This window comes from Gorilla gorilla, chromosome 1, assembly GCF_029281585.2.
Source record: "Gorilla gorilla gorilla isolate KB3781 chromosome 1, NHGRI_mGorGor1-v2.1_pri, whole genome shotgun sequence".
Classification (NCBI taxonomy): domain Eukaryota; kingdom Metazoa; phylum Chordata; class Mammalia; order Primates; family Hominidae; genus Gorilla; species Gorilla gorilla.
Genome location: NC_073224.2, coordinates 140223281 through 140295369, shown reverse-complemented (window position 1 = coordinate 140295369; position 72089 = coordinate 140223281). Strand labels below are relative to the sequence as shown.

At 38.2% G+C, this 72089-nt stretch overlaps 1 protein-coding gene across 2 annotated transcripts; it reads left to right on the top strand.

Annotated features, from left to right (window-relative positions):
• The first annotated feature begins 23449 nt into the window (after positions 1-23449).
• Positions 23450-71732, top strand: PALMD (palmdelphin). Of its 2 annotated transcripts, none has more exons than XM_004026188.5 (8): positions 23450-24025; positions 39887-39967; positions 45115-45239; positions 64034-64148; positions 64288-64321; positions 64434-64547; positions 66132-67229; positions 71370-71732. In XM_004026188.5, the coding sequence occupies exons 1-8, from the start codon at positions 23981-23983 to the stop codon at positions 71411-71413; spliced, it is 1656 nt and encodes a 551-aa protein (XP_004026237.4). In that variant the 5' UTR covers positions 23450-23980; the 3' UTR covers positions 71414-71732. The 2 variants fall into 2 exon arrangements, with proteins under 2 accessions (XP_004026237.4, XP_055208791.2); XM_055352816.2 differs by lacking the exon at positions 23450-24025 and adding an exon at positions 55618-55727 and having other exon boundaries at positions 39893-39967.
• Positions 71733-72089: the final 357 nt, after the last annotated feature.

Genomic DNA, 72089 nt, shown 5'->3' with positions numbered 1-72089 from the left:
TTTTACAGAAATAAAAATGTAGTCTAATATATTTTCCTCAACAACCCACCAGTTAAGAACAGGCAGCCAGGCACAGTGGCTCACGCCTATAATCCCAGCACTTTGGGAGGCCGAGGCGGGCAGATCACAAGGTCAGGAGATCAAGACCATCCTGGCCAACATGGTGAAACCCTGTCTCTACTAAAAATACAAAAATTAGCTGGGTGTGGTGGTGCGTGCCTGTAATCCCAGCTACTTGGGAGGCTAAGGCAAGAGAATTGCTTGAACCCGGGAGGCGGAGATTGCGGTGAGCTGAGATAGCACCACTGCACTCCAGTCTGGCAACAGAGCGAGACTCTGTCTCAAAAAAAAAAAAAAAAAAAAAAAAAAAGCAGGCTTCCATTGAAGGGGAGGGAGCCAGGCAGATCCGAGGGGTGCATAAGGCACTTCTTGAGGAGGGCAGACCTCTGTGTGATTCCCCATGAGCAAACCCAATGCTAGGATCAAGATGCTGAAAAGAGAGATGAGAGTGCTGGAAGGGCAAATAGAAGCAAAGCAAATATGACATTGCTTCACTTCCCAAGTTCTACTAGACTTTAAATTCCGGCTGGGTGCAGTGGCTCACACCTGTAATCCCAGCACTTTCAGAGGGTGAGGTGAGTGACTTGAGGCCAGGATTTGGAGGCCAGCCTGGCCAACACAGTGAAACCCCTTCTCTACTAAAAATACAAAAAAAAATTAGCTGGGTGTGGTGGCACACGCCTGTGATCCCAGCTACGTGGGAGGCTGAAGCATGAGAATTGCTTGAACCTGGGAGACAAAGGTTGCAGTGAGCTAGGACTGGCACACTGCACTCCAGCCTGGGAGAGCAAGACCCTGTTGCAAAAAAAAAAAAAAAAAAAAAAAAAGTAAGAAAGAAAAGAAAGAAAAAGGAAGGAAGGAAGGAAGGAACGAAGGAAGGAAGGGAGAAAAAATCCTAAATTCCACCACCTGCCCTGGAAGCTCACAAACAAAAATGAGAATCCTAGGGCTAAAATGAATTCAACAAATTGAAATCTGATTCTGAATAAAATTGCCACATGCATTTCTGGGGAGCCTTGAAAGTACTCCTATAAAAGGTAGCAATATACACTGCCCTTTGTTAAAGGCAGGTCTTTGTCCCATGTTCTCTCATAATAATGTTAAATAACACATGAATGCATAGAGAATGAATGAAACCTCTCTTGGGGGAGGCAGGAGGTCCTACAAGCTGTTCCATTTGAGTTTAGAACAGTAAAATATATCATTAAGGTATGTGCTATATGACAATTAATGAGTATCATTTTCTAATCTTTCTGAGAATGCTATAGTCTCACTCTGCTTCTCAAAATTCCTTTCACAGTTGGCTCTGTGGAAGTTTACATTCTGCACTATTCTTAGCTCTCGCAGCTGGAGAATTCCGGGGAGTCCTCAATGCCAAATTCCAGGACATGAAGCTAATACCACTGTTTCAAACTTCTCTTTTTAAAATAAATGCATGATTTTGGAAGATTTTAGTTATCAAAAGCATGCTACGTTTAAATGTAATGTAGACTAAAAGATTTTTCTATTGCAAAATCTTAAAATAACAACCATGTCAATGAAAGCTTACATTGTGGGTGGTAGTGGGGACGATAATATATCTATTTTTTTAATAAGCATCAGATTTAACAAATGATTTCAGTATCAAAATTTCAAAGAAGATTGATATTTCACATAGTAGAACAATTTGGTCAATAAATTTAATAGACGACCCTGAATGCATGTCTCAATTTCAGATTAATTCACTGATCAAATATTTACTGAGCACCTACTGTGACCCAGAACTAAATGCTTGTGAACAAAACAATCAAAAACCCTAGACTTTACGGAGTTCACACTCTAGTGGGGAGAGACAGACAGCAAAAAAATAAACATTTTCTAAGGTGGACCTTTTTTATTTGAAAGGCAAGACTTAGGTACTGTGGACCCCACTGAAATGCTGGATGTTAACCCATGTTATCGGGTGTGAAATCCAGAAGGGAATTCTTGGAAGATACCAACAAGGATCACCATTCTTTTCAGTCAAAGAATACTAATTGTTTAACAAAAGCACCTCAAACTTGGCAAAGCCTCAAAGTGTGACATATTCCAAAACTGTGTTCATTATTTTTTTCTTCTCCCTATTTTTTCCTTTCTAGTGACAGCAACACCTGACAGCCAGTTGTTAAGAAAATACAAATCTGGCAGTCAGGCTACACTCCTCACTTTCCCATATCCATGTCCTAGAGTGCTGACATGCTCACAGTTCACTTTTCTGTCCCCACTGGGTGCTGATCCTCACTGCTGCACCTCCATCACTTTTCCCTGGGATTCTTGGAATAGTCAACAACCACCTGTTCTCCCTGGCTCCATTAGGCACTTCTTCACCTCCTTTTCCTCACTGTTGCCCAATGATCTTTTTGAAATGTGATTGCATCTATTTCTTATTTAAAATTTTTCAGAGGTGTCAAGTGATTCTAGGCATAAAGATTTGGGGGATGTTATTGTTGTTGTTGTTATTTGAGACAGGATCTTGCTCAGTCACCCAGGCTGGAATACAGTGGCACAATCATGGCTTACTGTACCCTCAATTTCCCAGGCTCAAGTGGTCCTCTGGCCTCAGTCTCCCAAGTAGCTGAGACTACAGGTGTGCACCACTAAGCCCAACTAATTTTCTTTTTATTTTTTGCAGAGACAGGGTCTCATTATGTTACCCAGGTGGGTCTTAAACTCCTGAGCTCAAATGATGCTCCTGCCTCAGCCTCCCAAAATACTGAGTTTACGGATGTGAGCCACCATGCCTGGCCTAGGATTTGTTTTCTTTTTCAGTTGAGAATTTTTTTTAGTCAAGGTAATACAGATACAAGTTTAACATTTTAAATATTACCAAAGGGTAATTTTTTGTCATTGAAACTTAAGGGTAATTTTCATAAAATGTAAGTTTTTCATTCATCCCAGTTCCCCCAGGACTCAAAAAATAAATAAATAAATAAAAATAAACATGTTAAAAATAAAAAAAACTATATGGTGTATTAGATGGTGACAAGCATTATGCAAAAACAGAACAGGGTAGGAAGATCTGGGTGGAGATGCTACACAAATGTAAATAGTGTTTCCTGGGTGTACCTCATCAGGAAGGGACACTGAAGAAGGCTTAGAGCAAGTGAAGTGGGAGAGTGCTCCAGGCACAAGCTATGTTCCTGTGCAAAGGCCCTGAAGTAGAATACGCCAGCTTGTGTGAATAGGAGGGGAAAGGTAGTAGGGAAAAATTCAGAGATTAATGGGGGCTCAGCTTGTCCAGGATTTTGTTGGCCATTGTTAGTACTTTGGCTTTTGCTTTGTTGAAATAAAAGGTAACGAGCAAGAATGGAATCAGGGGGATCAATTAGGGAGTAAGTGACAATGATTGGCTTGTACCAGGGTGTTCATAGTAGAGATGATGAGAATGCATGAGATGAAGTATATAGCTTAAAGATAGAGCAAATGGGATTTTCTGACTAATTGGATATGGAGTATGAAGGAAAGAGAAGATTCAAGGGTAACTCTAAGAATTTGACCCAGAGCAATTAAAAAAGTAATATTGCCGGCTGGGCACGTGGCTCATGCCTGTAATCCCAGCAATTTGGGAGGCTGAGGTGGGTGGATCACGAGGTCAGGCATTCATGATCAGCCTGGCCAACACAGTGAAACCCTGTCTCTACTAAAAATACAAAAAAATTATCCAGGCATGGTGGTGGGTGCCTGTAATTCCGGCTACTCAAGAGGCTGAGGCAGGAGAATCGCTTGAACCTGGGAGGCAGAGGTTGCAGTGAGCCAAGATCATGCCATTGCACTCCAGCCTGGGTGACAAGAGTAAAACTCCACCTCAAAAAAAAAAAAAAAAAAAAAGCAATATTGCCATCAAATGAGATGAGACAGCTGGGGGTGAAGTACTACAAAGTTAGAGATCAGATGTTCCATTTTTGATATATTAAGTTTGAGATACTGATTGGCTCTTCTAGTGGAAATCTCAAGAAGTTGGTGATAAGAGACAACTGGTTCAAAGAGTTTTGCTGCAAGGGAAGGCCCAGGAATGGGGCAGTAACTGGCAGGGATAATGGAGTCAGCAGAAAGCTTTGGTTTTCATTGCATTAAGATAGGAAATCTAATAATATATTTGCATATTGGTGAAAATGTTCCCAAAAAGTGAGAAAATGATGAAACAGGAGAGAGCAGAACTGCTGGAGCAATGATCTTTAGTAGGTAAGAAAGGATGAGATCTAGCACACAAGTGAAAAGATGACCTTTCTCTCTAAGAAGAAACAATAGAAATAAGCATAGATATTAGATTTTATGGATGCAGACACTAGAAGATGGTAAATATGGTGGTTGGAGTCTGGAGAATTCTCTTTCAGTTGTGATTGAAGGTAACGGAGGAAGTGTTGAGGTTTTAGGAGAGCTGTGAAAATTAAAAAATTAACTAGAAAAGTGGGGCTGGGCATTGTGACTCACACCTGTAATCCCAGTACTTTGGGAGGCTGAGGTGGGAGGATTGCTTAAGCCCAGGAGTTGGAGACCAGCCTGGGCAACATAGCAAGACCCTGTCTCCAAAAAAAAAAAAATTGAATTAGCCAAACATGGTGGCACACACCTGTAGTCCCAGCTACTTGGGAGGCTAAGGCCAAAGGATGGCTTGAGCCCAGGAGGTGGAAGACACAGTGAGCTATGCACTTCAGCCTGTGTGACAGATAGAGACCATGTCACACACACACACACAAAAAAAAAGTGGAACAGTCAATGGACTAGAGAAACATAATTTCCTGGCAGCATTAAGGACGAAGCACAAAGCATCAGAGGCCCATGTGAAGTAGGTAGTGATTAATTTACAATGGGACAAACCTATACAAATTGTACAGAGGGGCAAGATTTTCTGTTTTCTTTAGTCCTATTCAGATTCATTGGTGTAGGTATATAGCAGACAGAGAGGGAGACTTAACTTGTGGCTTTGTCAAGGAAGAAAACTGAAGCCAAAAAAGGCAGGGAATTGAGGGTGACCCCAAGGGAGTGACTAGAATGGTTGAAAATTGAATTTAAGTTTGGTCAATAGGGATGAGAGGATGTCAAGAAGAAGATGGACAGTTAAAAAAAGATGTCAGACAGATCCTACAGGTAGTAGGATCAATGAACTGGCAATCTAGGTAGGTTCAAATTGTTGGGATCATGGTTCTGGAAGGAGTGAGCTAGAAGAAAGGGAAGGTGGTGATAGGGTGAGAAGAGATTATGGAAAGGTTGCAATTATGAGTAATGACAAAACTCAGGACAATAATCTTTTTGTTTACGCAGAGAACGTTGCTGTGGAGAAGGAAAATAGAGTGTGAGCAGAAGAAAATGAAAATGGATTAGACACCAAACTGCTGACAGGCTTTGCAGCTTTTCAGGAGCGGGCTGCCAAGTAGCTTCTTTGGGCATTTTGTGGGTGTGGAGAAAACAATGACAGGTGGCGGCTAGTGTAAGAACAGGAAACTAGGAAGAGCTCATTTCTCAAAAGGAACTGCCTGCAATGACTTCAACAATTAGACGTGTATTGGGTTTATAACACTCCTGTTTTAAAATGCATATAGTGTATCAGTCATCTATGCTGCAGTATGAATTGTAATAATTAGACTATTCCAGTGTTCTCTGATCCCAAACTAAGATCTGTGCAATGAGGACATAGGAGCTTTGAGTAGAAATACGAAAAAAGGGCATAAGAAACTTTGAGTGGTGTCCATAGCAGCATTATTCATAACAATCGAAAAGTGGAAATGACCCAAATGTCCCTTAACTGATGAATAAATAAGTGGTATATCCACACAAATGGAATATTATTTGGCAATAAAAATATATGAAGTTCTGATATATGCTAGAACATGGATGAACTTTGAAAACATTATGCTAAATAAAAGTCAGACACAAAAGGTCATATATTGTATAATTCTATTCATATGAAATGCCCAAAATAGGCAAATTCATAGAGATGGAAAGTAGAATAATGGCTTCCTAGGGTTATGGGTACAGTGAGATGGGGGAGACAGATAAGGGGCACAGGGTTTATTTGGGGGGTAATAAAAATGTTCTAAAATTGGTTGCTGTAATGGATATACAACTCTGTGAAGATACTAAAAACCACTGAATTATACACTTTAAATCGGTGAATTGTATGATGTTGAATTATATCTCAAAAAAGCTTTTTTTTAAAAAAAAAGAAACTGAATGAGTTCAGGTGAGCTTTGGACAGCTGCAAGCATCATTCAATAGACTACAAGAAAGAATTCAGAAAACACTAAAAGAAACTCTATTTTTCCTGAAATTTGACCTAGAGCCCTGCTGATAAGTCACACACCCAGGTGTCTCTTAAATCAACTCCAACATCATCTTGGGCCTTTCTGCCCAAGGTTGCTAATGCCTCCTCAGCAGAAACACACACTGACCAAGCCAACCTAGAGTTTTCGGAGCACAGTGATTAGGGTTCAGTCTCTAGATCCAGGCAGAAATAGTTGATATTCTCACTCAGCTGCAGGTTGTGTGTCTGTGTGACTTCAGGCAAGTCACCTTATGGCCCTTAGTCTCAATATTCAATGGAAATAATACAAGTACCTGTCTTACAGTATCATTGTAAGAATTAAATGATATAAAAAAGGCAAAGCACTTATTGTAGAAGGTGGCAATTAGTGACTGCTTAGTTATTATCATTATAAAATGTTAGGAATATAAAGAGGGATGGCTAGAGATTCCGATATATTTTATGGTACATACTCCAGCACTCCCCATGTATGCCCTTCCAGAGGAGTCAAATTGGGAAGAAAGAAGGGGAGTGCATTCAAAAGAAGTATGTTTCCCCACTTTCCTCTCTCCATTTGGCACTTACCCTGTGACAAATATTCCTGTCTTTGGGTGAAAGCTGTTCTTGCTATCAAGAAGAAATGATAATGTTGTAGGAGCAGCTGCATTTCCACCCAAATACCAGACCCAATGCAGGACTGCTGTGTCATTACACTTTTGTGAAATGAATCCCACCGGATGCCATCAAATGGCCTTTGTAAACCTATAGAAAAAATTCTCTAAAAACGTATCTTATGAGTTTGGCATTAACAGTTAAACAAGCAGTTACTTCCAGATGACTAGAAGATTTTCTGAACTTGCAGACCTCATGTACTAGCAGGCAGACAGATATCTAGATACATTTGAAACCTCAATTTATTAAGGGATATAATAAAAGTAGATAAAATGTGCTGTGGAGACATATATGAGAGAATGATTTGTTCTGTTAGTAAAGGGAGGCTTCAGACAGCACATATCCTTTCATCAGGCCTTGGAAGAATGAAAAGATGTTCTAAAGCTAGGGAGAAAAAAAGAACCTGAGTAGCGTCACAGATGTATTTCATATCAGGGAGTGGTTAGTAAACTGGGGAGAGTATGGGGGGGCAGGTAGCTGAGCACAGGCTACAAAAGGCTTTGACTGCCAGGCCAAAAGTTTGAGACCAGCCTGGCCCATCTCTACTAAAACTACAAAAAAAAAAAAAAATTTAGTGGCGGGTGCCTGTAATCCCAGCTACTTGGAAGCTAATGCAGGAGAATTGCTTGAACCCGAGAGGCAGAGATTGCAGTGAGCCAAGATCATGCCATTGCACTCCAGCCTGGGTGACAAAATGAGACTGTCTCAAAAAAAAAAAAAAAAAAGGTTTGCACTTCATTTTGTAATTAAAGGGAAAAGCCAACAATCTTGTGACAAAGACTGCTTGTACTCCCCCCAATATCATTTTTTGTTCTTCTTCCCTGGTAAGAAAATCCCTAGCTAAGCACATTACCAGGCAGAATGATGAAATGAAGATTCTATTCCAGTCTCCCTTGGACAAATGAAAAGTTGACAGCAGAGGTGGTACAGACCCCTGGGGGAGGATGATATTCCATATGCTAGAACACATGGTTATCCATCTCCCTTCTAGCAAAGGCCAATCTCTCCACCTCCACTGGGAGATGCACTCCTCTCATCTTCTTAGTTATCCCTCATTTCTCTTACAAAATCAATTGTTTGCCTTTCATGGGATCATTACTGTATATTTACAAGCATCTTCCAATATCTGCACTCATTGAAAACAAGAATGTTTACATACCCACTTCTAGCACTGCCCCAATCCCTGCTCCCATAAATAGCCAGATTTCTTGAGTTTTAAATACGTGTTTACTCCACTACCTCATTTTCCATTCTCCCTTTAGCCTATTACTATCTTCTGAACTCACTATGTCACTAAAACTAAATAAAGAAAGAAATCACCAGAGACTTCCATGTCACCAATACACTTTTCTACGTTTCTGCTCTCTTCTCATTGGACGCAGTTGTCTCACTTGATCCCTGCTGTCAAACCTTCTCATTTTGCACAGTTTTCTGGCTTTCCTCCTACCTTTCTGGCTGCTCCTACTGTCTCCTTCTCCTTTGCCTGACCTGTTGGAGTTAGTGTTGGAGTTCCTCAGAGCTGAGTCCTGGACACTTTCGTCTTTCTCTACACAGTCTCCCCCAAAATAATCACAACTACTTCCTTGGCTTTAAATACCTTCCATAAACGATGGCAACTCCAAGACTGATATCTCCAGCCCAACTCCCTTCTCTGAGTTTCTCTCCAGTGTATCCACCTCCACGTGAATGTCTCAGGTATTTCAAACTTATCATGTCCAAAACTATACCTTCAATGTATAAGCAAAACAAAACAAAACCATGCCTGTCCTTCAATCTATCATTCTCCTTCACTGAAGATAAAATTCTAGATATTAAGCCTCCCTTCAAGAAAACTTGCTTTGAAGGTGTGATTGACTGACAGCCTCCATGAACCCACCTTCAGATCTATCCAGGTGTTCACTCATGAGGCTAGGGGAGGCAATGCTTCCCCTGGCTGCTCCTGGGATGACTAAATGCAGTAGGAGAACTAGAGCCAAGTGGTTTCATCATGGGACTTCTCTAATGGGCAACCTTGGTTCAGGAACTCCCCATAAGCCTATCCAAAACTTTCTCAAAACTGCAGAGGTCTAAAGCTCTTCCTACACAATTCTTCCTTTCTCCCCCTTCTCTTTTCACAGGTAGCAGACCTGCATTACAGTCTAACATCTCCCCACCTATCCATGCTATGCTTCCATAAATATTGGTGAATAAATGAATCCAAAATGAACAAAGTGCCTCATTCGAACACTCCTGTAAATCAGCATCACTTTTAAAAGGGCTTTTACAATTTTTCTGTTGTGGAGCTGTATTTTCTATTTAATTCTGTGGAGGAGAAGGACAGGGTGGCCTCCAGGGCAACACCCCAGTGGATATCTTCTGAAGCATCACAGGAGCGGGCATGAGGACAGCAACTGACTACTATCTCAACATCCAGTGGAAATGGATTGGATTTGAGGGTACAAAAAATTATCACTCTTGCAAGGTTCACTCCAGAATCTAACTACACATGGAACTGGTTAAAATGAATAAAGAAGGAATGTACAGCAAATTGATTTAACAGTGAAGACATGGGGTAGGATATGTTTTCTGAGGAGGCTGATGGCTCTTCCATAGGTGGGAATTACCTAAATTAATTCTCTTTTCTCACAGCTAACTTCTGCAAAGGGCTGAGATGACTTCTTTGGTAACTTCTTTGAGTGGGAAGCCATCAATAAGACATAAGTACATAAGTACATGGAATTACTAAAAGCAAAACAGCTTTTCATTAGGAAGAAAATTCTATTATCTCTGAAATAGCTATATACACAACTAAAGCCTGGCTATTAAAGTCATGAGTCTCTTTTTTGTAAAGTAACACCAATTACCTGGAGGCAACTTCCCCTAGTTGTGAGATATTTACTATGATTCTTAAAAGGAAAGAAACTCTTCCCTATGCCCAATTTGCAAGCTTATTAAATGTTTACATGGCAAGAGAAAAAAAAGGTTTGCCTAATTTAGAAGGAGCAAATAAAAACCAAATAAGTACTATATTTAGCTGAACTTCATAGGTCCATAACTAAGAAAAGGGGAATCTAATTCAGAAGGAACCCTGAGTTTTTAGCTTGAGACAATTCAAATGTTATCTCCTCAAAGGCCTTCCTTGATTTCTCAGTCTAAATTAACTACACATCTCACTACCACCACCACCCCTAACCAGTAACTCTATTCAAAGTCCTGCTTTGTTTTCTTCATAGCACTTACCATGATCTAAGACTCTGTTCGCTTCTCTTGCGTCTTCCACCACTGAAGGCTAAAACCCAAGAAGACAGAGACAGCTTCCATGTTGCTCAATTCCATCACCGACTCCTTGTACAGTAACTGGTTCACGGTAAATACACAATAAATATTTGTTGAATGAATGAAATCAACCATGCCACAACAATCATGGCTTCAAGGTGTGCATCACTGAAAACTTTCACATTGCCAACAGAGTTTCAGATCTCAAGAGACTTCCAATTATCATTTGATTCCCAGCAACATGTTTGAACCCAAAATTATATTTGTCACTCCAAGCGACTTATCCTTTCCAACCAACCACATAGGCACCAACTCATGACCAGTGGACACACACATGGTATGTAGAATGTAATTCCCACAGTAGGCCTACTTATTTCAAGCTAGTTCCTTAAGGAAAGGATCACTGCTTTTCTTTTTTATTTTTTTAAGTGAAAGCAAGTTTATTAGAGAAGCAAAGAAAAAAAGAATAGGCAAAAGTAGCAGTGTGGGCTACTCAACTAATTATACTTGTAGTTATTTCTTGAATACATGCTAAACAAGAAGTGGATTATTCACGAGCTTTCTAGGAAAGGGGTGGGCAATTCCCATAACTGAGGGTTCCTCCCTCTTTTAGACCATGTAGTGTAACTTCCCTACATTGCCGTGATTTGTAAACTGTCCTGGTGCTGGTGAGAGTGTCTTTTAGCATTCTAATGTATTATAATCAGCATATAATGAGCAGTGAAGACAAGCAAAGGTCACTTTCACAGCCATCTTGGTTTTGGCGGGTTTTGGCCTGCCTCTTTACTGCAACCCGTTTTATCAGCAAGGTCTTTGCTACCTGTATCTTGTGCTGACTTCCTATCTCATCCTGTGACTAAGAATGCCTAACCTACTGGGATCACTTCTTTTCATATATGAGTTGACCATTCAGTAAAGCATGAATGCATAGGCTCACATTCCATTTAGACTATGGAAAGTGTTTTCTCCACTAAATATACTATTCAGTTTGACCTAGACACTTTGAGAGGTGGTAGATTAACAAATAGACTCAGTTAGCTGTGTTTTCCCTTAGAAGGACAATTCTGTGGTTAAAGGGAGGGAAGGAATATGAGAAGGGGCAAGATGGGCTTCATTCAGGTAGTGAGGATACAGGATATAATCAAGACCTCTGTGCACTTTTGGATGAAAGGGAAGAAATTAAACTGGCCATGATATGGAATTAATTATGCATGCCACTTGAGTCAGAATGTTAGCTGCAAGTACTAAATCTGTTAGAACTCCTTGATTTGGTGAAAAGAACTAAAAGCTATTGTCAGTAATAGGAATAAAAGCTGCAGCAATATTGCTGTATGAAGCAAGGGCTCTCAACTCTTATTCTAATATTTTAACAATGCGACTTTAGAAAAAATACAGCTTGTCTTCAAATTGTAATCTTTTTCTGTAGAGTGTTTAATTTGCATCTTGGTAGTGGAATGGCCGTTGTGCCCTGAAAGATCTTCCCCAGGCCACACCAGTCCTAGAGAGCCAGGGAGACCACGAAAGACATAGTAACAGTTGCAATTATCTTTGACTCTTGAGCTCCTAGCCTGTGCGTGCGTGCCACTCCTAAAAGTCCAAGTCCTTTTCATTCATCCCAGGGGGCTCCCATGCTCTCCTAGTTCTTTGTTGGGATTTTCTGCCCCATCCTCTGATAAGCTGTACTCTAGCAACTGCTACTTCAGTCATGCTGGTCCTCTCTTTCTGGACTTCTCTCTTCTCTCTACTTACTCATGCTCAGAGCTCACCAATTTGGAGCTAGGAACTCTCCTCCCTAGTCCTTAGAGTTAATCTTATTAGGCCCCAAATGGCATAATTCTCCATTAGTTTTTACACCCCTTCCTACTGAGAGGACCTGAGGTCAGCTTCCTTCAGATTGAAATCAGAGACATTTAGGTCATACACACAAAAGTATCTCTCCCCCAAAAATAATCAGCATCCTAAACTGAAATATGTGTCTTTTCAATAGTCTCCTATATCAAGGTGAGTTTTCTTACTACTCAGGGTGCTTCCAGAAGTTCCTGGAGCCCCAGAATCAAAGGATCAGTTCTATAGTTGTCTCCCCATTTCTCCTAGAAGCCCACATGCAAATACCCTGATCTCACAGCATTCCCAAAATGTGTGAAGATTAGGCTTCCTCCTACCCAACACCCTACCATCCTTTTGTTGTTAAGGTGAAACTCTAATGTAGCCTGAACTTGGTGCCTTTGAAGCAAATGGAGGTGAAAAATTATAAAGCTCAAATTCGCAGCCCAAAGCTACTTGTTTATTGCAGAATCTGACATGAAGTAGAGAAACATCCTACTGGTGAAAAAAAAAGAAATAAACTAAAGTCAGTGGTTTGGTCTTCAGTAAATACAAAAGAAAAAAAAACTGACCATGAATCAGCTAACATTTAGGACTTCTCTGTAGGAGTTGAATATTTCTCCCCAAATAGAGAGGTCAGTAGGCTGCCATGTAACATCTATTCTATCAGCTGGAACATTTTGCTCTTTAGTAGAATAAAGCTTGTAAATAAAGCTAAGCTCTGAGTTGTTTCCTAAGGGGAAGATCATGCAGCCTGCTTTGGTGGAATGTCAAGACGTAAGGGGAAAAAAGAGATCATCAATAAACAAATGCACAGAACTGAATTGTTACATTCTTTTTTGTGGACAAACCCGTCTTTATTTTGAGCCGTATGTTAGGGAGTCACTGCTTCTCCTTTTCATAATTAACTTGGCACTTGGAGGCTACCATTTGTAATGGCATGTAAGAACCTTTCTGTACATTTCCCCTGCTGTGTAGCCATGGGGTATCATTTGTTTACATTCCATTTGTCACATGTACATTTGTGCTTAGTAGATCCTAGGATGGGGGAGAAGACCCAGTAGTCATACAAAGCTCAGCACAAAACTGAGGGGTGTTTACCTTGCTCACTTAGAAGTGAGCTTACTGCCTTCAATAGCTCTGGGAAACATAATAATGTACTTACTCCGTTAGGCCCCAAAAAATGCATTTCCTTGCTTCCTCACACAAACAGATTTGGTAAATTCAAAGAAAGGAAAATTGATCTGCCCCACACCCTAAAAGCTTGTGATTTTTATTTCATTCATATTCATTTCCAAAAGAGATATATAAATAAAGGGTGGGGATAAGAATATAGCTTGATAAAAATCAAATGTCAAACGGGCAAACCATAGTATGTTAATAAAGCCTTGGACAAAATTAACATGAGATATTCATCTGGTTTGACCTTTGTTTCTCAACTGAATTACTGTTATTATTCTATTCAGGGACTCCCTTTAGAAGGCTGGTTACTATTGCAATACCAAAATAGCTTAGGATTTCATATTTAAGAACTCCAAGACCTATGAGGAAGAGTAGACTGCTCTTTGGAATTTCACTCAGAAAGAAATTTACACTTAAATTGCTTTTAAATGTTTTCTCTGAAGTATTTTTTATGTTATAAGGTTGAAATTAAATACACACAAAGGAATATTTTTGTTGCTGAGTTGTTTTTTTTTAAGTGGCTGATGGCCAACTAATGTGGGTACAAAGTGGCAGCTCCCTATGTCACTATTTGGGCTATGCTCTAGGCCTTCAAATTTCACAGGAAGTAAGGACTCTAATTAACCTCCAGCTCTAAAGGAGTTCCTACAGACCTGTTTGTGGCAACTATATTTCTTGGAACTTAATATTCTTTTAAATCTCACCCCGCCCACACCACTGCTTCACTGCATAATGTAATTCTTTCAGTCTTTACCCTGGGCACCCATTAAGCAATCTAACTCCTACAGGTAGAATCTCACCAAAAGGAAGAGGAGAAGAGGGAGAAGAGAGGGGAGGGGAGGGAAGAGGAGAGGAAGGAAAGAAAGGAGAGGGGAAGAAAAGAAAGAGGAGGGGAGGGGAAGGAAGGCTATAAACCCAAAAGAATTTCACTTTGCATGACAGATCTAATGATGAAATAACAAAGATATTTTATTTTTTACACTATGCAAGAGTAAAACTCCTAGATGGAAAATGTGTGGTTTTATTTTTTAGTTTTCTCTTTCAAAGCCTATCTAAGGCATGCAACAAACACTGGCCCCTACAAAGTATTCATCTCTCCTAAGAGAGGCCATTAAATATTTTGGAAGTAAACTTTCAGTTGGCATCTTTCAAAATACTTATTTCCAAAAATCTTCAAGCTAGAATTACAATTGTCTGGAACCCAATCTGTTGATAAATGAAACCTCAGAGCCTTCACTCTTAATAGTGAAATGGACTGAAAGGCAGACACACTGACAGCTGGCTCATTTCTTGCTTTGCCATGTAAATCCACTTTAACATAACTGGCTTGCACCCTAGCCTTCAGAGTGATGGCTCTGCCTAGAAACCAATCTAATTGGATAATCTTATAGGATATTTCCATAATGACAAAGAATCAGACCTCAGACCGAGCCCTCCAAGATTTCCATAGGGAATCTAATGGGAAGACAAGGAGTGTTATTATTTAATGAATTGGCTCCTTGCCCAAATCAGTCAGTCCATCTATGCCTCAGTTTTCTCATACTGGAAATGAAGATATCTGGTAGCTTCTTGGTTCGTGGGGAAGAATGAGACTCTGGTCTTTCTCCCACACAAGTCAATTGCAGTATTAGGTTATATATGTTAAAAGAGGCATTCAGCAAATGTAAAAGCACTGAAAGAAATAATAATATGCCTGCAAGATTTAATATACATTTCTAAGAACTGGACTTGTACAATAAGATAAATAGTAATAGTAAAGTTGCCATTTATTAAGCATCTATTGTAGCCTATTACCATCTTTACCTAAACACTAATTTAATCTTGATGAAAAAAAGTTTTGACATATTTCTTATTCCCATCATTGTACACCTGAAAAAATGCACTCTCTCAGATATTAAGTGATTTTCTTGAGTTCACTCATCTAGTAAATGGAAAGGTTGGAAAATAAGCCAGTATCTCTGATTCCAAAACCATCTACATTCATTAACTATCTAATGGAAGAGAAACAAGATTTTGATGTACATGAATTAGCTAAGGATCATTAATAGACACAAACATATTTATAATATATATGTGTATATATGTATACACATAGAGTCTTTGAATATCACATACCTTACATAATAACCTGGGGATGTATAAGCCTGTTCACGGACAATTTGGTAAGATGTCATTCCATTACCTACTAAAAATTCTGCACGTAGAAAAATTATTTAGTTTATCTATAATGATCTAGAAACTCAGGGGCTGTGACTGTGCTGTGTCCCCCTTACTTCCCTATACCTCCTATCCCGGAATCATTCTTTTGGTTAATTAACTCTTATTTGTCCAAATCTGAAAGACTCAAGCACCCAGGTCAACTGCTATCTCTGCTAGGATGACTTCTCTGAACTCTGGCCTTCCTTGTCCTGATTCTGACTTTGGTGACCTTTTCACTTTTAACGCAGTATTAACTTGTCTTCTGTGTACCTCTTATCTACTCCACTAAAAAAGTTCATTGTCTTATTTATCTTTATCTCTGCACATAGCATGATGTCAGTTACAGAGTCAACAGATATTTAATCACTACGTGATGTATGGATAGATGAATGACTACGTGATCAGAACTCAAAGTACTGGGCTTCCACTTAGCGGTGACATCTTTTTACAATTCCATATTCAGTTTCCAAATTGTATTCCTATGACGGCCAAATTGTTCTTCAGGACTTTATGGGGGAATGTAAGTATTTCATATACATATATTAGGTCCATATCTACATTTGGGAGTCTAGTAGAGCTACAGAATCAATGACTTCTTTATAGGCAAGGCAGCTTCTCAACGATCAGTTTTAATTTCTCTATTTGCATTTATGAGATCAATATAAATTTGAGGGTATTTATTTTGCTATACCAACAAAAAATTGAGATTCAAACTTAAGGAAAAAAAGGGAATGCAACAAGTTCAGCTGATAGAAGAAACCCCACTTAGTATTTCTTTGTGCAAATCTAGGGCAGAAACTACCCAAATGCTAAAACTTACAATCAGTTACTCTTTAAACTAAAATCACAAACTTTGAGAGAAAAAGGAGAAATAACCCTCAAAACAATAATCAAAAAAAGCCCACATTTTTAAAGCTCATAAAACAGCTGAGCACACACAGAAGCAACCTGGATAATTTAAATATCCAGTTTAGTATGCACTACCACATATTATTAACGTATTCAAAATGCTTTTGATTTCAGGAACATTTTTTGGTCCAAATATTTTAAATATTATGTTGAATTGACTGGCTAAAAATGAAAGTGTCAAGTAAAGGTATCACAGTGGAACAGCATTTTTAAATACACCCAAATCCGAAAACAATGCTGAGGGAAGGGCGGCTTCCTTACACTACTAACAAAGGAAGGAAAGTGAATAAGGCAAATGGTCCACACTGAATGCTCTTACTCATAACAAATACATCTAAAGTTCAACCTAGATGGTCTTTTTCATCCTCCTGTATGGTACACACTGTACAAGGATATAAAAGCACCACAAGGTGTGGACATGTAAGTGGGAAATTGATAGAGAAAAATGCACTGTGCTGAGGCACCCTATAGCACTTGATCTTTGTGGAATGATAATTACAGACTGTTTAGCCTCCTGCTTTTTCTCCAGTTTAAAGCTATGCTAATACTTTCTATGATGCTGATTATTTTCATGTCCATTTGTAAACTGAGGCAGAGGAAACTAAGATATAAGATCTCAAATATGTTAAATATTGGTTTCTCATGTTACATGGACATGAGAAGGGAAATAAATTATGGAACCTTTTTCAATTTGTTTGATGGGTATTTGGGGAGACTTTGCTGTGTGCTTGGTTTGGTAATAGGTTATTTTTTTATCTGTGGTTATTTTTGATAGGATATTAGATAACTTAGGCTGTGTTCAGAAAACAGCTGCACCTTTTATCTCTAAAAAGTCAATTGGTTTAGTTAAATATCCTTTTCCACTAAATGGAGCAGTTGTTTGACCTCTAGGAGACTTAGCTGGAAAGCACTGCATAGCTGTTTAAAGAGACAGCAGCATGCTTAACCACACACACTATTTGATTACATGCAAGTAGAATTTTTTTTTGTAGTGGTATATCTCTGGAATACTTTGCTTACAAAAAAATTATAGTCTAAGCTTCAAGCAAATTTCAAAGAAAAAGTGATTGTAGACTCTGTTTGCTTACAAAATGTTATATTCTAATCTTTAAGCAAATGTCAAAAAATGGTTGTAAACTGTTTCCAGTCTTAAAAATCAATTCCACAAATCATCAAAATGATTGAATTTGTGAGTCATGCATGATATTGTATTCTACGTCTGGTTAAACCTTGTGCTGTGGTGTCTCATTGCAACTAAGGAAAAAATAGAGGTAGGATAGTATGGTGAATAAAGATGGAATCTTTTGTCCAGACAGTTCTAGATTTAAATCCTGGTTTTACTGCTTATTAGATATATCACCCATTGGTAGATTAGTTAATCTTTTTGAATGTCAGTTTCCCCAATCCATTAAGTAGGCCTATAAGGCATTTGACACATATTGTGCAATCAAATGGATCACAATGATTACCATTCAACAATTATCTGTTGTGTCCACTATGTACCAGTCTGCTCTAAGTACTTAGACTACAGATAAAAAATAGACCTTCTCTGCATGGAGGTTGCATTCTAGTGAAAGAAGACAGGCAATAAACCCCCCAGAAAACTGTGTCATATAGTATTACAGAACATGATAAAGGTAAAAAAAAAAAAAATAGAGCGAGATGAGGAGGATTCGTAGTTTGAGAAAGAGGGATTTGTGGTTTTGTATAGTGTAGTCAAGGTAGCCTCATTTGAGAAGGTAGCATCTCGGCAAAGACCTAAGAAGGTGAGAGAATGAGGCATACAGATTTCTAAGGTAAGGGAGTTCCAGCACAGAAGAGAAGTCTAGGCTGGAGATATAAACAAATGCATGAATCTTAGCATCTAAATGGCATTAAAATGAGAGTAAATGAGATCTTGAGAGTGAGTGGAAAGGAATAGAAAAGAAAAGATCACCAACAACTGCAGCTTTAATGCACTGCAATTTTAAGACATTGAGAAAGGAGAAAGAACCAGCAAAGAAGGCTGAGAGGGAGAGACTAATGACATGGGAATAAAATCAAGAGAGGTGTCCTGGAAGCCAAGTGAAGAGAGAAGGAGAGATTAACTCTGCCCAGTGTCATGGAAAGGTCAACTAAGACAAGCATCTGTACTGTAGATTGTCTTGAAGCCTATTATTTTTTCCTCATTTACTCTTTAAACCATAAAGCTCAAATTACCTCACAATGAAATGGGTATGTTATAGTACCAACAAATCAAAATAATTTTTATTTGATTTATGTGGTCAGATTTTTTAATTTGATTTATGTGGTCACCCTACTCACATACTATTTGTTACTTGCCTATGGCAATTAAATCCCTTCCAATGGTCTTCTAAAGAATAAAAGATCGATGAAAAACTCACCTTGTCCAGTGATGTGAGAGAATAAGGGTCAAGGATTAAACAAAAGAAAATAGAAACACACTCATTAGCACACGGTAAATCTGAAAGTGAAGATTTTTCTAATGGTTCCTTCAGAGATGTAGTATAAAAAATAAACACCATATTCTTAGCGTGACACTACTTCTGGCTCCCGGAAGTCTGAGAAGTTATAAAGAGAGAAAGACGGGAAGAAAAAGAGAGAGAAAGAAAGAGAGAAGAGTGAGAAGGAGAATGAGCATCCAGTTTTTTAACATGGGATCTGGTTTCAAAAGGGCTCTAGAGATGTTTTCAACATATACATCCTGCCTTTGGCACCCTTCAATTTTCTCCTGCCGCTATTTCATTAGATTTCATTTCTTTGCGATTTTCTATCTGAAATTTCCAATTCAAGCTCCTATTTTGTACTTCATTTGGAACCTATCAAATTCTCATCCTTCTCTCCAGTTGAATGCTCTTATTGAAATTTCTTGTAGAGTTCTTCCTTATTGGTCATTCCCATTGCCATCCCCCTTGGATTCTAACACATTTGTATTAGCACCTTAAACACTTCTCCTCTACTTACTTTGTCCTTCCTGTTCATCCAGTTTGTGGTCTCTGAGTTCAGACCTTCTGAAGGTGAGGAAGAACCCTGGGGACCTTTCCTTTTGTGGAACATCAGCAATTTTTTAGTTTCCTTCTACAGCCTCTTTCTACAGACTCTTTCATAGTCACCCTTCCTGATGGATCTCTTTACCTGAATTTTCCCTCTTTCTATATGTTCTGAGACAGTTGGCAGTTTTATTTCCCTAAAATATGAATCTGATCTTTTCTCTCCCACTTTCCCTGAACATCAAGTTCTATGTATAAATGTATATCTCTAGCAATCTCTCTAATTTCTACTTTCTGCTGCAGACAGGACAATCTCCCTTATGGACCTCTAACACATTGTTTCACCCCCTCTCATGCTTAGAAATGGCTTCTCTGCTTCTAAAGTCTACTTTCTCCCTGCAGTCGCTTTCCTGCAACTCACATTAACCTCTATTTTCAATTCATGTTGCACTCACTGCTAATCCCACACACTACTATCATTCACTATGATATACTTTTCTGGGCTCAAATTGTGCAATAATTAGCACTTTGTTTCATCAGAATACAACAACGGTTGGTTTACTATTCTTTTGTCTTCTAATTGTTTTGAGCGCATGTCTTATCTCTCCAGCCAGACAGTAAATTCATTGTAAGAAGGAGCACTGTCTCATAATCGCTTATATCCCTACCTCCTAATATAATGTCAACTAATTGACTGTAACTTTTAACTCTTGCCATCCTCGTTTACACTGGCTGGAAAACAACAAAAATACTTGGTAAAAGTAGTTCAATAAGATAAATGACAGCAGATAGCGCTCTATTATATATCTATTTTACAAAGGCTGAATTTGGTCATTAATATAAGGTTAATATTTAATGGAAGCTAGTTCACTAACATATACTGCTTTTTGAACTATAATTCTGGATGTTTTGTGATCCTTCTGTAGTTACAATAAATTTTATAAATCCACCTGAGACTTCTTTCCTGAACTCCAAATTCGTATATCCAATTGCCTTCTCAACATCTCCATGCGGAGAACCAATTGACTTTTCCAAAACTTGGTATCCATCCTCTCCCTCAAAAGAAAAAAAAAAAAAACCTAGTTCATCAACCTCACTATCTCAATTGATGGCGACTTCTATTCACTCAGGCAAAGAGTGATTATGAATCCTCTCTTTCTCTTAAACCCCTATATCCAATCCACCAACAGAATCAAAAGTTATCCATGGTACAACCATGGTACAACCAAGGTGGTAACACTCTCATTGTTACCACCTTGACACAAGCCACCATCATCTCTCATCTGGATTACTGTAATAACATCCTATCTAGTCTTCCTGCTTTCACACTTGCAAAACACTCCTCTGCTTAAAACACCTCAATGCCTTCTCATCCCACACAGACTAAAAGCTAAAGTCCTTACAATGGCCTACTAGACCCTGCCTGAATTGGGACCCGTTACATTTCCAACCAAATTTCCTGTTAACCCTCTCTTAGTCCCAGCTGTCTAACCACACTAGCCTTGTTCGTAAAACATGGCAGGTATGGCCCACCACAGGACATTTGCACAGGCCCTTCCTGATATGCTTTTCCCATAAATATCCTCATCACTAACTCTCACCTCTTCTTCAAGACCTTGCTCAAATATTGCCTTCTCACTGAGGCTACCTTAGTGACCCAATTCTAAATTGCAACATTCCCTGCCTTAGCCATCTTTATTCTCCTCCCTGCTCTATTTTCTTTCCATAGCATTTATCACTGTGGCTGATGAGAAAGTGCCTCTCAGACATTGAACTCCAGGAGCATAGTTGACCCAAGAGTCCCAGCTGTTTCACTCTGAAATCCATTCCTATGTTTGCTTCAAGGCTATGCTTCCCAGGGGCTACTCCCAGCCAGTGATTGAGCATGGCAAGAATGCTAAAATTCCTGAGAAACACTGGACTACTTTGGTTGCTGACAACTGATGTGTCTGATCATGTGTTTATTCATTCGTTTAGTTGACAATACTAATACTTGTTAATTTTTTAAGCATTTGTTATTCATTCTGCACATATTTGTTGAGAACCTCTGATGTGTCAGGCACTGTGTTAGGTGTTTGAACAAAATTTCTCCTCTCCTGGAACTTACATTCTGGTAGACAATAAAAGATTAAGTAAACAAAATATAGTAGATGTGGAAATGATGATGTTATTCTGGATCCTATGAGAAACAAATGCCAAGATGGGTTAAATGTACAGAATTTTATTAGGAGAAATGACTGTATGAGAGAACATGGGAGGACAGGCAGAAAAGGCTGGAGCTGGACATGTCTAAGAGGCAGGTGAAAGAGAAAGGGAGGCGAAGTTGAGTGGAAACATCCTAATCTGTATTGCAGTCCAAGGGAGATTGTCAAGGCCATCAGAGCTCTGGCTCCAGGATTCCACTCAGGTCCCCCAGATTTTGCCAGCTCCAGCCTTTTCTGCCTACCACCCACATGATGATACCAATCAGTTGTTGCAACTCTGCTCCCTCCTAAATTCCCACATCCTCTTTTTTTTAATCTTGTCCTCCCCTACACTAGCAAAATCTTGGGTTTTCCTCTAGCAGAAATGAGATTTGAGAGGTAAATTGTTTTTAGGAAAAGATCCAGACTAATAATTGGATGACTGCCCATTTGTTCTAGGCACCAAATATGCAATTCTGACTGAGATATTTATCATTACTGCTTCCTTGTCTTTAATTTCAGCCAGGATCTACAAATAAACATAATCAGAAGTCTTGAAGGTTTGATTTTTTTTACGCTTAAATATGTTTCCAACAGTAATCAAACTTGGCACACATCCAAACAATCCTCCCATTCTCTGGTCTCCCTAAGTATCCCTTCTGAGGGTGTATGAGCAAGCAAGGACAAACTACTCTCAAGTATAATTTCAGACTCTTAAAACATGCGTTTCACCTTATAGTGACTGACGGGATGAGGGCTCTGTGGTTGGGGAACTCCAGTCAACAATGTGGGGAAACCTCAGTAGGGCCAATAAGTTTCTCCAGAGGACATTCCCACACTGTTCTGCCTTAGGCTGTTACACCCAGCTGTAGTGCTCTAGGAGCTTGACACAGGAGGAGGCTGGGGGTCCAACCCCTTCTCATAAAGACTGACTTAACCTTCAGCCTGTGCCTCTCCTTGCCCCGTGTCCTTGGGCAGTCCTTGATGAATGCCACTTATAAAGTCAGGCAGCTGGTGTTCCAATCCTGGCTTTGCTACTTACTAGCTATATGGCAAATTACCTCTCTGAGCTTGTTCCCTCATTTTTAAAGTAGGGATTATAGCACTTATCTCTCAGCACTTTGCAAGTATGCATTTACCTGTAGAAAGAATGCAACAAATATTAGCTATTATTATTACTAATATCAAAACTGCAAAGGAAATTAAACCATATGTTCAATGTTTGGGTTGTCCTTTTAACCTCTTCAGCTGAATGTTGATATGAAAGTGCTTAATAGCATTCAAACGCATAATAATAAGGTAGTTGGTAATTAGGATTTACTTCGGCAAAATTTAATTAAAGAACCTGTAGGAAAAAGAAAACAGACAGAGCCAATTGTACAGCTTCCCAGCCTCTGCTTTGACCTAAGAGTCTCAATGGGCTTGCCTGCCTTTTTCTAAAGGATGGGGGAATATTCACACAGTGCCGGGCTCCAGGCAGTTACCAAATGTCTCATCACATTTTCAAAGGCTCACTCCTCTCTCTTGCGTAACCGGTGAGGTCAAAATGGGCACCTTCCTGAAAGCCAAGAGTGTCATTTCTGAACAGCGTCCAAGAAAGAAAACTGCATTCCATAGAAATCCAAGTCAAGCAATAACAAAAGGTGGCACTTGGTGTTTAAGCCACACTAAATACCTTGGTGGGCCAACTTCTTAATATAGTCACATTAACACCTTTGATTTCTCCATGACCTAAAGATTCCAAAGTGTGCGACAAAGTGCTGAGCAGGGGGGTCGGGGGTGGGGTGTAGACGGGGGAGAACGAACCAATGTAAATTTACCACTACATGAAATTTAAAGTAGCTATAGATTGTTGTATTATTATCAAATCCAATCAGTGGAAGAAAGGCAAACAAGTGACTTGGCACTTCTGCCTCAGTCAAGGTAAGGCTCTCTCCCCTAGAGCTAGCGAGCAGGTAAACGAGCTTTGTACAAACACACACAGACCAACACATCCGGGGATGGCTGTGTGTTGCTAGAGCAGAGGCTGATTAAACACTCAGTGTGTTGGCTCTCTGTGCCACTCCTGGAAAATAATGAATTGGGTAAGGAACAGTTAATAAGAAAATGTGCCTTGCTAACTGTGCACATTACAACAAAGAGCTGGCAGCTCCTGAAGGAAAAGGGCTTGTGCCGCTGCCGTTCAAACTTGTCAGTCAACTCATGCCAGCAGCCTCAGCGTCTGCCTCCCCAGCACACCCTCATTACATGTGTCTGTCTGGCCTGATCTGTGCATCTGCTCGGAGACGCTCCTGACAAGTCGGGAATTTCTCCATTTCTCCACTGGTGCAAAGAGCGGATTTCTCCCTGCTTCTCTTCTGTCACCCCCGCTCCTCTCCCCCAGGAGGCTCCTTGATTTATGGTAGCTTTGGACTTGCTTCCCCGTCTGACTGTCCTTGACTTCTAGAATGGAAGAAGCTGAGCTGGTGAAGGGAAGACTCCAGGCCATCACAGTAAGTCTGCATACAGTTATAACTCATTAAGGTGGTTGCTTAGAGGAAGGCAGACCGTGGCCGGCTGCCCCTGTCGCTGAGCCCTCGCAAGTGGAAAAACAGAACTGTCAGCCTTCATGGACGAGTCTCTGTTTCTCTCTTAACCCTTATGACCCTCTGTAACTCTGGGGCTTCAGAACCTGAGTGCAGGGCAAACGTTCTTGATTTTCAAAAAGGCTGTGCCTGCATTTTAAACAACAATCAAAAGCTGTTAAGGCAGTCTGATTAACTATCTTTCACACTCTGTGGTGTACCTTAGAAATGCAGTTTTTCCTTCAATGTCCATCTGACTGGCATTAGATAAAAAAACAGATCCCCAACTTGGAAACTTTTTTACACTACGAATGCCTCAAAAAGTTAGAATTTTTTTAAAAGAGAGAAAAAGAAATTTTAAAAATGACCTGAAACTTTATATTTGTAGTGTGGTAGCATGTTCCAGAAAGCCTAAAATAATTAAAATGAATGTTAATATACGTAATTTAAGCATTAAACAAGAGAAAACTAGGTAAAAGCACGTACCAGATTAATTCTAAGATATCAGTTTCCAGCAGAGTCACAAACTGAATAAGATCCTGATAAAGGAATGCAGTGCATGCAGTGGATTTGGAAAATATTTTGTTAATACCGAGAAGGAAAATCGTACATTTTTTATGTTTGTTCCGGGAAAAAGTCAAAGCCAGAAATAAATTACTTTTCTTAAATGATCCAGCTTTCTTTTTAATTTTATAAAACCCTGTATTTGGCAGTAACTTGGAAATCTGTGTCACAATCATTTATCACTAGCTATAACTTTTGATGTAATTATTTTAAGAAGAAAAAGATCTTTGGAAAGCAATATCCCAATTTCTCAGCATTTTCTGCCACTGACATTAGGTTTAGGAAAAAAATGAGTACTTTTTAAAAACTGATGCTAGATCAGGGATTTTTTGTTGTTCTTCTTAAAATTTTCATTGCATAACTAATTATGCTAATCCTAATTTAGATTTTTTACTAATTGATACAATATCTTAGTTTCACCCAGAAAACATTCAGTAAATTGAAATGTCTTCTTAGCCAATAGTAAGACACCAGAAGTCTATTGATAAGGTTGGCACTTTTCCATACAACAATGCTTTGTTAAATGTCTAGCTTCTAATTATTACATTTTCCTCTCTTCAGAAAACCTTGGTCGGGATTATTGTTTGTTTTGTTTTGTCCTTTTTTGTCATTAAACTCAGCCACCATCTCAGCTGTCCTGCTTTAAGGGACAGGAACTCGGCTCTGCTCTGTTGTTTTTGGCATGGGCCTTTTACATTACAGCTGTTGTCTAAAGGTTACTTTATTAGACTGCGTGAGTTGTGTGGTCACAGGCTCCACTATTTCTAATGCTTATATCTCCTAATTAGCTAATTGAAATAGACAAGTAGACCCTTGTTCTGAATTTGCCTCTTTCAGTTGGGGCACACCCTTGCTCAAGCCCTTTTTCCCTCCAGTGTACCTTATAACTCTTACCAAAGCCACACATGTTCCAAAGATATGGCTGTATACAGTTATTTCTAAGGCTAGGAATCTTAGTCACTGAAGGTTCCAAACGCAAATAGAGACAGAAAATCCTCATAATGTCTTAAAAGCCATCAAGGCAGTAAGTAGCTTCCTGAATATGCAGATGTATGCTTTTTTGATGATTAAAAAAAATTTTTGGATTATTCCATCAGCCTAAATATATCCCATTAGAAAGGATTAAACAAATCTCCCAAGTAAGATCACAAAGTAATTCTAGCTTGGAAGTAATATACTTGTATAAAGGTTGTAGGGAAAAAACTGGAAAAAGTTTATGGGAACAAATTTCTCATAAACCAGCCTACACCTCACCAGGCTAAATCCAGTCACATTTGTCACCACCTAGAGGAAAAGTGGAGCAGTGGTGTGTCCATGGAAACAACACATCCACTCTCCTCCCTCTTGGACGCCCTGGGACATGCCAGCTTTCCTCGCCCTCGCCCTTGCCTTGCCCAGGAAGCCACCTCAGCTAGTCTCTTTCCCCCTAGGAAAATAAAATCACAGGGTATGCAGAGAGTTTGCAAGAATTATTTCATTTTTGGAAATGCTTAAGCCTCAGAATCTCCAACCTAGACTAAAACTCAGAGAGTATCTTCTCATTTTAGCTTTTTCCTCCTACTTACCTACACTGAAATAATTTTTTGTATACTTCAAGAATGAAATCAGAAGGCAATTCCCCAATGCACCCAGACATAGCAACACATAGACCTCACTTTGGAGGAAAAAAAAAAACTTTTACACTCTAGGATCTATTTTCTTTTTACATTAAAATTCGTTTCTCCAATTGCTGGCTATAAAATAAAATAATCTTCACAGTTGTATTTATTCTACCTGGTTTCAAGTGCCTAAAAAGTCATTGTTTTGCACTGCAAAGAATCGAAAAAATAAATGTATATACCTAGAATTTGACAGAACAAAGATCCAAGTGCCAGTCTTTTTCTTTTTCTCAAAAAAAAAAAAAAGGTTAAACACATTAAGTAGTTGAAATGTGACACTTAGGCTCTCAAATTGAAAACTAAATTACTATTGTGATGCCATTCATTTCTCATATCAGATCAGTAAATTGAATTTTAGATTAGTCAGATGTCTTCTCAAAGATTTAAAGAGAATAAGAGCAAAATTATGAAAGTATGCAGAAACAATTGTTCAAGGGTAGATACTTCAGTTTGGGTATACCAAATATAGATTCTATTTTACACAATTACTTTCATGTTCTTCCTTAATACTTTATCCATGCACCAACTCTTCCCTTACTAAATTAATGGTCAAAGTACCCCTTTGCTTAGAAGTTCAGTTTTCAACTATAATTTCAAAACAGGGCTGCTTAAAATTAATTAACTATTATGTTTGATCTTTAAAATGTCTCTTGAGGCCCTTTTCAAGTCAGTACACACTTGAACAAATAGCTGATCTTTCTACAAAAGGTGAGCTAATTGGAATTCAATAGTATTTTGAAATAGACTAGTAATTTGAAATTCACCTTTAACAATACTGGAACTGAGGATACCAATGACTCCAGCATTCTCGAGAAGCGTGAGATGAAGGACTGAATGTACCACTGACAGAGTTATCCCTACAGAGTTACTGTCTGAAAGTGAACGTGGCCCACACTGAAGAACAATGAAAAGGCCCAGGGGTCTCTCCTCAGAAACACAAAGATTCCCTTAGGATGAGTAACATTCCGTACACTCTTAACATCTCCTCCACAGCTAATGCATTTTCTTACCCCCATGCCTACAGCGACATTGGAAAATACCATTACAAATATGGATATGCTCAAACTGGAAAATTAGATCTTAAACTGTCTTGTGATCATAGACTCAGTTCTATTTGAAGGATGAACTCAGAGGAAGTTTAAGAACTAGAATCCAATTTCAGAGAACAGACTCAACTGAGGAAAAGAGAGTAAGAAGAAAGCTGACATTTTTATTCTCCTCCAGGCTTACCTTTAACTGTAAGGAATGTGTGTTATCAACACAGTCTCTCATGCCTTCATTCAATTAATGGTTATTAGGCACCTACTATGCACCAAGCCTTGTGCATTTAAATGAAAAGAAGTGAAATAAGAGGAGTCTGGAGTGTGAGGAGTGGGGATGGGAGTGCATTGTAAGTTAAAATAGAGTGGTCAGGGTGGGCTTCACAAAGAGGGTGACGTTTGAGCCTAGATGTGAAGGAGGTGAGTTCTGTCAAAAGTTAGACAATAAAAATAATCACAAGTGCAAGCACCTGCCTAGGACTGCCTCCATTTGGAAAGGAGCCATATAAAGTCCTGACACTGGAATTTGAGCAACAGAGCCAGATTTTGCCGGCCAAAGCTGCTCATAATGAGAAAAAAAAAAAAGCTCTCACATTTCCCCTGATCAACTCCCTACTGCTTTCCACTCCCAAATACCCAAATAAATTTTTCTTGACTTGTAAATATAGGAATTTAAGAGACATGGAGTTCTTTACATAAAACAGAAATCTCCACAGTACAAAGACCAACATTAAAACAAGAACATGACCACAGATGGGTTCTAGTTATTTCTTTAGCACATGTTCCCTGTTACAAGTGTCTCTGGGCACTCTACCTCATCTTGTTCCCTTTTTGTCAATATCTGGGCTCTTCTAACAGTCAGTAAGACAGTTAGTGACCCAAAAGCAAGAACTGCTGTGTGATTTGTGGGGCCCAAAACACAAGGGAATTGTGGCGGCCCTTGTTCAAAAAATATTCAAAATTTCAAGGTGGTGGCAACAGAGCTTTGATCTAAGTGCTAGGCCCTTCTGAGCATGATGACCTGGGTGACTTCACAGGTCACAAACCCAAGAAGTCAGCCCTGCTTCTGTATTCCAGACTGGCCATATATATTTTTCCTTATTCGTTCTATCTGAACAAATAAGAGAGTAAAAACAAGTGTAAACTAGCCTGGGTCTTTAACAAAGGCATACCTTAACACGTGTTTGGATCATTGTATTATTTAGAGCTCTAAGGAATTCTTAAAGTACTAGTGGCCAAAGAATGCATAATGCCCCATTGTTAACCAACATACCTCATGATTAAGACATAGTTAGAGGAACAACTTCTAATTTGTCAGGAGCTTCCAAAGAAATTCACATGAAGATGGTACATGAAGATGTAACAGTCTTCTAAATAAAAAAGTCCCATTCTGGAATATTCAACAATGAAACCTCAGCACAATTTTCCACAGTGCTGTACCAAGATTACATGTTTCTTCCAGAGAGGGAAAGGTTTCTTCAAACAAATGTGGTATGCCACACTTCTTTGCCAAACATAACAGCCCACCCATAAAGGACACCATGTGATGAGGTATAATAATTTTGATAGCTCATTAAGGAAACTGCTTTTTGATAACTGGGGAAGGTTTTTCCACTGTGCAACAAAATGATAATGCTACTTTGCTAACTCCTCTACTGACAAAGATCCCCATGAACTTTCTGAACATTACTGGATGGTTGAAAGGAAAAGCTGCTTCTTTAGAAAACTGTGATTAAAACAAATTAGAGAATAAGCATCTAAGACTAACCAGAGTATAAACAAATGCAACACAGTTCAATTCTAAAACTGCAATAGGACTTCCACTTTTTAATCTGCAGTCTCTAACTACCTACCCTCTCTTAAAAAGAAATAAGAATATTTTAATTTATTTAAATGATAGTAATGTCATTTTGGGAAGAGACTCCATGAAAATTTACTGCCTTAAGAAGTTCCCTTACCCAGAACCCTGTGGCATGCACATTTTCCTAAAACATCATCAAAGCAGTTTGAATGAGATCTATACTTAAAGTTTTTACATAAAATCCGAGGGACTGAGAGGATTCAGTCAAGCCACTTAAGAGGTAGAGCTAGGTTATCCTCGGGAGTTCTGAATGGAACTCAAAACTAGCTTCTGTCCTAAGCATCAAGTTTTCAATCTATTAAATGCATCAGTGATTGACACAGGATGATGTAACATAGCAAAGTGGGCTACAACAGCTATTCCTAATCAATTATGCTAACAACTCTGAAATAAAATGGACATCTCCTAAGAAAAAGAATTGTGAGATTTCTAACAATAATAACAGTGCCTATTCTTACATAGCATTTAGGCTATGAAAAATAAAACTTTCACATCCATTTTATCTCATTTGTCCAAGTAGTCTTATGAGTATTTTCAAAAGCATATGTTATCATTCCCATTTTATGGCAGAAAGCCTAGGCCAAGAAAAGCTAAGGAATTAGTCAAATGTCGGAACTTGAATCTATTCCTCTGCTCATCAGATTCTCTGACCACAGCACCATGATAAATTTTTATAAACATCAATATCATACCCCTGACCCCTGTTCAGGACTTCCTTAGATTTCTGGCTGGGCATGGTAGCTCATGTCTATAATCCCAGCACTTTGGGAGGTTGAGGCGGGCAGATCACTTAAGGCCAGGAGTTCAAAACCAGCCTGGCCAACATGGTGAAACCCTGTCTCTACTAAAAATACAAAAATTAGTTGGGCATGGTGGTCTGCGCCTGTAATCCCAGCTACTTGGGAAGCTGAGGAACGAGAATTGCTTGAACCTGGGAGGCAGAGGTTGCAGTGAGCTGTGATTGCGTCACTGCACTCCAGCCTGGGTAACAGAGTGAGACTCTGTCAGAAAAGAAAAGAAAAGACGGAAAAGAGAAAAGGAAAGGAAAGAAAAAAGAAAGAAAAGAAAGGAAAGGAAAAGAAAAGAAAAGAAACTTCCTCAGATTTCTATTGTTCACTCTTATTAATACAGTTTGACGTGGAGCCAAGAGAAGAAACTATGGAGGATCTGCTTTGCTTGACCACATTTTCTAACCCAAAACAGTTCTCCACCTCTGCAGTCTCCTCCCACCTTCCCCAGTTTGCAAGGAATAGAAGTGGGCAAGAAGAGACTGTGGTGTCATTTCAGAAGTATTTGTTATTGTTTTTAAGAGGCTTGGAACAGAATCAAAGTCATTTTTCAGAGCACCTAATAGTTCAGGCCCCTTTTTCCTCTGCCTTCCTCCCCATCCCACTTCCTTTACGTAGCCTCTTCCCTGCAGCCAGGAATTCTCAAGACAAAGACATCCTTGCATCTTTCACAGTTCCCTCAACAACGAGCTCAACACTAGCTGGAGCACCAAAACAAAACAAGACAAAAAAACTGTCCTGGGCGAGTGAATGAATGAATGAACAAATACAATCAAGCCGAGAAAGGGTGAAAGCTACTGATTGTCTGGCCTGCTGACAGATTTTTTTTCACTGAAGACCCGGCCAAATTTACCATCACCCCTTGATTATTCAGGGGTCTGTTTTGTGTTTGTTGTTTAGCCTGGTTTTGTTTTGTTTTGTCACTATTTGTTAGAACAAACAAGATAGGGTAGACAAAGGAAAAAAAGAGTAAAACACACGCTGGATTCTGTTTAGAGGTCTGTTAGAATGTGTTGTAAGGTTGGGAAAGAAGACTACAATTATTTGATAAATGAGGTTTAGAAAATTTGTGCTTTTTAATTCACCCCATAAATAGTAGTGATAACCATGCCAAATTTCCATGGCTAACTTAAGAATTAGAATATTTCAAAGCTAGATGCAGACATAATTATTGGAACAGAAGAAAATGTAGAAACTTCTTTATCCACGTCCTCACTCTCTTTACACCATGCCCAAGTTCACCCAGCTTCTCCTTGAGCACTTCAATATCACATGGATCGACACGCCCCAAAACACCCTTTTCCATTTGAGAACAGCTCTCTGTGTTAAGAGTTCTGACATAATGTACCAGAATCTGGTTGCCTTTAACTTCCACCCAATCTTCATGACTCCTGCCACTGAAGCTATACAGTTTTGTTTTCTGGATTTCAGTCATTCTTCACAGACTCATTCCAGACAATCTCCAAAATGTCAGTGTAACTGTTAGAAGTTGGTGCTAAGGGTTGATCAGAACTCTGATGAATATAGAGACCTTTGGTGCTATAATGTCCCTTATTTGGGGAATTGTATTTCTACTGATATATTTGGAAAGCAATAAGGAAGAAAGAAAATAATAAAAATAAAAGATAAAAAAGCATCACCCCTGGAATTGTAGAAAATCAGGTTCAACACAAGTTCTACCACTCGATCAATCACGTGACTTGAGAAAGTTAATGAACTCTCTAGTTTTCATCTTCAGTGTCTCTACAGTTAAGAATTGACTTGAAAGTTCAGTAAAGAAGCCAGATACACAATGAATATATAAAAAGCAGTAGCTTTCTGAAAAACAAAAATTAATCAGAAAATATAATGTGAAAATATCCTACCCTTAATAGCTATAATATTTTACAATGTTAAAATTTTAAAATAATACTAGTAAGGAAGTATGCCAGATTTAGATGAAGAAATGTTTGCATTTTTATACCTACTAAGGAAATATGCAGTATTTATGCAACAAAACTTTACCAAGTGACATACTATATGTGATGAGAGACACACACTATTCCTTAAAGTGCAGTTTTAAAACAGAAAAGCTATCATATACTTCCAAATTTATTTCAAGTTTAATACAGTTTCAATCAATATCTCTAAGGAGGTATTCTCATCCACAATATAAATTGTGGTCAATTTATATTACTAAACATGTAAAAATAATCCCAATTTTATATGAACTATAATAAATTATGCAGATATAAATCTTATATAACATTATCAATCTCTGATTATCTCTGGATAGTGACCATTAAGAGTAACTTTTTAAATTTCATCAAGGCATGTAGATTTTGGTTTGGTTGGTTGGTTGCTTGGTTGGTTGATTTCTCTGATTTGGTGGGGAATGTGGATAAATAAGGAATTAGTTGGGTTTTCAATTTTGTTTCTGTTGGAATTTAACAAAATGATTCCAAAGTCCAACTAGAAAAACAAACTATGGCTATTAATCAATACATTTTTTATAACAGCAATAAAGGAAAACTTGAATATATCTAATTGGTAAATGATCTAAACTATGCAGTATTGGCACCAGAATCAATAGTTAGAGAAACTATACAGATAACCTGCAACCAGACCCTAATGTACATTTTTAAAAATTAGTAAGTAATAAAAGTTTCATACTAAGTCAATAGGAAAGAATTATTTGATAAAACTTCAGATACATGGTTAAAAATTTAGAAAAACAATTACTCAGCATCTATGATGAATCAAAATAAATTCAGCTGAATTATGGTCATTTTTTAAAAGAAAATATGGATGAATAATTATTGAGTCTTAGATGATAAATAATATTAAAAACATAAAAAAACTTAATAAATGTTAGTTATTATTAAAACCGTCTTAACCTTCATCATCTGCAGATCTTAAAATAATTAAGCAATAAAAAATAGTGTGAGTTTTAAACGCTTTGTTTTTAGTCATCAACTGCTACCACCTAGACCTATTCCTTGTCTAAATACCACATTCCTTGTCTGGATGCAATTCACTCTACAACTTTGCTAGGGATTAATCCGTAATTTCACCAGTCTTTAAATATTCATCATTCACCTCTTTGCCTCTTCAAAAAAACTGGGTCATTTGCCACTTTCAGTCTTCTGGTATCTTTTCACCTCATCCAAGATTCCAAAGAGGTTACTTAACAATATTTTTCTGTCATGTCTATAAATTTTTCTACCCCCTGAAATGAAACCCATCAGAGACTGAAGACTAGAGCAGCTCTGTCTTCAATGCTGTATTTCCTCTTCAGCTTTGATTTCGCTTTAGACATTTTTGTTCTACCCTTTTGAGGATCAAGATTATTCTCCTTAATCAAAAATATGAAATTAAAGTAGAAATGGAATCATATTTTATCTCTGTCATTTTGATATTACGCTATGTATCTCAGCAGTCATCTTGTGCCTTTATCTTTTTGTTCTCAGCATAACACACATGCACACACACACACACGCACACACACACACACACGCATGCACTTTTTGTGCCCTCAGTGTTTTCATGTTTCACATCTTCTCATCACCCTGAATTTTTACCTTATTTACACTATTACAAGGTGTCACCGTCTTATCTTTATTCTTGGTTGTGTGAGCTTATTGGGAAACTCTCAGTGATAGCAAATGATTTGGTTTTATTTTTTTAAATAGTAGCTCTCTTTTCTTCTTACCCGACATCATTTTTAAATGTGTGTCCATGTTTCCATTCGTAAATTGCCCATGCCTTATAATCTATCTTCCCTCTTGAAATTTTTGCTCCATTTTCAATAATTTTTTTAAGAATGTTTCTCAAGAATCGTAAAATATACTTTTACTGAAATCTGGTAAACTTCTAATTATGCCCTGGATTCTTTCCTAAGAATACTGTTAGCACGTCTCTTTTTTTTCAAAGTTACCATTATTTGCACACCACCAACTCTGCATTGTTGGTAGTACTTAAATTCAAATAAGCAGTTTCTGCTAGTGTTCTTTTCAGACCTTAAGCAATGAAAATATCAGCAAAGCTAATCATGAAGTTATAAGATTATCAGCTTCTAGAAAAATGAATCTGAAAACATTCAACTATTTTAATTCTTCAATCATTGCACTAACTTGCCCCTTCCAATTGTTTCAATTAGTTTAGAAAAAACACCTATACCCTCTTTCTAGTCAAGTAGTATGATGGCTTCTGTTTTTCTTTACTTTTATCCTTGCCTAAATGCCCACAACCATGCTTTTCTTTTGTAGAGTTAGTGAGAACTAAAAAGAGCCCAGGACTGAGAATTAAGAAGATCTTCTTACTAGTCTTGGCCCTGCTACTAAATACCTTTCTAAGCAAGCCACTTAACCTCTTAAGGTTTCAAACTCTAATATGTAAAATGGAGCATTTGGACCGTAGGATCACTAGATCTCTCACAACTTGCAATATCATGACTCAGTGGTTGCCCTTTGTGCTCCCCGCAATCTGTTTATTTGAAATAACACGGTTCGTTCATTGCTCCTTTCAGTTATGTGGCCAAATTCACCAAGTCCTATTACAAATAATATCAGACTGATCCAAAATAAACTTCCATGTGGGTTCCCCCTCTCCTATACCCATTAAATGTAGGTGCTTCATGGAGGCTCTCCTTAGCCTCCTTTTCTTTTCATAAAAAATGTCTCTCATCGTGCTCTCATCTATCCCTTTCAAAACTCACACATCTTTATCTCTAGCTCTGATTCTTCATCTCTCTCCATCCAACATTCCAACTGCCTAGCAGATAATTCTACCTATTTGGCCCAAGGACACCTCAAACTTGGCGAATCCATCATCTTTTTTCCAAACTCTTCCTTCTCCTGATACTCCTCTGTCTATGCGTCAGTCTGCTCTCTCGTCAGTTTCCTGAACATAAGAGCCTGCATTCCATCTGACACTTTCCTTTTCCTCAATGATATGTCATCAGTTGCCAAGTCCTGACAGTTCTAACTCCTTGCTAACTCTGACATCCATGCCCTCTGCTCCTTCTTGTTCAAGCTCTCATGGCCTTATGTATGAGTTGTGCAGTGGCCTAACTGAGTCTCCTCTTCGTGTTCTCTCCTTTCCATAGCTATTACACAATGAGGCCATATTCAACTTCTGAAAACATGCTTTTAACTCTATCATTCTTCTTCCCCTGAAAACTTTTTATTGCTCCTTATCTCAATATGTAAATAAATTCTGAACCCTTTGTCATGCCATTCAGTATTAGCTACTGAAAATCTATCCTCATCTGGTTGTTCTTAATTTCCTGCCACTCCCTATATGGTAACTTAGATTCCAGACTTGCTGTTCTAAATAATGTCCCACATTTTTTAGAATTTGCTCACATCAAGCCCTTGACTTGAATGCCCTTTCTCCATACTCCCCAGCCTCACTGTAACTACCCAAAATATTCCACTCAGATGCTACTCCAAAGCTTCTCTTAATGACATCAGCTAGGAAAAACCTCTCCCTGTCTCCCCTCAACCTGTATCGTACATTACTAATGCCTTAGCGATAACATGTATTACTACTAAAGTTGTTATTACATGTTGGCTGGCACAGTGGCTCACGCCTGTAATCCCAGCACTTTGGGAGGCCAAGGCGAGCGGATCACTTGAGGCCAGGATTTCAAGACCAGCCTGGCCAACATGGCAAAACTCCATCATCTCTGCTAAAAATACAAAAATTACCCGGGCATGGTGGGGCATGCCTGTAACCTCATCTACTTGGGAGGCTTAGGCACAAGAATCACTTGAGACCAGGAGGCAGAGGTTGTAGTGAGTTAAGATTGTGCCACTACACTCCAGCCTAGATGATGGTGCAAGACTCTGCCTCAAAAAAAAAAAAGAAAAAAGAAAAACTATTACATGTAATAACTTTATTTCTCAGACTATAGTTACTTACACAAATGACTTTCTTTAGCCAAGGTAGGAGGATTGCTTGAGCTCAGGAGTTTGAGACCAGCCTGGGCAACACAGAAAGACCTTGTCTCTCTTAAAAATAAAAATAAAAAATATAGGCCAGGCACGGTGGCTCATGCCTGTAATCCCAGCACTTTGGGAGGCTGAGGCAGGCGGATCACGAGATCAGGAGATCGAGACCATCCTGACTAACACAGTGAAACCCCGTCTCTACTAAAAATACAAAAAATTAACCGCGTGTGGTGGCGGGCGCCTGTAGTCCCAGCTACTTGGGAGGCTGAGGCAGGAGAATGGCGTGAATCTGGGAGGTGGAGCTTGCAGTGAGCTGAGATCCCACCATTGCACTCCAGCCTGGGTGACAGAGCAAGACTCCATCTCAAAAAAAAATTAAAAAATAAAAAATATAGCCAGGTGTGGTGACATGCACCTGTAGTCCCAGCTACTTGAGAGGCTGAGGCAGGAGGATGATTTGAGCCTGGGAAATTGAAACTTCAGTGAGCTACGATTATGCCACTGCACTCCAGCCTCGGTGACAGAGTGAGATGCTGTCTCAAAAAAAAAAAAAAGAATGTAAACTCACATCTGTCAAATAATTTTTAAACACTGCACAACTCCTAATATCATCTTGAATATAGCATTTGCACATAAGTAGCTAAGTATTGGATAAATCAATAATCAAACAACTCAGGATCAATTCTGCCTTCCTGACAGGACTAGGCATATTAGAATTTAGCACATTGTTAATCAATAATATAACTAAAATACTTATACTCTTAAGCATTGTGCTGACTTTTATCAAATATGTGATTGTGTTAATATCATTGGATCATATTAATAGATGGTCACAATAACTTTAGTTGTACAAGGCGAATAAATTAATTTTCAAAATAATTAAGAGATAACCTTTAACAGGTTGAAATTTGTGGGCGTCAGTTGCTAAAATAGCCTGTCAGATGGCTAAAAATCTAGGTAAACGTCCATTGAACAAAAAGTCAAGGTAGTTGGACATTGAGAAATAAGCAACAATATGTTATTCATAATGGTTACATTAATAACCAGTAATGTCTGATGTGCCAGGTTGCAACAGCTATCTATAGAAGTGCTCCAGGTTCTGGGGAAATTTAGGGAAGCAGGTGGCATTTCACATTTATTTGCTCCAATGAAAAACTGGGAAGAAATTAGCTGACTATGATAACTTTTGGTATACTAGCAATCGAGCTAGATAAACATCTTAAGGTTGACTTATAGTTTATTCTGCTATACTGAAACTAAGTTATTGTCATATTATTTTTCATTAATGCTAACAGAGTTCAATGAAATTTGGCAAAGGAACAATAACTCTCTGCTGATGAATATCTTATGAGGAAAAAGTATGCCTATCTTAAAATAGGATCATGCCTATAAACATTATGAAATTTCCTTCCTACCTACCTAGACTGATATAAGAGAGGCATCATATTACCCCTGAGTGACAAAACATTGGTATTCCTTAGCAACTCTTGTATAAGCCTGGTGTTGCCAAAACACTTCGGATGGCATGCCTCTACTCACAGATTCAATTGCCTGATTACTAACCCCAAGATGAAACTAGCCCAAATGGCAAACCAGCCCAAACTGGCAATGAGCAGGGGTGGGGAGGCATTGCTGGGTTCAGCAATCCTGTCCACCCCACAAAACATGCTCTTCTCTATGGGCTTTTCACAGAGAGCTAGTTGCAGCACCAGCATCTAGGGAGCTAAAAATGTGCTCCCTGCTAATGAGAGGTCACACTCAGTGCTTGTTGTCCTAGTGCTGCCTCCTGGCCACAGTACTTCTTGAGGGAGAAGAAAAAGGCAGAAACTGTGACCAGCTTGATTAACTTTCCACTCCAGGGAATGGCACAGTGAATTGGCTAGGAGTGTGGAGGCTGACTTCAGACTGCCTGGGTTCAAATCCTGGCTCTGACAATTGTCAGATGAAACTTGGATGAGTTAATTTCCCCTAAATTTCCATTTCCTTTTTTCAAATGGAAATTAGCATAGTATCTCTTTGTTATGACGAGTATTAAGTAAAATTGTGCCTGAAAAATATTGCCAAAATGTTTGGCACAATGAATTTAAAGTACAATTAATATTTGCTCAAATAACAACCTCTAGAGAGAGTGAAGAATTGACTCACAGAGGCTTTCAGAGTTTTTGTTACTAATGGCCAGATTTCATCCAAAGAAAGAAGTGATTCTCAAGATCCATGCCTGTTGCCTAGCTATTTTTTTTTCAAAAGAAATACTTATGAAATTTTAAAAGTAAGCTGATATAGCCTGAGTCACATAGTGAGACCCTGTCTCAACAAAACACCAAAAAATTATCCAGGCATGGTAGTATGCGCCTGTAGTCCCAGTTACTCAGGAGGCTAAGGCAGGAGGATTGTTTGAGCCCAGGACATCAAGGCTACAGTGAGCCATGATTGTGCCACTGCACTCCAGCCTGGGCAACAAACAACAGAATAAGACCTTATCTCAATAATAATAATAATAAGCTGATGAAGTCATATATTCTCCTTACGTGCAAAGAGAAACACAGCATACAGTTGGAGAGCGATATGTTGCTTTTCTTCAACAAATGTACCTGAAATTACACATCAAAAAAGAGTTTTTATCTTCAAAATAGTCACATCAGGGAACCCATGCACTTATATATCAATAATGCACTTATATCAATAATGCACTTATATCAATAATGCACTTATATCAATAATGCTGCCAAACATTTTTTGATCTCCTTCTTCTAAATTACCTTTACAGCTTACTTCTTTTGGATGTCTTCATTGGCAACAAAATTTTATCCTTTGGGAGTTTTTAATTTTGAAAGCAGATTTAAAACCAACACTTATGAATAAGATGGAGAAGAATGTCACCTCTGATCAAAAATGAGGAAATAAAGACCTTTTTGCATAACTAGTCAAATGTCTCAAACAATTCCAGGGAATCTCTAAAACATTTCAAGCTAATGAAAGCACTGTCAGATTTAATGTGTTGCTTTCTATGTGATTAACACGTTATATATTTATTTATTTAATGTTATTAAATACCTCTAGAGCACTGTGACGAGCACTGTTGTAGAAACTTTTACATATATCAGTTATTTAGTGCTCACATCTTATGAAGTAGGTGCTCTCAGTATCCTCATTTTACAGATGAGGTCATTGAGGCACAGAGAAGTTAAGGATTTTTGTCCCAAGACACAGAGCTAGTAAGTGGAGGAGGCAAAAGTCAAACCCAGGCTGTCTACTTAGTATATTTGCTATATTTTCTTAAAAGTACATCCTTTTTGTATCAGTAGTTATGCTTTCTGGGTTGTCTGAGGTAATGTAATTTAAACTTGGTGAAAGATACAACATATCTTCATGAGGTTTGTTTTACCTGAGCTAAAAGCCTTCTTAGTGTTAAGAAGCACTATCTAAACTATTTTCCTCTATCTTCCCATAGCAGGCTATACAAGGAGGAAACAGTCCCAATTTCCAACTTCCTAGTTTTCTAATGATCCATAGGTTGACCTGTTTTTCCACATGAGGAGTCCTTTCACCCAGAAGCTTCTTCAACCTTGGACCAGGATCAGTCTCTCTTCTCACGATGTTTCCTCACACCTATTTCACAACTTGTCTCCTTACAGTTCACTTTTTCTATTACATCACTCAGTAGGTCAATCTTGCTAGACTAATGGGGAAGAAGGAAAAGGGGAGTGAAGAAGGATGTTTAAGCCCTCTTTGAAAAAGTACCTTTTCATATTCTTTCCCATAAGGAAAATGCTTCAAATGTCTCACTTCGCTCTCCTTTGCTTTGAAATAGGAGTTTCCAAAGCAGCTTCACACCAATGCCAAAAAAATATCAGTAACGGGCCATTCAGATAGTGACAACAACCCCAAGGAAACATAATTAAGCAAATTTTAAAAATAAAATATACTGGAACTTTTTTATTTCAGGATAAAAGAAAAATACAGGAAGAAATCTCACAGAAGCGTCTGAAAATAGAGGAAGACAAACTAAAGCACCAGCATTTGAAGGTAATTTATGGCTTTAATTTCATTTCAATGATTTTGTATTCAAAAATTCTATTGGTACTCAAATTTCAATAGTAAAAAAGCTTTAGGAAAGAAAAAAATTTCAAGATAGTTTGACTAACATTGTAATAACCATAGGGGAGGCCAACAAGCTAGTAACATTTGCATATGAGATTAATACCTTCTAGCAAACATGTGCAAAGTTGAACACACGGTTTTATTACTTTTATCCTTTATAACTGAGTTTCCCAATTTTCTTGAGCAACCTTGAGAATTCAGCCTTGAGAATTTGGCCCTGCTCGCAGTCTTGCTTAACATCCCTAGGGAGTGGATCCAGCTAGGAAGTGCCTTTTGAAATCAATGAAAGGCCAGTCATTCCCCCAGGGGTGCAGAACAGTGTCTGGCCTGGTCAAGGATGCTTGTATTTAAAAGTTCAGTGCAATGAGTCCAATGTTGTTTGAGTATGCTTTGGGTTTTTGTTTTATTTTGTTTTGACAGAACATGAGATCATAACCAGAAATAACTTTCCATGTTTAAAATCAGATTTTACATCTTTCACTGGGTGTGGCCATTTTGTAATTAAAGCACATTGAGTTTCAACATTTTATTACTTAGCTTTGTGACGGGATGCAAGCAAATGACAAACAGCAGCTCCTTGTGAAAAGGCCCAAGCAGGAAACTACTTATCTGACAGGGCTGCTATCAATAGATTTAATGAATCCCCTTAATGATACAAAGCTGCACACTCATGGGGTCTACAGATTTAAGTTAAACTTGCTGAATGCAACTGACTTCATTTTTCTAATGGAACAAGTACCTGCCTCTGAAAAGAAACATAATTTAAGATTCCAATTAGCCTCATTCTCTGGATTCTGTTTGCTTCTTTGCTTCTAAACAAGTTGACATTTCCGATGTTTGATGGATAATTTCAAAGCACAGTTAGTCTGCTCCCCTTCCAATATGTCACATTGAATTTACATGAGTAGTATACATAGTCAAGAAATGTAGTGTGTACTCCTAGAAAATCAATGAAATTTAAAAAAAAAAAAGTTCCAAGTTGTTCCAGTGCAATTCAAATGAAGTCAACAGTCAAATCTAGAAAGTTTTTTAGATAGGCCATTTCTCACTCCAAAACCAGAGGTCATTTGCTCTCCTTTCCTCTCTCTGTCTCACACACACACACACACACTTGCACAATTTACACACACACACAATCACACACACAATACACACAATCTGGATCTCCCAATGAACTACTTCCTGCTTCTGAGTAAAATGATAGCTCTCTAGCTATCCTTGAGAATGGGCAATTGCTATTCTTGCAGAATGGGTAGCCACAAAACAGTGGAGCTCACAGTAGAAGAGAAGATTTAAATATCCCCTTAGTTCGTCCTAGAAGTAAGTTTCGCATGAGAAGCCTGACTCACTGAAAGGTCCATTTCTGAAGTAGCACCTCATTCCAGCACTTGCCAAAAACAGTCTGGAAAGTAGTAGATGATCTTCCTTATTGGTTTGCTCTCCAGAACACAGGAGACCTCTCCTGATCCAATCCAATCAAAACATTTATCATGTTTTGGACTGCCATATACAGTTGTGCAGATTGTGTACTGCACAAAGGTACCTGAAATGATGGTGCTAAAATCTTGTCCACATTCCTTTGCCAGTCGTGCACTCTGGTTCAGGGATGCTTATACCTGGAGCAAAAGGTTTCAATTTTCTCTGCACAAAAGTGCTATCCACTTTCCCAAGCTGTTCACTGGACAAAAGGGGTGTGTGTGGCATGGAGCAGGGCTAGGAGTTGGGGGAAATGACACATTGTCCTAATTTGGGAAATTCAAGATTAAATAAACAAGATAAATGATAGTTGTTTTAATTTAAACTACAGTATAAGTATTCTTTAATCTGGGGTGGTCAAGAAGGCACTATTAAAGGTATGGGATTCAAGCTGAGTCTTAACTGATAAGTAGAATTTATATGGATGTATATAGGGCCTTTAGCCAATAAATATTTATTAAGTACATATTATGTACAAGGTATGAAGCTAGACACTAAGAATATAAAACAAGTGAAATTTGGCCTGCGTCCTTAAAATGGTAACTGATACATAAACTCATAATAACAGTTATTCTGTGATAAACACTGTATGGGAGGCATGAACTGCACAGGGCACAGAGAAGAAAGAGTGGCTATTTCAGTAGAGCACATTCTTCCAAGTTTTGCAGAAAATAGTTGTCTATACCAAACAGCAACAAGGCATAATTCCAAAATGGGGTTCAAAATGTGCAAAAGTATTTTTTAAAATAATTCTACAATGTCTTCACCAAATTAAAAAGCTCTGTTGGCCTCTATAGCCTGTCTCTTATTTTCTTCATCCATTCGTCCTAGTCTTCATGACTATCCTCTCCACTTTCCTGATTGCAAACTAGTTCACTATACTTCAGTGATGCACATTAAACAACATAAGCATAAACATTTACAAAGTGTTCCTCCTATATCAGAATACACACATTTCAAAATAGTTGTAGTAACTCACTCTGATATTCTTTAGCTCCTGAACCTGATGATCATTCTCATAATGTGCTAGCAAGGGAATTTCTGGGACATTTTTTACATCTTAATATTCAAACTACTCATAAAGAGATTTTTTTTCTGTATGGATCTTCTTGCCTAGTAATATGATCACAATCTCATGTTACCAGGAGACACAAAATACAGTCAATCTGAAAAATTTTTGATTTCCATGAGTCCGTTCAATTCAATCTATGAAAAACCAATTTATTCCTACTCTACTGTAACTTCTGGGTAGATATAGAAGTGCTCAGGAAAACCTTTTCCTTAAAAAACTGCAGAAAGACCTATCACCTGCATGTCACATATTTTCATTTAGTTCATATGGCTTTCAATTCTGAATTTCATTGTAAAGTACATTTTATTATACTCATTAGCCTCATCTACTAAAGCACAAGTCTAAACTGTGACATAAAAGCAAAATAACTCCTTTGATTACTACAGTATGTATGTGATTGCATCATATATCATTTTGATTGCACATCCAAATTGAATATTTTATATTTAAGTTCAAAGAGTTCTCCACCAGGCATAAATGAAAATTTATGAAGTATGAACAAAGTTTTACAAGACTAAAATTAAAATTATTTCTAACCAGACTAAAAACCAAGAATATAGCCCCAAGTTAACCTAATCACATCACAAGAATGATTCGCTACTCTCTGTAATTCAGCCTCATAAGACCACCCCATCTGAGTGTTTCTTATAGAGCTATGTATGCCATTGGCTGGAACTTTCCTTATAGGTGGTTTGTAAGGAGTAAAACTTACTTCTGTAGGTGTTACTGTCTTCTTTCCTATGCATTAGCTAAAATTCCATTAGATAAAAATAAATTAGAATCAAGGTAAATTATTAAAATGCTGCTATATTCAGAGTTTCTTAGCATCTTTGACCCCAGGAGCTGAATCTTGACCAATGTTAATCATATTTACTGGGTCTGCAGGAAAACATTTTTGCAAACAGCTAAACAGCTATAATCAATGGTTAAGATAACACTGGGGTAAAGAATCTCTGGCCACAGAGTGGAGTAATACAAATTGCTCTTATGGTGTATATCGTCCACATGCAATTGCTTAAGATTCTGAAAAGGCCAATACAAATGTGATGATCTGGGGTGAAGCTGTTATTTACTAAATCTAGTGGTTTTCAAACCATGTTCTGTGTATCCATAAGCTTTCAGGCCCCCTCACTGCTTCAATTAGAGCAGTCCAGAATTCATCTGTTTTCCAAACTATAGTTCCATATAACATTTGTTTGTAATGTTATAAGTTATAATGTTATATTGGTTTTTTTTTAAAGAAAAAAAGATTTAAAAGTCATTGCCTCAGTAAAAAATAATCATCCTTTGGTAATTATCTATCACAACTAAGCTTAATTTTAAATGTTTTTTTAATTCAGAGATACTTGTATCTCAGTGGTATTTATTCTAGCATCCTTAACAACACACACACAAACACACAAAGTTATTCTTACTTACTCTCATTTAAATTTCAATATAAGAGAAAGAAGTCCCAGAAAATAAAGTTCCCATTCTCTCCTCACGGATTTTAAATATAGTGAATCCCCAATGAATAATTAACAATGAATAACTGAACAAATAATTGATAGGGCAGATTGGATACATAATGAGAGCCCTTTTATTCCAGGAGAAAAAGAGAACCTTGAGCTCCTTGAAAATAACATGACCATACATCTGGCGCTTCCCACTTGAGATGTAGACTACATGCTAATTAAAGCCCATCCAAAATTTACAGGTCTTTTTCATTTGTTTTAAGTCTTCTTAGGTCTTTAAACTCCAGGTCCAGGCGTTTAATTTCCTCATGCAAATTCAAGAGGAGTTTTTGTTTTTTCCATCTGGTGAAACGTAATTTTTTGTGTGTTGTTAAAGTTGACAAAAACTCACCAACGTTTAGACAGATCAGTAAATTTTGCCCTTAAGAATGTCTATAACCAGGGAGATTCTGAGAAGAAAGAAGGGGAGCTAAGTAGGCAAAACAATAAACAGCTGCCACACAGCCTAAGAATAACACTGAATATGTTTAAGTTACAACAGCAACCTTCTGTTTTGCCCACCATTCCAATTAATCCCACTAAAGATTTTTTTAAAGCAGTCATTGCATGCTCTCACCAGGGGGAATGTCAAAATAGCTTCAAGAAGCTTTTGACTTTGTTTAGGACACAAGATATATACCCATCAATAACAGATGACACTAAAGACATCATATTATGAGGTCCCATTATGACTGTGATAAACACACAGTATGGCATGGTTCTGAAGACAGAAAGTGAGGGTCAGGATGGGGCTGCCAGGAGAATGGGGGCCAGGGATCTTCATGCCAAAGGAGAGACCCAAACTAAACCTTGAAGTATAAATGGGATTTAGATGCATAAAACCTGGCTTTGAATAGAGTCAAGAAGGTTACAATGAAAGAAAATACCAGATTTATTCAGGCAAGGCACTGAGAGAAAATAATTCCTCTTTAACGTGTCACCTATTGAAATTCATAAGATTTGAAAGCAGTAAGAGATTTTGGAAATTATTGACCAATATAAGAACATATCTTTATGTTTCCTGACATCAGAAAAAAGCCTTGAGGGAGAAATGGCTTCTAGATGGAATCAGCAGCGGAAAAGAACAGGAAGAGATGAAGAAGCAAAATCAACAAGACCAGCACCAGATCCAGGTTCTAGAACAAAGTATCCTCAGGTATGGCCCTCACTGAGATACTCCACAACTACCTTTATTTTGACTTTATCCCATGTTGTGCATAGACATGCCATTCTCACTTTCAGGGACATAATCAAATCTTCCATTTGAATTTCTTTCTTTTTTTTTTTTTAAGGCATGCTTTCACACTGTCACCCAGGCTGGAGTGCAGTGGCATGATCTCGGCTCACGGCAACTTCCACTCCCAGGGCTCAAGCAATTCTCCAGCCTCAGCCTCCTGAGTAGCTAGGATGATGGGCACCCACAACCAATGCTCGGCTAATTTTTGTATTTTTGTAGAGACAGGGTTTCACCATGTTGCCCAGGCTGGTCTAGAACTCCTGAGCTCAAAGTGATGCACCTGCCTCGGCCTCCCGATGTACAGGTGTGAGCCACCACGGTCAGCCTTCCATATGAATTTCTAAAAAAGGGATTACAGGTGTCAGCCACCGCGGTCAGCCTTCCATATGAATTTCTAAAAAAGACTAGGGAAACACACCAAAAGGCCACAGTAGAAATTTTACTATAAGTATCACCTGAGTATAGCAACACTAGATTTATTTTTAAGTGCATATTGATGACTTACTCATACCTCTCTGAGCCTATTTCCTGCAGAATGGTAGTAACAATGCCTACCTTTTAAAAAATACATGCGCTAAACTACCAGCACCTACCTAGCACATGGTAGGTACACAAACAACAGTCCTTCTTCACAGCCCCAGCCCCTACTCTCACCTTAGGACAGGTGACAAGTCTACAGGTGTGTTTACCTGGTCCTTCCATCATATTTCTCTCAGGCACCCCCCCCCCACCCCGGTCACAACCATGATATTGGAAAGAAGGTTCTATAGGAATACTCTACTCACAGTTTCCCTCTTCTAGTTCTTTGATGATTTGGTCACAGGCGTTCACTTCATTTCTCAACATCCTTTCCTGCTTATTTTGTGAGATCAGTACAGTCAGGCAACTGCTGGTGTAAGAAGTAATGTTCTAAAATTATCTTGGCTTGAAATAAGGTGATGGACATGAAAAAACTGGAAAGCTCAAATGTAAGATGGGATTATTAGTATTATCACATGCAAAAAAGCACAAAAGAAACAGATACGGGAAAGGCCAGAATCATTTTCTAACCTACACAGGGAAAACATTTAAAAGATGGAATTTCTTGTGTTATAATCATGACAACAAATTAAAGTCTACCCATCTTTGAATATAGACGACTTTCAAAACCTCATTTGCTTTAATGTATTGCCTTTAGTGAGGACTATAGAAAAGATCTGAAACACAAAAGTATTTGGTATCTGTGCTACGACCGCATTTTGTCCATACTCACTGCACTATACAAACAGATCTCATTAGGCTTAAAACTGACAACATGAAAAAAGGCTTCCTCTCTTCAAATGATTTCCATTTTACTTGATTAATTGCATACACTTGTATATTTAATAGCTAAAATAACTGACTGCTCATCCTTATCTAGATGTTTTTGAAATTAACAATTCTTAAAAGGTTATGTAATTGAAATGTTTGCATTTATAAACCCCTCAGTTATTTACTCAAAGATTTGAAGTGCTTCTAAATAGTGGATAATAAATACTTTAAAAATAACCCAATAAATCAACTCTATAGTTTGGAAAACTCAATTCTTATCAAGGCATCCCTTAGCAAGACTTTCTCACCAAGATCCCGGCATAAGTGGGTGATTACTTTCTTTATTCCTCCACACAGAACCCTTATCTCTGAAGGAGTCCTGAACTTAATCCCCGTAAACCTTTCCCACTGCACAGACACCTACTTGCTTCCCCTCAAAACCTCCTTTTAGAGTCTTTCCACACACTGAACACCTACAACTTTCTCTGCATCTGATGATAATTGAAGTGGCTACATATACTCAAACTCCATTAACAGGCTTGGGCAGCATTCTGAGTAATCCGAGTATTAACCAGGACTCTACTGATTGCTTTTAGGCCTTGCCTGAATGCTCTGAGAAGCACATGAGCTCCCAGAAGTATTGATAGTGGCTTGTCTAGTTAGAGCTCCTTCCTAACCAAAAATTAAAAAGGAGAAGGAGGAGGGTGAGGAAGAGAGAGATATATTTAATAAGCCATAGTATACAGCAGGCACTTTACATATATTGTCCCATTTAATCTTCATAACCTGGTGAGGGTAGTTATTATTACCTTCACTTCTTTCAGAGAAGTTAAGGAATTCACACAACTAGGAAGTGGGAGGTCAGGGACTGACGCATTTGACTACTCCACAGTGCCTGTGAAATGATGGCACACAGCAGCCTCTGTGGACTGAAAAGGTATTCTCTCTTATAGAAAATCTTTGAAGTGTGTTCTGTCCCTTTGCTCTCCTTTCTCCAAAATCTCCAACCACACTTAGGGTCTCCTTCTATGTCCCCCTATTCTCTTTGGTAAATTACTGATTACATGTTTGTTTATTACCCAATTTCTCGCATCTCACTACAACTTTTAGATCTTCATGATGCTATGAATCCATCAATACTCCTTTGTGAACACCAAATGAGTTTAGTCCTTAAATATAAGTAATAATAACAGTAATGGTTCATTTTTAAAGGAACTTGTATAATTTACAAAGCACTTGAACTTACATTAAGTCATTGAAAACAACAATCCTAGAAAGAAAGTGCCAACACCTCCATTTCACAGATGAGGAAATAGGCGCAGAGAAAGAAAGTGACTTAATTAAGGCCACAGAGTCAGTAAAGGGTAGACTTAGATCTCAAAGCAAGCCAGGTTCAGTGCTCTCCAGCTGAAAAATGAAGAGAGCTGTAAATGCAAATGCTCTAGAAATAGTAAAACACCTAACACAGACAAGTATCTCTAATAATCAGCAAACTGCTTTGTTTAAGGAATGATCCTAAAAAGATGTATTTGCAAAAAAAAAAATAGTAAAGAATTTGTTTTCTTGTGACCTATAGAGGCAGGTTTATCTGGTTAAAAATATAAAAGCAACAGAATGTTCCAAAGCAACACACAGAGAAAAAATATCTATGCCTTGTCTGTATTAAGCAACCTCCCCTACTGCCCAGCATTATAAAAATCACATTGCCAAAGCAGCTTTACCTGATAATGGAACATTTTCTTCTCAGATGTTTGTAAAGCTGCTAAAAAAAAAAAAAAAAAAAAACAAATCAGGTGCATGTTTTTAAATTCAATCTTTCTCCTAAACAAGTACCCACAGTGCTTGAGAAGCTCTTATTACCAGCTAAATCAGTACAATTTCCTGTTAGCACTGAGTAGCAATGGAGCCAACTGATGAATTTGAACTAGGGAGAGCCACTCACAATCCCTAAGCAGGGAAAGTAACTCAAACTCTGAATGTGATTTATCACTTGACTTACGTGCCTGCTCGAGGGTGACATTTGCCACTCTGCCAGACCCCCTCAGCTAGAGGATAAGATTTTAACGGGAACATCAAAGTAGAAATATTGCTATTACCGTGGAGTCCATAGCAGGGCCAGACTTTGCCCATGAACCTTTCTTTCTTTCTACTTCTAAGGCGTTGTAAGATGAACTGAAACAGCGTTGCCTCTGGCATTCAAATCCCTCTTCTGCTGACATAGTACACAGGCTTGGCCATGTTCTTTCATTTCTTTGAGCCTCAGTTTCCTTGCCTGTAATGTGAGACAGTTATAGCCACTTCACAGGACTGCTGTGAATACAGAGTGCCTGACACATGGAGGTGTACAAAAAATATTAAATACTAGTCCTTACTAAAAGGTGAAATTAGAAGAACAACACCGCATGGATCTTTATCCAGGTATTTTTATTTTTTGGCCAAGTTCTCTCCTTTCTTTATGCTAGTACAAAGAGTGTTTTTCTTGGAGTAAACTGAGAATACCAACCGATGAGGATTCTTTCCATTTGGAAATAATCTATGATTTTTTTTTATGGCTTAAAGGCTAGAATGCTACCATAGAGGTTAATTTTTGTGGAACATTTGCTGTGGACCAGGCATTGTGCTAAACACTTCATGTATATTATTTCATTGAGTTCTCACAACTACCCTATTAGGTAGGTAACATTTAACAGATGAGAAAAATTGACACTTACAGAGGCTAACTCACCCTAAGTCATACAGCAAAACGTAAAGAGCCAGGATTTAAAACCTAATTAAAAGTCCTAATCATAAAAATAAAATTGCGCCTCAGATCCTGCAGAAATTTTTTACAAATGTTAAATTCTGTAAACTCTATACTTTTATAGCATTTTTAAGTTTCCAATCTATGCTACAATTTCACTTTTATGTGTACCACTTTATGTAGATATTTACCTGAATATTTAACATATTAAAGATATTCAGAGGGTACCCTGACTCACACATAACCTTTAAGTAAAGCATATCTGCTTATTCATCCTGTCGTTGTCTCCTCCAAGGAGAGGCAACATTTCAGAAAATAAGTGGGTTTCCATGGTTTCATCTCTGAGTTACATTCTTAGGTTTGGAACAATATTGTGGAGTATTTTGCCTGGTGCCCTGATTAATACCTTAGGAGGAAATGTTCCCAGGGGAAGCCTATGTTGAACATCTCCTTCTGAATCACTTCGCTTAAATAGAGTTTCAATTTTTCTCCCAAATGAGCCCTGCGCTTACTGCGACCACTGAACCATTTACTGACTGATTGTAGGCACAGGTGCACTGATTTTTCAGTCCAAATATCCATGTGCACAAATTTATACCTGGTTTAGAAATCTTGTCCTAACACTTTCCTTGCTCTCCTCTATCCAATAGCCCACACCCAAAATGACACCCCCAGTAAGTCTCCATAGGAGGTATGCCCCCAGCAACTTGTTCACATCCTGGGTTCTTCTTTCCTATCCAGCTGCCCTGCAGTTGTCCATGACCTCCCTTAGCCAAACTGCCCTGTGCCAAGCTCCCGGCCAGACACTCTACTTCTTGAACTGTGTCCAAAGACCTCTGACTTTAATTGGAGCACACAGAGCGCCTGACAGAAATGTCATAAGCGTGAAATGTAAAAGGTTAACTGCCGAGGAGAATGATGCAAATACACTGCATTCCCTTTGGGAAGGATAAGCTACTTATGATTAAATGTTCTCTAGCACGGATTTTTTTTTTAATACTCCAAAGTGCCCTTCTGACCTTCTGCCTTCTTTTAATGAACTTTCATTTGTCCCCCAAATAGTTAGAAACCGCCTTCCACAGATGATACAAATGGGCAAAGGTGTACGTGAAGCCTTGGATGTCTGTGTGACTACGTGTCATGAGAAAAGCCAAGTGGGCTGGCACAGAAGCTATAGCCATATCCCACATAACTTAAGGAAAATTCCTCCACAAAAGGAGCTGAAACCCAAGAAAATGCATTCTGCTCAATATCATGTAAAGCAATAATTTACTCAATTAACTAAAAAGAGAGCAGGCAAAATTCAATTCAAAAGGGAACCCAAAACATTGATGTAGAAATATAAAAGTTAAATTTTTTTGTTACTGGTTATCATTTATCAAAGTTTAGCTCACTATTATTTCCATCCAAGTTTAACCCCTACTTAATGCTTTTAACTACCTGAGCAGGTCAATTGTACCTTAATGAAACTAATGCTTCATCAAACACGGGTGAGATATGCTACGTGAAAAATACTACATTCTAGATGTTTCTGCCTTCCTACCCTAACCCGTATCTAATACCACATAGCAGAGAGATAGACAAGCTGCTCTTTTATGACAACATAAGAAAAAAAAAAGAGGTGAAAAAAAATTCTACCATTTGTTTCTTATTAAATTTGCTGTTGCCTAGAGACACTCAAGAAATTATTCTAAGGTAATTACATGAGTCAAAATCGTTCCAAGCATGTTTTTCACTCTCCGTATTTGACTAATTGGTTTACCAGATTTGTAATAGTTCATCTGTTGTTGTTTTCAATTTCCCAGATAGTCTGATTATTTTTAATTCAGGAGCTTCACTTTTAACAAAAAAAAGCCAAGTAAACCAAACTTAAAAGCAAAAAAGGGAAGAAGTCTACCCACTCCAACCCACCAAAACACACACATACAAGCCCCTAGTACAACGCCTAGCACATAGTAGGAACACCTGTGAATACATAGCTTAATAAGTGAATTAATGAGTAAAATAGATGATGTATAGATGAATGTTAGTACTTAAAAATACTACCTTTCTAAGAGGACCAGCTAAAGAAGCCTAGATAATGACTTGAACATTAATGAACTGAAAAGGAAAGCCTTGAAACTCTTTTAAAAATAAAAAAAGAATAAACATCCAGCTATTTTGAGTCAAGGGCAAAGTTAAATGGTAGTACTGCCCTGGTTTTTGAAACAATTATCAATGGCATGTTTTAACATCTCACCAGCACTTTGTTTACTTTCTCTCCATGTTCCCTTCCTCCATATGCCCTTTTATTTCCTTATCCCGACCTTTCAGCATTCATTCTTGCTCATACCTGCCAATCTCATCTATATGTTAGTAGAAATAAAGATTAAATGGTTACTGGCCCCCACCATGATAAGCTGAAAAGTAGATTGCAGTAACCTCTGAGGGTCCTCCCTCCACTCCACTTCAATTTATTTAACAACAGCTGCTCTTTATGGAGCACTATTCTGAGAATGACAATTCTCTGAGGGAAGTCTAATTAGCCTCATTTTGTACATAAGGACACTAAATCATAGAAAGCTATAAATCTGGCAACAGTCATGCCAGGAGTCACACGTAGGTCTTTCTGACTCCAGACCCTTCCCACCAGACCTCACACTGCTTATTCTTGATTCATTCCATGAACATTATTGAGAACTTGCCATATGTAAGTCTTTGAGTCTTACAGAGAAGATTCCATATAAACTCCCACCCAAAAAAAAAAAATTGTGTTTTTCTCTCTTTAAATCCCTTAACTTTTCAAAATGCATTTACATTTATTATCTCACTTCAAATGGTATTCAGTGCCTTGAAATACAAATATGACACCATTAGCAGAGTTGTCATAGATCTTTGGCTGTGCTGACATGAGTAAAGACAAAACAAAGGAGCAACTGAACAATCCAGAAAGTGGGAGGTGAATTAGTTTCAGTGACCCGTTCTTCAAGCCTTGGTCATAAAGGAAGAATGTTCAAGAGCAGCGAGTCACTGTAATAGAGAAAGGATCTGTGCTGCCTGCCACCAGGCCTAGACTTCTCCATTCTGCAGGAGAGTTTCCCGTGACTAATTTTACCAGCTCAAAAAACTTCCACACCCACCCCCTTGCGATGCATCTTTTGTCTGCCATAAGGCAAATGTCACTTCGTCCATTTAGACCACCCAAGGTTATCTGATTCTTGTTGGTTATTCTATGTTTTATTAGGATTGGAATTTATATTTGTTGATCTTCAAACAATAGAGTCCTGTTCCTTGGTATCAAATATGAACAGTTAACATCAAGAAACAAAGCAAAAATGAAGTGGATAAAAAATAGAAAATATAGTGACTGCTCTATAATATAGTCAGGGATAAATGTTAAGGGTTACCAAGGCACAAAGCCAGGAATTATTTCTGAAAGGAAAGAGTCACTATCTACATCACTGAATACTTTTTGCCATTTCACTATATAATTACAAGTAGTTTATTCATAGAAATGTTTTTCTCTACAATTTATTTTTAGGAAAAGAAAAGAGGCTTACCAGAATCATGGATAAGTATATCTTCAGTTAACTTGCCATGTCCTGGCCACAACAGTAGTTGATGGTCACTTGGGAAACTCATGACAGCTGGGTACAAGTCAAATTATTACAATTATTTCACTCCTATTAAATGTTTGGCATGTACTACAAGGTCCTCTACAAGCCCTAATTTAAAAACACACACACCTAGTTTCTGTCCCACCAGAGCAGTTGAGAAGCCCATAACAAACCAATCCTTCATATCACATCAACCTTGAGACTATATGTTTATTTGCATTCATTTGAAAATGACATTTGTTTAATAACTTGTGCATGATAGTGGCTGATTCTCTGAAAACCAGTTTGGTTTCTTATTTTTCATGGCAAATGAAACCCTCAATTTGCAAAATATTGTTCTGATTAAGAGGGTTTGCTTTTCTACTAAATCACTCTCTTCTAACGTTGCATGCCTACACAGCAGTTTCAAATCAGGATACTATCATCTGCCCATAAGATAATTATTAATATTTGCAAAGTTATATTAGGAGATGAGATTCACCCATGCAAAAGCTATTCACATATAATCAATTAGTCAGCTTTCTAAACATCTGCTCTGTTCCCAACCATCAGAGCAAACTAATGCTTGTTTTAATGTCATTGTTCCCTTGCATCTGCTTCTTGTTATCTTAAAACTGCTGCATTGTATTGTTTGTCCTATTCTTAAATGCTCAGGATTAGAGGCAATAGATCTGACTTGTGGCAAACTTAGTGTTTGCTGTATGCCAAATGCCCTTTAATTCTCTGGCATGCTTACCACTAGCATGTGACAGTTTGCACTAGTAGGCTAGATCTTCCTTATTATACACATGCCCTTTGACAATGGCTGGTTCTAAGGCAGTTCTTCTTCTTCTTCTTTTTTTTTAAGGACACCAGCCATATTGGATAGTTTTTGTTCTCACCTACTGTCTATGCATTGAATTATTCTTCATCTTTTTTGATACGCACTTTTTAAAAATTTTTGTAGATGTAGGGGGTACAAGTGCAGTTTTGTTATATGGATACACTGAATAGTGGTGAAGTCTGGGCTTTTAGTGCAATCATCAGCCAATATGTTCATTGTATCCATTAGGTAATTTCTCATCCCTAATACCCCTCCCACCCTCTCACCCTTCTGAGTCTCCAGTGGCTATTATTCCACTCTATATGTCCATATATGCACATTACTTCACACCCACTTATACGTTAGAACACGTGGTATTTGTCTGTTTCTGAGTTATTTCACTTAAGATAATGATTTTATTTCAGCTTAGTGAAGAAAATATGCCTGATATATAATAGGTCCTTAATAAAGGTTTGTTATATTTTGATGAAATTTATTAAACCCCAACTTTAAAAAGTAAAAAAGAAAAAAAAAGCTCACCTTCTAATATATTACATTACCCTCAACTTTATTAAGAAAATGTAGTTTGGCACTACCATTGGCCAAATTATCTAGAAAGATGAAATATCTTTAACCTCTGACCCATTAGTAGTAATTTATCTGTCTATTACATATGACCAACACACTGCAGTCAAGATAACTAAAGTCAACTGTATGTACTCAATAATAGCCACTGAATTTCCAGAGAGATTATTTTAGATGAGTTATGATTTAAAAAAATAAAAAGACCTTTCATTTTTCACTGCAAACCTTAACCATTCAGTATTAGCCAGCTGTCAACACAAATCATGCCAGATTTGATACATTTTTCAGAAACACATAAATCCTTTAACCACTGAGAGCAAAGACTGATTGATTTTTCTGTTTTTCTAGTTAACAACCTGAAATGCAAGATACTAATGAGTAATTCTGCAAATCAATGAAAAAAATTATGAAAAATCTCATAAAATGTGTCACACTACAATTCATTCCCCATAAAGTTACACAATAGTCAGCATATGGGTTTTGTCACTTTAAAAGGGTCCTCAAGAGCAGTGCCTTAAATGAGATAGAAAGGTTCATTTCTCTCACATACATCAAATCCTAACTGGTAGACATTCAAGCAGAGGAGAGCATCAATGTTACATGAGGTTATCTAGAGGCCCTATTTCTTTCTGTCTTGTTGCTTTGCTACCTCCTAAGGGATGCCCTTGGCTATACAGTCAAAGCCAGCTCACTACCTCATCTGCATTCCACTTCAGGAAGGGAAGATAAATGGAGGACAAGCAGTTCTATTTTAATGGCATGACCTGACAGTTGCAGATGTCAATTCTGCTAATACCCTGTTGGCCAGAATTTACTCACATGGTACCATCTGAATGCCAAGGACACTGGGAAATGTAGTCCATAGCAAGGTAGCCAGGAAGTCGAATAAAACTCAGGGCATTCTATCACTAAAAAGAACAAAAGGAGAATGGACTGGGGATGGGGTGTGGAGAGAGGAAATGACAGGTTGTCAAAAAAGACTAGAATGTTCTTTCTGCTCACATTTACTAAATAGACATCATCCTCATACATATTATTACAACTCTTCCAATCATGCTGGATCACTGTTGAGATTTTCTGTTTAGATCAGTATTTGCAAGGACAAGTGTGTCCCTGAAGCTATATTAGTACCATGCTTGCTAAAGTTGCAGATCAAACACCCAAATGGACCTGCTAGATTTTTGTCTTCCAATGGGGTTGTCACAGGTGGTCCTCCTCTCTCAAGCAAACTAAGAAGAAGAAAAGGGTAAGTCCTTTTTATTATTTTTTTTTTTTTTGAGACAGTCTCACTCTGTCGCCCAGGCTGGAGTGCCGTGGCATGAACTTACTGCGACCTCTGCCTCCCAGATTCAAGCGATTCTCCTGACTCAGCCTCCCAAGTACTGGGATTATAGGTGCGTGCCACCATGCCTAGCTAATTTTTGTATTTTTAGTAGAGACAAGGTTTCACCATGTTGGCCAGGCTGGTCTTGAACTCCTGATCTCAAGTTATCCACTCGCCTCAGCCTCCCAAAGTGCTGGGATTACAGGCGTAAGCCACCACGCCTGGCCCAGTAACTCATCTTTACTAAGGAACTCCTCTACATCAAGCCCTGTTGTAGGGGTTTATGAACAATTACCTCAATTAATTCCTTAAGACAACCTTTAGTGAGTACTATTATTCCCTAAATGAGAAAAAAAGCTTGGAGGGGTTAAATGATTAAGCCAAGTGTATTAGCTTTGAGATGGGTTCATTTTCTGTTTCCATGGGTAGAGCTGTAAAAAGTCTTTTTTTCCCCTGAGAAAGTGGGCTTTCACACAAAAACTCACAAAAATATAGGTAGACCACCAGCTGTTTCCTGTTCTCCCAAGATTTAGTGGGGAAGAAAGGGAAGAGAATCTCTAGGGGAGAATCAAGCTAGAATTGCTCACCACTCTAGGCAGAGTTCAATACTTATCAGAGGCAAAGACATTCTGAGAGCCTGTGAGTCCCAAAAGAAACTGGATCCAGCTGGACATGGTGGCTCACAACTGTAATCCCAGCTTTCAGGGAGGCCAAGGCAAGGTGGGAGGATCTCTTGAGCCCAGGAGTTAAAGACAAGCCTGGGCAATACAGGGATACCTTGTCTCTTAAAAAAAAAAAAAAAAAAAAATCCTTCTTTATCTAGCTTGGGGAATGTTGGGGGTGGGGGTTTGGTCCTAGCACTTCCATCAACCGGCCTCAGAGGCACATCAGTAGTGGCATAACACCTGCTGACTCAGGCTATCCCAGAGAAATAGCCATTGGACCTTCTCTTTAGGTGTAGTCCTGGCTTTTAATAAGAGAGTTTGGGCTACTGAAACGCAAGTAATTCATCAGTCCCTTTAAAGTATAGATAAGAGCCAGTCATAAACTTAATTTCATACCTAGCATTGGTGGTTACATTGAAACTGCAGTAATACAATCAAATTGCATTAGCCAGCTTTATATTTAAGACCTACTGCTTCAATTACTTTAAACAACACAGTCTTGTGTGGAAGCAAAGAAAGTCTTGCTATAAAGTGGCATTAGCTTAGGAAACCCCAGATTCTTTGAAGGAGACCGTTCTAAGAACTCCTATCAGAACCAAAGTCAAGCAGCCAAAAGAAAAAAAAAAAGATAAAGCCCGGACTTCAATCCTTGTTAGATGGACTAACCCACTGAGCAGAAAAATCCCCAGTACAGCAAAATAACCCTAACGAAGATTAGGACAGAAATATTACCTTTGTATATAATGGGTCAACATGTTTACACCCTCGTGGGCCCCAGCTATCATTTCAATCTTCACTTCCTTCATTATCATAGAAAGTAAAAAATCCCTTAATACTGCTGAGCTAAATGAATGTTGTGTCTAAGTTCCTAAGAATCCATTTTTTTAAGTTTTCTTTCTACAGTGGCTAATTGGAGAGGAGTTAAGAGTTCAGACTCTGTAAGTAAAGATCTGATTTCAAATTCCATCCTGCCCCAGGCTGCCTGTGCGACTCTGGGCCAGTTGCCTTTCTAGGTGCCCAGCTTGCTCATCTGTCAATTGGAACTAACAGCAGTGCTCATGGGGGTTGCTGTAAGGACGAAATAGGCCAGTGCCTGGTGCAATGGAAATATGCAATATGTGTTAAATGTTATAAATGCTAACACATGAAGTACTGAAAGGTAGGATGGTGACTTTTGAATTTTGGTTTGTGTGGTTTTTCCCCTCATGAGTTCCAGTCTGTTTGGCCCCTAATGGCAAACTCTATCAGGTTGTGAGTCCTTGTTAACTCCACCAAAAGCTGAGAAAGATAAATGGACCCTTAGCAGCAGAAAAATTGCCTTCTGAAATAATCTCTTCCTGATGCATCCAGCATTCATGTGCTTTTTTTCCAAGACAAAAAATTGCATGTTGGAATTGGATTGGAGACATTATCTCGTGATGATTAAGGGAGGTTATTACTACAACAGTTCATGAAATGAAAGCTACCTGCTTTTACCCAGGGAGCTCTTGAAAATAACCCTCTTTTTCCCCAGCAAATAGGCAAGGAAAAGCAAGATTCCAATAATGGATAGCATTACAAATCCTTTTTCATGTACTCTGCTTATCTAAATTGGCACATGATGCCTGCCCACCATCTCTCAGAAATTGTGAGAGGTACTAACTCATCCATCAAGCCCCACCTAACAGCCTGGGAGGCACCAAGGAGGATATTTCTCTTTCTCTGCTGCCTGTTCCTCACCAAACTGAATCAGCATTTCAAGGAGCTCAATTCCCATTCTGAAAGGTAATACCTTCTAAAGATGGGGACGGCAGCACTTATGGAAATTCTAACCCATCAGCTGAAAGATAGGCATGTGAAGGTTAGAGAGTTACCCCACAGTAAACTCCCCAAAAGCTCTCCATTTGAAAAACTTTTAATTTTACATATATATGTATATACACCGACACATAAACACACATACATACACATATATATGTGTATATCTATGTACATGCATACATGTATGTGTATATGTGTGTATATATATGTATATATATATATATTGCCTTCTGAAATAACCTCTTCCTGATGCATCCAACATTTATGTGCTGTCCTTTTTTCCAAGACAAACAATTGCATGTTGGAATTGGATTGGAGACATTATCTCATGATGATTAAGGGAGGTTATTCCTGCAACAGTTCATGAAATGAAAGCTACCTGCTTTTACCCAAGGAGCTCTTGAAAATAACCCTCTTTTTCCCCAGCAAATAGACTATATATATACATATATATACACATATACATATATATATGTGTATATATGTGTGTGCGTGTGTGTGTGTGTATATATATATATATATATATATATATATATATATATATATATAAAGCCCGGACTTTAATCCTTGTTAGATGGACTAACTCGCTGAGCAGAAAAATCCCCAGTACAGCAAAATAACCCTAAGGAATATATATATTTTTTCTATAGTGGCTAATTGGAGAGGAGTAAGAGTTCAGACTCTGTAAGTAAAGATCTGATTTCAAATTCCATCCTATATATTTTCCCAATACTTCATTTATACTTGCCAAATTTTTTCTCTTCCCCAAAACTACCTTTGGGAAGGAATTAGGAATGAGTCCCTAATTTAAGTCTTGCATTGTTTAAGCTTTAAATCAAGGCCGAATATTCTCTTAACTATGAATGGTCATTGAACAAGGAAAAACAACAGATACACAAACGTATATGTATCTTGGAATGGGAAGGAATAATGAGGAAAAAATAAAAATATAAAAGAAATGGATATAAACAAATTCCTTATAAAGTACCTATCAAGAACTTACACTATACCAGGCATTCTTTTAGGTATCCAGGATTCCTCAACCTCAGCACTATTGACACTTTGGGCTAAATCATTCTTTGTTGTGAGGAAACTGTTCTGTGCGTGACAGGACATTTAGCACCATCCCTGGCCTCTACCCACTAGATGTCAGCAGCACCCCTCACCCCTGCCAAGTTATGAGAAGCAAAAATGTCTCCAGACTTTGCCAAATCTCCCCAGGGAGCAAAATCGCCTCTGGTTACGAACCACTGTACTAGATACACAAAAATTGCCCTGCCTACTAGTTGTAATTTTTGTTTTATGCTCCTTAAGGACAGTCAGTCCTCAAAAACTCAGTGCATTATCTGGTGTAGAGGTTGTCAAACCTCCTCTTCTCCATTGCTGGGCTACTGCTGACTTCTGACCAAGTGGAGGAGGTTGCGGGGGTTCTGGGAGCATCCAGGTCCTTACTCTCAGTTATGCTTTCTAAGTCTCTCATCATTTCCATTAGCATTCTGATCTTTTAGAAAGCTTTTCTAGAGCAGCAAATCTCTAACATTCATCTGATATTTATATTGTCCATAAATATTTGAAGTATCAAATCAACATACAAAAATAAGAAGTCAAGTTTTGCATTGAAGTGGAAATTTTAGGAAATGTTCTGCATCAGTAGGCATCTCCTGTTAGAGGTTTGTGATTCTAAGTAATTAGTACCAAGATGTTTCCTAGTTATCCTTTTCAACTCAGAGTTGGCTGTGACTAAGGGATAAAGAATGGGAGGGAGGTGTTTGTTTATGTTTAGTTTTCACAAACATGTCATGATGTATTGTGAGACCACAGCGACTTATTAATGCAACTTTCATCCAGTGACTTGAAAACCTTCAAAAATATTCATTAACAGATACACTGATGAGGTTTGCAGGCTTTCAACCTCATATTCTTACCATATTAGTCTAAAGAGATTCTTGGGATGAATCATATGTCATTACATTACCCACGGCTTTATCTTCAGAGAGAGACAACAACAAACACCAGTGCATTTCAAAATTCCCTAAGATGTCATTGGCCAAGCAGACCAAGAGCTTTGTCTCTACGCCCCAGGAAAAGAAAGGGGCAGAGACAGGAAGAAACTAGCTGAAGTCGTCGGGCTCATGCCTGTAATCCCAGCACTTTGAGAGGCCGAGGCAAGCAGATCACTTGAGGTCAGGAGTTTGAGACCAGCCTGGCCAACACGGTGAAAGCCCATCTCTACTAAAAATACAAAAATTAGCCAGGCGTTGTGGTGCACTCCTGTAGTCCCAGCTACTCAGGAGGCTGAGTCAGGAGAATCGCTCGAACCTGGGAGGCAGAGGTTGCAGTGAGCCGAGATTGCACCACTACACTTCAGCCTGGGTGACAGAGCAAGACTCTGTCTCCAAAAAGAAAGAAAGAAAGAAAGAAACGAACACCCTATGAAGTTGTTAACATTGACCAGATCTCTAAATGTTGAATTGCTCCAGATTCAGGCCTTGGAATTCTTATCTCCTTCACTTTCTAGGGAAACTTATCCACTCCTGTGGTGATAAATACCAACTCCCAAATGTATATCTTCAAACCCAGACTTCTCTGAGCTCCAGTCTTGTATATCCAACTGTCTTCTCCATATCACACTTGACTGTCTCAAATTTAACACATCCCCGCAAATCCCCTTTCTTCTCTCTCCCAGATTTCTTCAGCCAATTGTATTTGCATGTTTCCAATTATTGAGGTCACAAACAGTGGAATCACCTTGACATCTCCCTTTCTCTTATCCCCTGCATGTATGTAATCGTCAACAAATTCTGACAGCTCTTTCTCTCAAATATTTCTAGAATCCAACCACTTCTCACCCTTCTACTGGCAACCAACATGGATTACGCCATCTTCATCTAGATTTTTAGCACAACTGACCTCCATGTTTGCCCCATCCAGTCTATTTTCCACACAGCAGCCAGTGTAACTGTTTACATTTCAAGTCATAGCATGTTTCCTCTCTGTTCAAAATTCCAATGGCTTCCCCAAAGCCCTTCCATGCACAATGCCCTGCCTATCTGGTCATCTGCCTCCTCTCTGACTTCATTTCACCTTTCTACTCTCTTGGCTCTTCCTTCGCTCTCTATAGTTACTCTTCCATCTCTCCGGAGCACACTCCCTTTGAAACCCTCATGTTTCCCACTCTCACTTCCTTCATGTCTCTGCTCAAATGACACTTTATCAGAGAAACTTCCCTCACCGCACTGTGTGAAATAGTGCCCCCTCCTCAGGCTTTCTCTATATTCTTTATCTTGCTGTTTACAGCCCCTATCCTGCTTTTCTCATCAAAAATATTTTTTCTTCATAAATAAATGTGTTTGTGTGTTTATATATGTATGTACATACATCTGCAATATATACATATTTGTATTACACATTTGTTAATGCAGGGATTGACATACTATGGCCCAGGACCAAATCTAGCCCTGGCCTGATTTTGTACAGACACAAGCTAAAAATGGTTTTTATATTATTAAAAGGCTGTAAAAGAAAAAGGGGGAAAAAGATGAATAAGAAACAGAAAGCATATGTGGACTGCAAAACCTAAAATATTTAGCATCTGGCCCCTTATAGAAAAAGGTTGCCAGCCCCTGTATTGTCTCCCACTAGAACATAAACTCCTTGAGCTCAGGGACTTTGTTTTGGTCACTGTAAGATCCCCAGCACATAGAAGAGTGCCTGGTTCAAAGTAGATGCTAAGTAAATATTTTTAAAGGAATGAATGAATAAAGACAATGAGTTTTATTGTTTGTTTGTTTGTTTTTGAGACCAGATCTCACTCTGTTGCCCAGGCTGGAGTGCAATGGTATGATCATGGCTCACTGCAAGCTCCACCACTCGGGCTCAAACAATCCTCCCACCTCAGCCTCCCATGTAGCTGAGACCACAGGTGTATGCTCAGCTAATTTTTTTTAATATTTGTAGACACTGAGGTCTCACTATGTTGTCTAGGCTCATCTCTAACTCCTAGGCTCAAGCAATCTTCCTGCCTCAGCTTCCCAAAGTGCTGGATTATAGGCATTAGCCACTTCTCTCAGCCCAACACTGAGTCTTAGTGAGGTCAGGTGACTTGTCTAAGGTCACACAGGAAGCTGGCAGATGAACAAGGTTTCAAACCCAGGTCCACCTGATTCCACAGCTAGGCCCTGATGTCCAAGAGCTGCTTGCAGCAATGATTTGAACCTTCTTGTTTTCTACCAAAAGGCTTTCCTTTGTAGACTGTCTCTAACAGGCAAATTAGGTAAGCACCCTGTGGGACAGGGGATGAAAAAAGAAAGACATACAGTATGTTGCAGAAAACTTTTAAAAATTATATCATAACATATTTACAACTGATATCAACCATATTCAATGTACTTTCATATACATCATCTCTTAGTGTCACCAAATATCTGTATATGGTAATGAGCATAATCTGTAATTATGCTCATTACACACATTACAAAACAGAGTTTCAGAGAGGTTAGGGGAACTGGCTTTCACAAGAAGTGAGTAGCAGAGACAGAATTGAATCCAGATTTATCACTGTTAGTGCAGAGCTTTCCCCTTTACCAAATTGGACCAACATATATCCCCACAGCTCTGCTGAAGGATAAAAGTGCTGCCATGGATGTGGAGGAATTTTAATAAAATGGCAGTCACAGTTCAGTCACTTCTAAGAAACCAGGGGCTACTCCATTTCACTTAGAAACCTCTTCAGTTGTAAACGGCAATCTACCAATGGCCAGAGGCAGCAGCAAAGTAAGAACTTTGAAACTGAAGCAATGAGCAAGAGAGCTGTCAAGCTGACCACATCTTGGGCTTTTACTGGTGTGACAATAGTGCAGCATTTTTGAGCTGCCAGGCCCATGACCATCTTCAAGAAGGAAGCCAAGAAAACTGACAGTTCTCTTAGCTGACACGAATATCCACAGCTGTCACCTCCTGGACCAGCTGCTGAATCTAATCAGCCATCCTCTGAGGCAGCTGACTTTAGAGCCTTAGTGTATTTGGCTGAGAAACCATGTGTGTTACGTGGCTGCCAAAGGCCAGCCTTCTGCGTGATTGCCAGTGTCCGTATGTTTTTATAGAGGAGAGGTCACAATGCTGCCCCCTGGAGTTCATTTGAATCTGACACGCAGCTGTACGCTGGCCAAGATACCAGCTCAGAATGCTTGCAACAGTCTCGTTTCAAATGTCTGTCTCTTTGTTGCTGTAAGTTCCTTATGCTGTGTCAGGCCATGTGTGCCCTCCCCCCACCCCAGAAAATGTAGCCTCTATAAACAGCAGCAGTTGAAGCTACTGTACTGTATTTGGTCCATTTCTGCATCTCTTCACCCTACTCACTATAATATGGCCCAACTCTTAGGAAACTGAAATTAAATCAAAGTGTCATTTTCAATGGTAGAATATGCAAGGATTTTAAGTACTAAATGACTATGATTATTAAATCAGTTTAATAATTATAATGTTTTCTTCAAATAATTTATATGATGACTTGGATATGAAAACCTGATGAAAACTACATAATAACTACAAATGTACCATTCCTTTCGGTACAACTTTAAACTTATGTCTCTGTATTTTAAAAATCTCTTTTATTTGGAAATAACATTAGTAATTGCAATGAAGAACATGGAGCAAAGGTCAAATGCTTTACCTAATATATTCCTTTGTCAAAAAAAGAAAACTTGAAAATTGTTCAAAGTCGGGCATTAGGTACCTTCCATATATCAAGTATCATGCTTGGTGTGATGCTAAGTGTGACATTATGTTCTTAGAAAGTGTCTGGCTACTTACATGCATATTCCAAGGAAACTTTATATATGGGGAAGACATATTTGAGAACTCTGCATTTGTACTGTGTTAAGCAATAAAAAGTATACCTTTTTGTTGTCAGGCTTGAGAAAGAGATCCAAGATCTTGAAAAAGCTGAACTGCAAATCTCAACGAAGGAAGAGGCCATTTTAAAGAAACTAAAGTCAATTGAGCGGACAACAGAAGACATTATAAGAGTGAGCATTAACCAATTTTAAAACTGTAATTCTCTCTCAAAATGAATCCACAAATACTATATAATTTTTCAAAGCATATCCACATTTAGATTCTATTTTTTAAACTGTATTAATCATGGAGAATTCTTTTTTCTTACAGTCTGTGAAAGTGGAAAGAGAAGAAAGAGCAGAAGGTATATTTTTGAATAACTTATTTTATGTTAAACTAAGTTTTTTTGGTAATTTGAAATTGTTCCCATTGTAAATATATTCTAAATGTATTTTGAATTCATATTAATTTTACAGAGTCAATTGAGGACATCTATGCTAATATCCCTGACCTTCCAAAGTCCTACATACCTTCTAGGTTAAGGAAGGAAATAAATGAAGAAAAAGAAGATGATGAACAAAATAGGAAAGGTATATGAGAAATCTGTGTTGAAGGGCATGTTCTTAATTTCAGATTTTACAGTGTCAAATATTCACAACCTGCTATGACATATTATTCTTCCAGGTTAAGCAATGGTTCATTTTACAAAGTTCTGTGAGTTATGTGACTCACCGCATAGGTGAGGATAATGAGGGTATAATAATAGCATTTATTCCATGCATTTTATTCCCTAACAAACCAGACAGGGATAAGGAAGATAGAGACCCAAAGGAGACAAGAAGCTCTTAAAAGCATAGATTCCCTGGTCAAAAATATTTCTCCTGATATATTCCATCCACTAGAACCTCTTTGGGGGTTACAAAGATCTTTTTTGAAAATGAAAATATTCCTTTGGGAAGCTTAGGCCTTATTTACCTCCATGGGAGATTGAGTTACATAAAACTGATGCTTCAAAGCTTCTAGAAAAATGAAGGTTTGCATTAGAGCAGAGAGGAAAACTTTGAATTTTAGAATGGAAGGAAAAGCTACTCTTTATTTGCAGATGGTAGTCATTTATTCATTCAACAAATATTTAGAGAATAGATACTGTGTGCCAGGTTCAGTTAGGCACATAGTAGGTATTCACTAAATATATCATGGTAGGGAGTGCAATACAGAGAATAAAGCAGAGAAGCTGGACAGGGAGAGTGCAGATGAGGGGTGTTGCAGTTTTTCTTGGGTAGTCAAGGAAGGCCAAGAACCACCAGGCTATAGAGGAGGTAAGAAATACAAAATGGGTTCAGAAAGAAAGGTGGGAGGACACAACAAAAGCAAGCTGTAATTTTGCACAGAATTCTATTCGCTTTACCTTTCCTATTGAAATTCTAGCCATAGGGATCTTACTTGGGTCATGAAGCAAATCTCAGCTTCCCCAGTTCTCTCCAGTCCATTTGTCTCAGTGCAGCTGATATTGCTGTATTTTTTAGCCCTTCCTCTACTTGAAAATGGGAGTGAAAATGAAAAGAAACATAAGGCAGAAAGAGAAGTGTGTGATTGCAGGCTTCTCCCTCCCATTTCCATCCCAGTTCTACATTTAAACAGCCTCTCCATTGTGAAAACTTTAGAACACACCTCTATAATTTCACCTGGCTGCTGACCTGTACAACAAGGATGTAACTTTATAAAATATACTGTACTAGGCACTTTGCCCACTGTGATGCACAGTCCAACATATTCTTCTTGACTAAAGAAGAGATTGATTCTGCCCACTGAGAAATGCAAAAGAAAGTATATCCATCTTGCTGAATTTATTAATAGGAAAGAGGATATCTTTCGGGTCCCCATTGAAATTCTTTCCTATTTGGAACCATCAGCTTATCTTCTCTAATCTACTTCTCTTCTTCAACCCTTTCCATTTTTCAGTAACAATTCCATACACCATTACATAAAAACCCGTGTTATTCCAGTTGGTCATTATATCATTAATGAGTAAAATCAGAAATTTAAAAAATAGACAACATCTCACATAAAAGAACATGAAGGGTCTACTTAATGTAAAAATAAACACAGTGAAAGCAGGTTAGTTTACAAAAGAAAAGTTAACTAAATCAAAGATCAAATTTGTTTCTTAACAGCTTTATATGCCATGGAAATTAAAGTTGAAAAAGACTTGAAGACTGGAGAAAGTACAGTTCTGTCTTCAATACCTCTGCCATCAGATGACTTTAAAGGTACAGGAATAAAAGTTTATGACGATGGGCAAAAGTCAGTATATGCAGTAAGTTCTAATCACAGTGCAGCATACAATGGCACCGATGGCCTGGCACCAGTTGAAGTAGAGGAACTTCTAAGACAAGCCTCAGAGAGAAACTCTAAATCCCCAACAGAGTATCATGAGCCTGTATATGCCAATCCCTTTTACAGGCCTACAACCCCACAGAGAGAAACGGTGACCCCTGGACCAAACTTTCAAGAAAGGATAAAGATTAAAACTAATGGACTGGGTATTGGTGTAAATGAATCCATACACAATATGGACAACGGTCTTTCAGAGGAAAGGGGAAACAACTTCAGTCACATCAGTCCCATTCCGCCAGTGCCTCATCCCCGATCAGTGATTCAACAAGCAGAAGAGAAGCTTCACACCCCGCAAAAAAGGCTAATGACTCCTTGGGAAGAATCGAATGTCATGCAGGACAAAGATGCACCCTCTCCAAAGCCAAGGCTGAGCCCCAGAGAGACAATATTTGGGAAATCTGAACACCAGAATTCTTCACCCATTTGTCAGGAGGACGAGGAAGATGTCAGATATAATATCGTTCATTCCCTGCCTCCTGACATAAATGATACAGAACCGGTGACGATGATTTTCATGGGGTATCAGCAGGCAGAAGACAGTGAAGAAGACAAGAAGTTTCTGACAGGATATGATGGGATCATCCATGCTGAGCTGGTTGTGATTGATGATGAGGAGGAGGAGGATGAGGGAGAAGCAGAGAAACCGTCCTACCACCCCATAGCTCCCCATAGTCAGGTGTACCAGCCAGCCAAACCAACACCACTTCCTAGAAAAAGATCAGAAGGTAGTCCTCATGAAAACACAAATCATAAATCCCCCCACAAAAATTCCATATCTCTGAAAGAGCAAGAAGAAAGCTTAGGCAGCCCTGTCCACCATTCCCCATTTGATGTTCAGACAACTGGAGATGGGACTGAGGATCCATCCTTAACAGGTAATAAAAATGACAAGGCATGCCACTGCTGTTCAGTCATGTGACCAGCTTCTCTTGTGCTAATGCAGTCTTGCTTTCAGGCTTCTCTGACCACCTCATAAACTAATACGCACTGAGATTTTTTTATTAATGCTGATAGAGATTATTATCACCACAGTAAAGTGATTAAGTCACTTCAAAAGATAAAGAAAGTAAAAATAAATCATTGCCTTATTTGATATTGTATTGAGGAACTTTAATAACTTGAATTTCATCTTCTATCATGGTATGGTGCTGCTTGTGAGTGTATTTGGGTCACTAATATGTTGGATCATCAATAACATATCTTTTTCCACTAGAATCTGATGACTACTTTATTTGTGCCTCACTGTGATTTAAACTTCTTATATAAGTTAACAAATTGCCTTAATTCTGCAAGAAAGTACAAGAAACAAATTTTATTTTCAGAGTATTTTATTACCTTGCTGTATCTTGTTTCTCTATACGTCTATAGTTTCATTAATTTTATTTTCCTAATTTTTCTACATTTTAAAATAGAATGTTAGTTTATTTTATGTTTTCTATAACCTTTAACTTTGCATAGTGTTCCCCAACTTAGCATATTTATCTTTTCTATTTTCTATATATTTGCATTTCTCATTCTTTGTAAAATTTTTATAGCTTTATAACTAACCAGCTATTTTAGCATTGAGTGGAAAATAACTTTAACACTTTTTTTCTACAAAAGTGATAGCTTCTCAATTTTAGATTCCTTGTTATCACTTAAATACTATATTCGTTATCATTTATAAAGAATAAATAAGAACCTAACAAAATCAGTTATAATAGCTGTACTTACCTTGGCTAACGATGTAAATCAAATTACCCTGACATACAATTTCTGTATGTTTGCTAGGGATAGTAATTTTAAATGTCTCTAATGGAAGGATTCTCATTAAAAAGCAATAAATATTAAGTACTGGCTAACTTCACAAGTCAAACTTGATAATTCTATGGCAGTGTGGTAGTACCTGCACAATTACCTACACAATTCAATAATGTTTCTTCCTCTACAACCCATAAGCCCAATATTAGGTAACTAATAATACAGTAAAATGAACCTTCTCCCATTATTTTAAGTAGTTAAAGTAGGTATCCCAATGATAAATTTAATTACCTGAAGAATTTCTAAGCTTTTGGAAAGTACACACGTATATAACTTCCTCAATCAGAGTTGAGTGATATGTCCCACAATGGAAAGTTGCAGATACTAAGTTTCTTTCCATCTTAAGAGAGAGCTTTGGTCACTGATCAAACTTTGCCATCTTAAACTCATTTTAAAAACAAAAAACACAGAAGACTTAGAAAAGAGGAACACACTGTTTACGGTCAATAGCAGTGACATTATCCACTATAAAACCTCCCTTTTCTGAACTTGGATATTAGCCAGCTCCTCCTGAACACCCTTATTTCTTCTCCTCTAACCTTGTCAACACATTTACCCCATGGATAATGACAGGAAGTGACTAACATTTCCAGACAACACTAATCATGCCCCTGAACTAAAATAATGAAAACAGGAAAACCTATTCCAGACAAAGTAACAATACAGAGTTCCGTATTATCAATCAAAGTATCTTATAAACAGAATGCTCCAAATTCCTTGCCTTCCACCATGATATTGTTTTACATTGCTGTTTTCCAATTCGGCGTACAGACTACAGAGCTGATGTGTATTTTTTAAGTAGGTTTTAAAAATAAGTAAGTCACAGTGTCATATGCCCTCACATGCCATCCATATACAAAGAATACATAACCACCTACGTACTTCCATTTCACAAACGCCAAGTGGGTAGAGCTTCTCCCCATAACTCCCCCAAAAAATGCTTATGATACTTGAAAACTCACCATTTAGGTCAATTCCTTTATTTATGGTATAAATCCCCTATTTAATATAAATAGCCCCGGTAGGCATAATAGTTAAGAATTGTTAGTCTCTTTTCCCTTGGTATAAATATGGTTATCAATGCCTTATCTAAGAGCAATTTTAATTTGGAAAACAGCATGAAGAAGAAAGAAATGGAAAAAGGTGGACACTGGAGATTCAAAAGACAAGATTTTTTTAGTCAAAATTTTGAACATGACAGAAAAATTCAGGCAACATTACGTCCATCTGTTTAATGTAAATATAACATATTCATAGGATAAAGCTCAATGCCAGACACTTCCACCATTGCATGGCCCCAGCCAGCTTTGCATGGGAGCTCACTGCTACCCCTACCAATCAGGGGGTAGTAGTTGGCTTTCTTTCGTAGTCCTCACCAACCTATTCTTGTACTTCCAGCTCTATTCTGTCCTCTTAGAGGTGTCAGTGGCATTCCAGGATGAAGTGGTGGGTATCTCAGCTCTGGGAGTTCACATGCTGCTGGTGCTGATTGCCAACCTGCAACAGCCATTAGAGTCCAAGGGATAATGAGAGTAAGGAGACTTCTATCAAGTTCAGCCAGCTGAAACCATGCATCTAAAATGCTATGGGAAGAAGAGGCAGGGATCAGAGAGGAGCGAAAAATAGAAGTAAAAAAGAGAGCTGATGGCCCAGGGTTTTTAGCTGCTAAACCAAGCCTTCTATTGCCAACATGCTCTGGCCCCATGCATTTACTGGAACTCACACTACCTACTTGCCATAGGCTTGAAAAAACGAAAGAAAGGAAAGCAGACTCTAGCAAACTTCTCTGAATGTCAACAGCACACAGGATGTGCCTGATTTACGGAATCTTATGGTGAGGAGTGACTGTAAGAAAAAGCAATTTGCCTGTGACTTAAAAGAGACTCTTAAAAAGCCCCTCACTCCTACTCTCTTTTGTTGGTAGGGGCAAGATAGAGGTCCATAAAATCCAACAGTATAAACTTCATAAAGACTTGCCTTCTGCCTTCTGCCTTCTGTTCACCTTCTGCTATGTAACTACAGCCTCTGCCAGCAATCGAGACCTGCTTGCTACAGAGCACATTCTCTCAGCTCATCCTAAATTCTAGGGAATACTCTTGACCCTGCCACTAGAACTGACCATCCCTGTTAAAGTTTCAAGGGAAATAATGCTCTTTAGCTTCATTGAAATTAAAATATTTCATATAAGTGGAGTGACAATTAAAATAATCATGGTCTTGTTACAGAATTAGATCCCATTCCTTCTCATATTTGTGCAAAAAGGTTTCTTAGGTATGGGGTCATTTCCATTGTCAAAAGGTAACCAATATATGGTATAGAAATGAGAAAACATGTCTTCCATTTTACTTTCCATGAGACAAAATTGTGCAATCAGTTACATAGCTTGTTCTTGGGCCATATTACATGTGAATGTAATATTAGATCATTAACATAATCTTTAGATCAGTGCCTTGAAAGCATCTCTCAACTTTTGGAACATGACTAAGGCAGCTCTACACTGAAATCCTAAATAATAAGAATAGAATACCAGAATACTCATCCAGAATACCAGAAAAGTGTTATACATTCTAAATCTACATTTTAAAAAATGCTTTCTACATTCAATATATTATTAGCAGAAGAATACATCCAAAAAGATATATTTGCCATTTTAAAACATACTTATATCTTGACAAAGACATTTTGTAATCACTCCAGCTTTTAATAACTTGTTCCTGTTGTTTCATTCGTAAATAAATTTGTTTTTGTTATTGTATATCCAAAGGCCAGAGCTCCTTTGGGAAAGGAAGTTGAATGAACTGAAAGGAAACACGATCATGAAATAGAGTTTAAGTGTAAACACCATTTTATTTTGGCAGTACATAGCTCAGAAATGTATGTAAAACACAGTCATCAACCTATAGGAATCTGTATGTATGCCTAATAGGGAAACTGTGCACTAATCCTGTATTTGTTCCACTTGTACTGTTTGCTCTACTAATTTTTCTAATCTTTATAGAAATAGGTTCCTTCTAGTTCTGAACCTGCTTCTGCCCTAAGTTAACCATAGCTTATTATTTCTACTATCTTTTTGTGCTACTAAATCAATGCTCACACTGTTGGATAAAACCATCTGAGGTATGTTCTAAACTTTCCTGCATTCTATGAATGGCCATTTAGAGTAAAAATTGAGGATTTTTTTTTATAACTCTCTTTTCTTTTTCTTTAATTTGCAGCTTTAAGGATGAGAATGGCAAAGCTGGGAAAAAAGGTGATCTAAGAGTTGTACCACCTATATAAACATCCTTTGGAGAAGAAACTAAGAAGCATTTGCAAATTTCTCTTCTGGATATTTTGTTTATTTTTTCTGAAGTCCAAAAAATTATCATTACAGTGTACCATATTAAGCCATGTGAATAAGTAGTAGTCATTATTTGTGAAAAATTCCCAAAAAGCTGGGGAAAACAAACGTGTAACTTTTCCAGTTACTTGACATGATTCAGTGGGGGGGAAACCAGCATTTTTTATTCTATTGATACCAAAGCATTTCTAATAAGAGCTTGTTAAATTTAAGAATAAAGTTATTTAAAATATTCTGAGTATAGTATATTAACTGGCATTGTAATTTTGATGATACAAAGATTGAAAGATCATAGGAAAGCATTGCACTTCATCACAGAAATATTCAACTCTGACAAATAAATATGTCATCCTGAATTAATAATGCCTTAATAAAAGTACATCCTCCTGCTAAGTATCACTTCAGTTGGTTTGGTAGAGACTTCAAACCCTTGCCCATATCCAAAAGGTGCATCCCGTAATGATCCTCAGATTTGGGGACTGAGTTTGGATTGTCCGGCAAGTGCACAGATGATAACTGGCACATTCATTCTTCTTAAATTATCATCCTTTCTTTCACTCAGTTCAATGTGAACCCTGTGGTGCAATGACTGACT

Excerpts from the sequence above, each read along its gene's own strand:
- PALMD (XM_004026188.5), top strand. The coding sequence starts at position 23,981 with ATGGAAGAAGCTGAGCTGGTGAAGGGAAGACTCCAGGCCATCACA. Across the intron at positions 64,548-66,131 it reads TGATGAACAAAATAGGAAAG|CTTTATATGCCATGGAAATT; the intron begins GTATATGAGAAA and ends GTTTCTTAACAG. Across the intron at positions 67,230-71,369 it reads TGAGGATCCATCCTTAACAG|CTTTAAGGATGAGAATGGCA; the intron begins GTAATAAAAATG and ends TTTAATTTGCAG.